The 72,089-nt window shown below is 45.0% G+C and overlaps 2 protein-coding genes across 2 annotated transcripts; one reads left to right on the top strand and one right to left on the bottom strand.

Annotated features, from left to right (window-relative positions):
• The first annotated feature begins 23,531 nt into the window (after nt 1-23,531).
• On the top strand, nt 23,532-50,749 carry LOC137346425 (scavenger receptor cysteine-rich domain-containing group B protein-like). The gene is given in 14 exon segments (XM_068009878.1): nt 23,532-23,746; nt 25,683-25,807; nt 30,267-30,692; nt 31,378-31,385; nt 34,575-35,087; nt 36,382-36,496; nt 36,671-37,051; nt 37,928-38,086; nt 38,198-38,386; nt 42,120-42,212; nt 43,859-43,924; nt 45,039-45,350; nt 47,158-47,247; nt 50,433-50,749. Coding segments are annotated over 14 exon segments (3,009 nt in total).
• A 13,586-nt stretch (nt 50,750-64,335) lies between these two features.
• On the bottom strand, nt 64,336-66,709 carry LOC137346424 (uncharacterized). The gene is made up of 2 exons (XM_068009877.1): nt 66,576-66,709; nt 64,336-65,059 (listed from the first exon to the last, which is right to left on the bottom strand). Exons 1-2 carry the CDS (start codon nt 66,707-66,709, stop codon nt 64,336-64,338), a joined length of 858 nt encoding a protein of 285 aa, XP_067865978.1.
• Between the last annotated feature and the right edge of the window lie 5,380 nt (nt 66,710-72,089).

Genomic DNA, 72,089 nt, shown 5'->3' with positions numbered 1-72,089 from the left:
GAGCTGCGCGTTAATCTTAGTTTAGTTTAGAGATACAGCACTGAAACAGGCCTTTCGGCCCACCGAGCCTGTGCCGACCATCAGCCACCCATTTATACTAATCCTACACTAATCCCATATTCCTACCACATCCCCACCTGACCCTATATTTCCCTACCACCTACCTATACTAGGGACAATTTATAATGGCCAATTTTACCTACCAACCTGCAAGTCTTTTGAGTTGTGGGAGGAAACCGGAGCACCCGGAGAAAACCCACGCAGACACAGGGAGAACTTGCAAACTCCACACAGGCAGTACCCAGAATTGAACCCGGGTCGCTGGAGCTGTGAGGCTGCGGTGCTAACCACTGCGCCACTGTGCCGCCCTTAGGTAGAGACCTGCATTATTTTATTATTAGGTACATTTGTGTATTAGTCTCATGTACAGTAGATTGGTATATCAGTCTAGGCCCATGTATTTGTCTACTTTTGTTAAAGTCATGGTTGATTCTTATGCTTAGTACTGTTGGTTGTTGGTCTCATTAGGTGCATTCATGTATCAGTCCCTTTTTCAGTAAAGTCATGTCTTATTCTTACGTTCAGTAGAATTGTATATCATACTCATTTATGGTAGAGTTGTGTATAACTCTCATTTTAAATAGGGTCATCTATTACTCATACAGTAGAGAAGTGTATGACTGTCACCATCAGTAGTGTTGTATATGTCATGTAACTGGCAAAGGAACCAGAGGCAACGGGTGTATTTTTTGTTTATACACAAAGTGAGTTATTATGATCTGGAATGCATTGGCTGAAAGGGTAGTGGAAGCAGATTCAATAAAAAAAGGAATTAAATGAATACTAGAATGGAAAAAATTCACAAGTCTGTGGGGAAAGATCAAGGGAGTGGGACAAAATGGATATCATTTTCAAAGAGCTGGTACAGGCACAGTGGGCTGAATGGCCTCCATCTGTGCCTCATCATTGTATGATTTATGACTCTATTAGTTTCATGTTCTGTTGAGTCTCATTATTCTCATGTTTGATAGAGTTATGCATTCAAGGTAATTGGCAAAGGAACGTAAGGAAATATTTATACAGTGAGTTGTTATGCTCTGGAATGCACTGCCTGGAAGATTGAAGCAGAATCAATAACAACTTTCAAAAAGGAATATTTAAAGGGCTATGGAGAAAGATCAGGCGAGTGGAACTCCATTGAATAATTCTTTCCGAGATGGAATATAACATGACTGGAAGAAGGAAGAATGGCCGAGGGGAAAGGAGGGGAGTGAGGAGGACTATCAGCAGGAGACCAAATCCATCAAGGGTATTTAGGGAGCAATTCTCAAAGCTTAACTTCAGTGAGGACCAATGCTTAATATGTCTTCACTTCACAAAAGAGGTTGTGATTGAAATCTGTGAACTGCTGCCTCCACAACTGTGACTTCAAAATAGGTCAAGACTCACATTGCCCCTGGCTGTCAAGGTGAACGTGGCAGTTAACTATTACATGTCTGGCTCCTTCCAGACTGCTGCTGGAATTAGAAACAACACCGCCCAGTTTGCAGTGCTCTGCTGCATAAGGAAGGTCACTGAGGTTCTCTATACACAGAGAGATAGTGTCATCTCATTCCCTGTTGCCAGCGGCAAGCAGGTGAAATGAGTATGTGAGATTGCATGGATTGTAGGCTCGTCAATTGTGCAGGGTACCACTGCCTGCACATACATTGCAAATGAACACAAGTATCTTCATAAACTATAAGGGAATTCATTTCCTCAATGTGCAGCTGATGTGCTGCCTGTTGTCTCACCTCATGCAGGCGAATGCCCGTTATCCTGCAGTGGTCACAATTCCTTCATTCTGCAGCCGTTCTCTGTGCCAGCTGTATTTGACTCAACAGGGCAAGTCTAAGGCTGGCTACTGAGTGACGAGGGTCTATCCCCTCTTGACCCCATTTCAGAACCTGTGCATAGGAGGCCTACAATGAGAACCATGTCAATAGAAGGAACATTGCTGAGCACATCATTGTCGTTCTCAAACAATGTTTCTGCTGCCTGGACCGCTCTGGAAGGGACCTGAAGTACTCGGCTAAGTGGTATCAAGATTTGTAGTGGTATACTACATGCTGCACAAACTGGCCATTATGAGGGAATAGCCCCTGTGACCACCAATCAGGCAAGAAGCTGAGCAGCTGGATCACAAGGACAGGAATAGGAGACAGACAGACACAGAGAGACAGAGAAAACATTATCCCACAAGTAACTATTATCTACCTAACATTCATTGGTATCTCACCTAAAATGGGCAGGAGAGGTGGTGGTGTAGTGGTATTGTCACTGGTCTAGTAACCCAGAGACCCAGGGTATTGCTCCGGGGACATGGTTCGAATCCCACCACAGCAGAAGGTGCAATTTGAATTCAATTAATAAATCTGGAATTGAAAGCAAGTCTAATGATGGCCATGAAACCATTGCCGATTGTTGTAAAATCCTATCTGGTTCACTAATGTCCTTTAGGGAAGGAAATCTGCTGTTCCTACCTGGTCTGGCATACATGTGACTCCAGACCCACAGCAATGTAGTTGACTCTTACATGGCCCAGCAAGCCACTCAGTTGCCTCTACTGACCTCTACGAAGTCAATAAAAAAGAATGAAACCAGACGAACCACCCGGCATCGACCCAGGCACTGGAAATGACAACAGCAAACCCAGCCCTGTTGACCTTTAAAAGTCCTCCTTACTAACATCTGGGGGCTTGTGCCAAAGTTGGGAGAGCTGTCCCACAGACTAGTCAAGCAACAGCCTGACATAGTCATACTCACAGAATCATACCTTACAATGTCCCAGACACTGCCATCACCATCCCCACCAGAGGTGGCAGCACAGTGGTATACAGTCAGGAGGGAGTTGCCCTGGGAATCGTCAACATCGACTCTGGACCCCATGAAGTCTCATGGCATCAGGTCAAACATGGGCAAGGAAACCTCCTGCTGATTACCACCTACCACCCTCCCTCAGCTGATGAGTCAGTACTCCTCCATGTTGAACACCACTTGGAGGAAGCACTGAGGGTGGCAAGGGCACAGAATGTGCTCTGGTTGGGGGACTTCAATGTCCATCACCAAGAGTGGCTCGGTAGCCCCACTATTGACCGAGCTGGCCGAGCCCTAAAGGACATAGCTGTAGACTGGGTACACAGCCGGTTGTGAGGGAACTAACAACAGGGAAAAACCTACTTGACCTCATCCTCACCAATCTACAGGTCACAATGCATCTGTCCATGACAGTATTGGTAGGAGTGACCACCGCACAGTCCTTGTGGAGACAAAATCCCACCTTCACATTAAGGATACCCTCTATCGTGCTGTGTGGCACTACCACCGTGTTAAATGGGATAGCTTTCGAACAGATCTAATAATGCAAATCTGGGCATCCATGAGGCGCTGTGGGCCATCAGCAGCAGAATTGTACTCAACCACAATCTGTAACCTCATGGCCCGGCATATCCCCCACTCTACCATTACCATCAACCCCTAGTTCAATGAAGAATGCAGGAGGGCATACCTGAAAATGAGGTGTCAACCTGATGAAGCTACAACACAGGACTACCTGCGTGCCAAACTGCGTAAGCAGCATGTGAGAGACAGAGCTAAATAATCCCATAACCAATGGATCAGATCTAAACTCAGCAGTCCTGCCACATCCAGCCGTGAATGGTGGTGGACAATTAAACAACTAACTGGAGGAGGTGGCTTCACAAATATCCCCATCCTCAATGATGGGGGAGCCCAGCACATCAGTGCAAAAGATAAGGCTGAAGCATTTACAACAATCTTCAGCCAGAAATGCCGAGTTGATGATCCATCTCGGCCTGCTTCTGAAGTCCCCAGCATCACAGATGCCAGACTTCAGCCAATTCGATTCACTCCACGAGTTATCAAGAAATGACTGAAGGCACTGGATACTGCAAAGGCTATGGGCCCTAACAATATTCTAGCAATAGTACTGAAGACCTGTGCTCCAGAACTTGCCGCGCCCCTAACCAAGCTGTTCCAGTACAGCTACAACACTGGCATCTACCCTGCAATGTGAAAAATTGACCAGGTATGTCCTGTACACAAAAAGTAGGACAAGTCCAACTGGCCAATTACTGCCCCATCAGTCTACTCTCAATCATCAGTAACGTGATGGAAGGTGTCATCAACAGTGCCATCTAGCGGCACTTGCTTAGCAGTAACCTGCTCAGTGATGCTCAGTTTGGGTTCTGCCACTCAGCTCCTGATCTCATTACAGCCTTGATTCAAACATGAACAAAAGAGCCGAACTCAAGAGGTGAGGTGAGAGTGACTGCCCTTGACATCAAGGCAGCATTTGACCAAGTATGGCATCAAGGAGCCCTAGAAAAACCGAAGTCAATGGGAATCAGGGGGAAAACACTCCACTGGTTGGAGTCATACCTAGCGCAAAGGAAGATGGTTGTGGTTGTTGGAGGTCAGTCATCTGAGCTCCAGGACATCACTGCAGGAGTTCCTCAGGGTAGTGACCTAGGCCCAACCATCTTCAGCTGATCTTCCTTCAATCATAAGGTCAGAAGTGGAGATGTTCGCTGATGATTGCACAATGTTCAGCATCATTCGCGACTCTTTAGATACTGAAGCAGTCCATGCAGAAATGCAGCAAGCCCTGGACAATATCCAGGCTTGGGCTGATAAGTGGCAAGTAACATTTGCGCCACACAAGTGGCGGGCAATGACCATCTCCAACAAGAGAGAATCTAACCATCTCTGCTTGACATTCAATGGCATTACCATCGCTGAATCCCTCACTATCAACATCCTAGGGGCCACCATTGACCAGCAACTGAACTGGAGTAGCCTTATAAATACCGTGGCTACAAGAGCAGGTCAGAGGCTAGGAATCCTGAGGCGAGTAACTCACCTCCTGACTCCCCAAAGCCTGTCCACCATCTACAAGGCACATGTCAGGAATGTGATGGAATACCCTCCACTTGCCTGGATGGGTGCAGCTCCAACAACACTCAAGAAGCTCGACATCATTTAGGACAAAGCAGCCCACTTGATTGGCACCCCATCCATAAACATCACTCCCTCCACCACCGACGCACCGTGGCAGCAGTGTGTACCATCTACAAGATGCCCTGCAGCAACAACGAAGGCTCCTTCAACAGCACCTTCCAAACCCGCGACCTCTACCAACTAGAAGGACAAAGGCAGCAAATGCATGGGAATACCACCACCTGCAAGTTCCCCTCCAAGTCACACACCATCCTTACTTGGAACTATATCACCGTTCCTTCACTGTTGCTGGGTCAAAATCCTGGAACTCCCTTCCTAACAGTACTGTGGGTGTACCTAACTCACATGGACTGCACTGGTTCAAGAAGGCAGTTCACCACCACTTTCTCAAGGGCAATTAGGGATGGGCAATAAATGCTGGCCTAGCCAGTGAAGCCCACATCCCATGAATGAATAAAAAAAAAAGTAGCCCATATCCACTGCCTTGACAAGAGGCTGTGTTTCCCCAGTTAAAGTACTTTTAACAACCCTTTTCATTTTGATAGCTTCCCAAGCTAAAGGACAACATTTCCCATTTTCACCCATCAGAAATATTATGAATCCAGCTTCACTCAAATACCCATCAGGAAGATTAATATGTGAAGCATCACTAAAAATTACGAGTTTCATATTCTTTAAATCACCTAAGGATGGGAACTTAAATATGCATTTCTCCAGATTTAATTTTTTAATATTTCATTTGCCCTTCAAATATTCTCAACTTTTGGGTGTTTCATTGTAGTACTTAACTCTAAAACATCAAAACCAGCATCTGGTCTAGTCTGACTGCACAACTGGTTCAACTGACCAATCAAGCTTCACAATTGCTCTGTCGTTTCTTTAAATATGTCATTATCTTTCTGTGATGACGTATCATGATTAACCAGGATGGGAGTAATACTCTCCAAGTAGGATTTTTGATTTAAAGTTATTCCAGACCTACTCTGCTTAATATCTAAACCAATATATTCAAAAGCCGCACATACCTGACTCCCAATTTGAAATTCTACTCTAATCTTATTAATAATACGCTTCTCAACTTTTGCAGTAGCACCCCATAAGAAAACATCAAATTGCATCATAAAGATGCCTGAAACTTTTCCTTTATGATACCAACAAAATATTGCAGGATCTGCTTTTAATTGAACGCAACCTATTTTCAGCAAAACAGATCTCACTGAGAAATACCACACTTTGGAAACATCATTCAGGCCGCAGACACTTTTGTTTAGTTTTCCTTCTGGATCTGCTGCCTCTTTGGGTGGTTTCAGAAACACTTCTCTGAAAAGTTTCACCCTTCACAAATTTGGCTTTTATGTCGATTGATCACCCATGAATATATGGCCAAAAGAGCTAAAACGATTTAAGATGACTTTTCCCACTGTGGGAGATTCTGCTCTAACATCTGTATTACTCAGTCACTCTTCAAAAACCCTCTCAACTAGCCTCACTTTGGCCTTAAGTTCCATCTGCAAGGACTTTTTCAGCACAAATCCAGCTATGTGATTAGGCTGACTACCCCTTAGCTGGTAGCTCAGAATAAACTCCAAACTCTCTCCAATTCTCTAACTCCTTTTGTTTTGCCTCTTTTAATAGTTTATCCTTAAGTTTATTGGCAGTCACCAAAACTTCACAGTTATGAGGACTTCTGCTTCTAGTTCCATAGCAAGACTGTTTTTAGCCTTCATTTCATTGTGTAGTCTGTCCAAACTATGGCCTCTACCAGCACTTGGTTGGCTTTTTTAAAAAACTTTTTATAGATACAGCACTGAAACAGGCCCTTCGGCCCACCGAGTCTGTGCTGACCATCAACCACCCATTTATTCTAATCCTACATTAGTCCCATATTCCCTACCACATCCCCACCTTCCCACCATTCTCCTACCACCTACCTACACTAAGGGTAATTTACAATGGCCAATTTACCTATCAACCTGCAAGTCTTTAGCTGTGGGAGGAAACCGGAGCACCTGGCAGAAACCCACGCAGTCACAGTGAAGACTTGCAAACTCCACACAGGCAGTACCCAAAACCGAACCCTGGTCACTGGAGCTGTGAGGCTGCAGTGCTAACCACTGCGCCACTGTCGCTCCAAAGGACTACTACTGTAAGATCTCCCTCCTGGACTATCGGAGGCTCTTTCTCCAGAATGTGATTGTTTCCTGATGCAGGAGTCACTTTCAGACCCTCTATTAAAACTTGCATTGTGCTTTCTTACCCTCCACTCTTTCACCTCATTCAGCCAGTCCAGAAACCTCACTCTTTGGCCATCATCCTAAACATTCAACTAATATTTCAACTTGCCAGTAGATTTTCCTTCACGTCCCACAATTGTCACATCCCTCCATTCATTAGACCCTCCTGGAATATACCTCACTCTAGTACCTACTCAGGGCAATTGGCCTTTGGATGCGATAGCTCTGTCCTGCACATTGTGATCGTTCCTATTACCACTATCCAACCCTTGATTCTATTGTATTCTGTTCCTCAGGATCTTCATCACAAAACACATGATCGTTTGAGGCACGAGGGGCCTGGTTTCTTTCTATCAGCTGCTCAGATTCTGATATTTTGAAATCAATCTCGATTAATCGCAAGTAATGACTCATAGCATTTTGATTTCTATGCTTGATAATGACTGTCTTACCATCATGACCTATGACCTTACCAGGGTCCTTCCATTCCCTATGACCCTCTCTTTTATAATACCAAATCTCCTGAATTAAATACTTTCAAATGGCCTTATATGATGCCTCAGAGCTCTCTGAATTTTCTGAGACGTCAGCTTTGCTGAAAACCCGCCTCCCTGCATATAAAGCATTTAAATTTGCAGGGGAAAAATTGAACTAATTGTAGTACCTTCAATAGCAGGAGAACTGTCGCACAGTACAGAAGGCAATTTGGGATTTTGCCCTCGGACCAATCCTTCTTCTTCTTTTTCTTCTTCTTTGGCCTCCTTGTCTCGAGAGACAATGGGTAAGCACCTGGAGGTGGTCAGTGGTTTGTGAAGCAGCGCCTGGAGTGGCTACAAAGGCCAATTCTAGAGTGACAGACTCTTCCACAGGTGGAATTGATTGGACCAACTGATGGGGAGTATATCCCCCAATCATCTGAAGCAAATTCTTTGCATGAACCACATATGCCAGGGCAATTGTCAACTTGCAGTTTGGCTGGTCAGCTTATATTTTATGCAGGATTTCATTGATCACCACTTGATTCATTTCACACAGTCCATTGCAGAAAGGACTTTCAGCTGCGGTATTCATGACCATAGCGTTCATGTTTTCACACGTCTCTGAACTCGTCATTGGCAAATTCCCCTCCGTTATCAGTCAGAAACTTAGCTGGTGCTCCAAGTCCGGTCCCTATTCATTTCTCCATGATTTTATCTATAATCACCCTTTTGCACTTGCTATGTATTATTGTACAAAGACTAAATCTGGTTACCAGGTTTATAAAATGCAGAATGCAAATATTTCTGTCTTTGTCCCATACTTTTAAAGTCATGGTAACTACCTCATTAAAGTCACATGCAAATGGGAGACTTACAATAGGATGTGATAGTGTCCTCTGATACTTTATACACATTTTACACTTCTCACTAATCTCTTCTATTATTCTTGTACACTCTTCGTCAATCACACCTGCATCCTTTAGCAGGGTTTTTAATCTTTGACAAGAAGGGTGAGCAAATTATCTGTGTAACTTTAAGACAATTAGCTTTTTTTCCCTGATTTTTATCACCTGATGCCATTAATACTTCTCTAACACACTAATTAGAAACATTAGGTTTTGTTAAGGGGATACAATAATGCCTTGACTGAGTAAACTGCAAATCCACTAACTTTCTAAAAACAATTGTCTTATCATGCTCCATATCAAGTTTCATTTCTACTTTTTTCATTGAAGGTTTACTCAACAGTAAAGGTATCTCACTAGAGACTACATTAGTACTGATAAAGTAGCTTACTCCAGCCATTTTACATGCGATTACTACTTTCTTTAATGACCTCAATGTGTTGTCATCACCAAACCTAAAATAAATACTACTTCTATACTCCTTAACCTTGTGTCGATCCTCAGTACTGAGTGAATCCGGACCAATCAGTTCCTCATACTGTTGGTGTGCAAGCACTGACAAACACAACAGTTAACGGAATCCTCAACTGACACATTCATCACAGGACTATAACTTCTCGTGACTAGTACAATTCATTCAGATTCATCATTATCTTCCTCTTCTGCCTCAGAATTCTCTCTGTCATGTGTCATTTCGAGGACACCGCCTTTCCACTTTGGGCAGTTCAGTGCTTAACGATACTTCATGTCACAACCGAAGTACCTATTAACTGTTTCTTGGGCATTCCTGGGATTCGTTCACCTATTATTGCTGTTCCAATTCTGTCTTCTGCTGTAACAGCCAGACCTGCTAAAGGTGCTTTCATTCTTATTCTTCCTGTCTTTAACTTTTACATTGTACTGAAGCCTATGAACAGTATCTGGACTATTTCAAAATCCTGCAATCATTGAGTCCTCCATTCTTTGTGTCACCACAGAATGTCCCACTTGTTCCACCAAGGCTGCAGGAAATGACTGTTTCCCCAGGAATTTCATCAAGACAGCAAACATCTGATCTAACAGGGTGTCTTTTTCTGATAACCGAACCCCAGTTCGAACCAGGAGCCTGTCCATATTGCGACCCCTAGCCCAACCTAGTTATTTAAATGCTAGCACTGAACCAGGGATCACTAAATTGAATTACCTCAACCTTCTATACACTCTCTTAAAGTCCATTATATATTCTTCCATTGAATAATCATCTTTTTTTGAAATCTATCAAACTCTGAGCATGCCTCATAAGCATTTAATAGATCTTCTTTCTTGTAAGTTTCATCCACGAATTCTAACAGAAGATCCAAACCTTCTTCAGTATCCAACTGACAAGCATCCAGTTCACAAAATACCTCAAAATGGAGACGCTCTCGGAAGCCTGCTGAAAATTTAAAATTAAAGACCCACGTCATTCGGGTCATCGGTGTGGCAGGGAAACCCCTCCACAGGAACGGTTGTGGCCTTGTCTGTGGCCTTTTCATCCTTGCGGTTCCTTCATTGTGTCAGTGAGAGGGCCCCTGGCCTGCCGCCTGTAGACCATCTCTAAATTGCTGCTGGCCTCCAAACTCAATTGAGGGCTGGTCTGACGCCAGGAAAATGCCAGCTGATTCTGACAGCGGCCCCTAAGTGGGGCCTTAATTGACCTAATTGACTGCCCGCTTCTGTGGAGTAGGTTGCCGATTCCCATGTCAGCCCGCTTCTGGGAACAGCAACGGAGGCGGGACAGCATCAGGGAGCCATCCCAACCCATAACTATCTGAAATAAAAGCAAAATACTGCAGCTGCTGGAAATCTGATTTAAAAACAAGAAATGCTGGAAATACTCAGCAGGTCTGGCAGCATCTGTGGAGAGAGAAGCAGAGTTAACGTTTCAGGTCAGTGACCTTTCATCAGAACTGGCAGATATTAGAAATGCAAAAGGTTTTAAACAAGTAAAGCTGGGGTGGAGCAAGAGATAACAAAAGAAAAGGTGTAGATAGGACAGAGGGTCACAGAGGGTCACCAGAAGGTCATGGAACAAAGGCAAACGGTATGTTAACGGTGTGCTGAAAGACAAAGTACGAATACAGAGAGGGTGTGAATAGACTGTAAAGCACAAAGCACTCCAAGCACAAACATTAAAAAAAAAAACAGAAACAGTGGGTAGGCACTGTAGAAACAAACTAAAAAAACTAAAATAAAATATCCAAATCAAGAAAAAACTCAACATAAAAAGGGGGGCCTGTCATGCTCTGAAATTATTGAACTCAATGTTCAGTCCGGCAGGCTGTAGTGTGCCAAATTGGTAAATGAGATGCTGTTCTTTGACCTTGCATTGATGTTTGCTGGAACACTACAGCAATCCCAGGGCAGAGATGAGAGCAGGGGGGAGTGTTGAAATGGCCAGCAACCGGTAGTTCGGGGTCATGCTTACAGACTGAGCGGAGGTGTTCCGCAAAGCGGTCACCCATAGAGTCATAGAGAGATACAGCACTGAAACAGGCCCTTTGGCCCACCGAGTCTGTGCCAACCAACAACCACCCATTTATACTAATCCTACATTAATCCCATGTTCCCTACCACATCCCCACCATTCTCCTACCACCTACCTACCTACACTAGGGGCAATTTACAATGGCCAATTTACCTATCAACCTGCAAGTCTTTGGCTGTGGGAGGAAACCGGAGCACCCAGCAGAAACTCACGCAGTCACAGGGAGAACTTGCAAACTCTGCACAGGCAGCACCCAGAACCAAACCCAGGTCATTGGAGCTGTGAGGCTGCAGTGCTAACCACTGTGCCACTGTGCTGCCCATAATGCTGACAGGGGAAGGGAGAGGAAGGGGCTTCTGATATGTCTTCTTTTTTCCTCAACCGAGGATTCCCCCCCCCCACTGTGGTTGACAGGGCCCTCAACCGTGTCCAGCCCATTTCCCGCACCTCTACCCTCACCCCTTCCCCTCCCTCCCAGAACCACGACAGGGTTCCCCTTGTCCTCACTTTTCACCCCATCAGCCTCCAGATCCAAAGAATCATCCTCCGCCATTTTCGCCACATCCAGCGTGATGCCACTACCCCTCCCCTATCTTCCCCTCCCTTCCCCTGTCAGCATTCTGAAGGGATCATTCCCTCCGCGACACCCTGGTCCACTCCTCCATTACTCCGGACACCTCGTCCCCTTCCCACGGAACCTTCCCCTGCAATCACAAGAGGTGTAATACCTGCCCATGTACCTCCTCTCTCCTCACTATCCAAGGTCCCAAACACTGCTTTCAGGTGAAGCAATGATTTACTTGTACTTCTTTCAATGTAGTATACTGTATTCACTGCTCACAATGTGGTCTCCTGTACATTGGGGAGACCAAACGCAGACTGGGTGACTACTTTGTGGAACACCTCCGCTCAGTCTAAAAGCAGGACCCCAAGCTTCCGGTTGCTGGCCATTTCAACACTACCCCCTGCTCTCATGCTCACATCTCTGTCCTGGGATTGCTGCAGTGTTCCAGCGAACATCAACGCAAGCTCGAGGAACAGCATCTCATTTACCGATTAGGCACACTACAGCCTGCCGGACTGAACATTGAGTTCAATAATTTCAGAGCATGATGGGCTCCCCTTTTTATGTTGTTATTTTTTTCTTTTTTATTTGGTTATTTTATTTTACTTTTTAGTTTGTTTCTACTGTGCCTACCCACTGTTTCTGGTTTTTTAAAATGTTTGTGCTTGGAGTGCTTTACACTCTATTCACACCCTCTCTGTACTAATGCTTTGTCTTTCAGCACACCATTAACATACCGTTTGCCTTTGCTCCATGACCTTCTAGTCGGTTATTCTCTGTGATCTTCTGTCCTATCAACACCTCTTTTGTTATCTCTTGCCCCACCCCCACTTTACTTGCTTAAAATCGTTTACATTTCTAATATTTGTCTGTTCTGATGAAGGGTCACTGACCTGAAACGTTGACTCTGCTTCTCTCTCCACAGATGCTGCCAGACCTGCTGAGTATTTCCAGCATTTCTTGTTTTTATTCCAAAACTATCTGAATTTCCCCATCATCCACCTCCGAACCTGTCTCCATCCCTATAGCAAACTCCAGCCCCATGTTTCAGTTCAATGACCTTTTCATCAGAACTGGATCAAGTTAGAGCTGTAAAAGGTTTTAAGCAAGTTCAGAGGCAGGGAAAGGGGCAGGGGAGGAAGGAACAAAAGGAATGGTCTGTGATAGGGTGGAAGGCAAAAGGAGATTAACTGACAAAAGGGATGATGATGCAAGATGTTTTGGAAGAGGTGAAAATGGGAATATAGTTGAGTCTAAGACCATCAACCTTCTAACTCAAAAGAATACAACCCATGTTTATGCAGCATGTCCTCATAACTCTAAGCCCCATTCTCATTTTGGTGACTAATTTTAATAAGATGTAATGAAACCGGACTTTATCCTCCTGATGTGAAAGTAGCATTTCAATGTATTAGGAAAGTTAAAACCCCAATCTTTAGACTGCTTTGAGGAATAGGTTTATATTGTTGCTGTACAGTAAAGATATTGATGAATATTCAGTGCCCATTGTAGGTGTCAGTTTGTTTTTGTATTGCTCTAGATGAAGGGCTGGGCATCAAATGTCTTGCTTAAACTTTGCAATCAGTGACAGACCTGAGCACTCCTGGGGCAGTTATAGCGTGGGCAGATCCAAATGCAGACTCACTCTATATTACCCTGGGAGTTTTCCAAATACAAAACTCAACAAGCCCTCCTGAACTCCACTCGTGCAACTATACCATTTCCTACAGAATTTACCCTTATGTCTTCACCGAGTGAGATTACCTATGTTTCAATGCTGAATATTAAAAAGGCTTTTTTTCTTCTGGTGTGTGAGTTCAAATGAAATTTTTATCAACCATTACAAAGAGAAGAAAACATCCCATCCATCTGAGCTGCCTTTGAACCAACTTCTTACATTTGGCTCCATTAGGAATATAATTTCCATTTTGTGTGGGAGTTTCCTTTTGATATTTAAAACCATGTAAAATCCATGCAAATGAGAGGAGGGATGATTTCCTGTCATTTACAATGGGATCTCATTGTACGCTCAGCCCACAGTTTTCCCAGACAGAGAGAATGTAAAGAGATGCTCAGCATGCATAGATCTTAAAAGGACAGAGATTGCTTTTGGTGTATATTTTTCTTTTTTTTTTACTCAGTGAAATTTAAGTGCTTTTTCAAGAAACAAAAAAATTGTTATTTTTCTGTTTCTTTCTGTCTTTCCTGTTTTGGCACAAGAGCATGCTGGGAAATGTTTATGCTAATTTAAAACAAGAGGCGACTGATAATATCTGCAAAATCACTGGAAAGCTAACTTTGACTGAAGAATAAGCGTTTAGTAGAATGGGAAACCATTATGATGAGAATGATACTGGAACCAAAAGCATTAAATTATGACGACAGGTCCCTTCAATATAGAAGATTGCTGGGCGATCTAATTGAGGTGTTTAAGATGAGTTAAAGGAGTTGATAGGGTAGATGGGGAGAAGCTATTTCCTCTTGTGGGACAGTCCAGATCAAGGGGACACAACCTTAAAATTAAAGTTAGGCTTTTCAGGGGTGATGTTCGTAAGGACATCTTCACTGAAAGGGTATTTTAAATCTGGAACTATCTTCCAAAATGTTGTTGAGGCTGAGGGTCAATTGAAAAATTCAAAACTATGATAAATTTTTGTTAAGCAGGGATATTAAGAGTTATGGGACCAAGTTTGGTACATGAATTTAAGATACAGATTAGCCATAATCTAATTGAATGGTGGAACAGGCTCAAGGGGCTGAATGGCCTACTCCTGTCTCCATCCTGCTTTTAAAGATGAGTACTATTACAATGTGTACCTTTACTGCAACTACAGGATCAACGAGGAATCTAGTTGCAATCTAAGGTCCCATGCCAGTTGGCAGGATAATTTAAAATAAATGATGGGGATTGCTTTTAACGTATTTTGCAGTATTTCATGGTTGATGTGGTACAAGATGAAGGAGGATGGAGATCAGCTGGCACCAGACCAATTATGTCCCCAGCGGTATCTTCTGGCTCTGAAACACCCACATGGTTACGTCTTTTCAAAAACTGGCTGCAGTTCCTATACTGAATATTCAAATCCCACCCATAGGAGAGCTCCTAGCAGGTGGTCCAATCTATGTTGGGATCTTGTTGGTCATATTAACTAGGGCCAACCCCTAGAGATCCACTCGCACTGCAAGCCACATTTCAGCAATAGAAAGTTTACTTTCAAGTGTCAGCTAAGCTCATTTGGTAGCACTCTTGCAGCTGAATCAGTTAGTGGGTTCAAGTTTCACTGTAGGGTTTGAATACATACTGTGATGGAAACCACACTGACCAAATGGAAACCTATTAATTTCGACATATGGAACACTGTTTGAACTTTTACTGGACTTTGAACATAACTTGTTTAAAAAGACCACCGAACTGAATGGCTGAAAACACATTTGCATTCTGAGAGACAATTGACTCGAGAGACAATGGAAGTGCTCCCTGATTCATTTAGCAAGATTGGGCTGGGCAACAGTGATGATCCACATGTTGTCTGTGTAAGAGCCAGCACTCCACTCCTACAACCTAGTGTGTCTAGTAAGCTTTGAAGAATCAACATCCCTCCCCAGAAGAGGCTCTTTCAAACAGAGCGAGTCACATGACTTACCTGCTGGCCAGACTGGGAATTGTTGAACTGTACCTCACAGAGAGGTTTGGGGCAAACTGCAGTTAAACTTCAAGAAGAAAGCACCGCTCTCTCCCTGTCTCTCTCTCAAGCAAAGTTCCAGGGACCCATGGAAGCAATTAAAGCCTCAAGACCGAAGACCCCTGCAGCCTTCTAGTACCAGCAAAACAAGTTTGAAAGCGAGAACTGCAAGACTTACAAGTCTTTACATCCAAACTAAAAACTCATCGCCTTATAGGAATCGCTCAATAAAGCTACTTGGTTAGCAAATCCCAGTGCCGTACACTTCACCGCTCTATCCTTATTACCTAACAGAACCCCAATTCCATCATCTTTTAACGTACATAATAATCTATCCATTACAATATTAAATAATATTGGTGACAAAGTATCATCTCGTTTAACTCCTTTCTTAATTAATATTGGCCCAGTTTTGCCTTTACCGCATTCAACTGTGGTTGATACATTCGTATATAAAGTTCCGACAAATTCAATAAATTTGGGACATACGCCCAATCTTTTTAAGCTTTTCAAAATTAACTACATCGCACAGAATCAAAAGCTTTCGCGAAGTCAACAAATACGACAGCAAGTTGCTTTTTTAAAACCTTTTTAGCACCTTTTAGACAATTTTGAAGAATTGTAATATTGCCAGAACATCCTAATGTTCCAGCAACAAAGCCTTTTTTGTCTAGGATTAATTAAAATCGCATTTGTTAACCGTTTAGTTATAATTTTTAGTTATAATAGTCGCAGCAAAACAGAACCAATTGTAATTGGCCTCCAATTGTCAATCCTTCTAAGAACCGCAGAATCTTCAGACTTTGGTATTAATACAGTTCTACATGATTTAAATTTGTCAGGGATAATAGACGTTTTCAACGAAATGCTTGAAAAGCGCGCTAGGACGGTTGGGTTTAAATTTAAATTGGTCAAAAGCTTCAAATCTCTTCCTTATCTGGACCAGATGCAGTATTATTTTTAAATTCCTCTATATTTTCTACAATTTTCTTAACTGTAATGTCGTCCATTAGACTTTCATTAGTCGCCTCTAATCTACACTTCGAAAATTTACCAGTATCAGCCTTATTATTACTATTCGATAATTTTAATTTAAAACGTTGTTCTAAATCTTCAGTATTTAATGGGCAACTAATCTGATCTGGCCCTCCCATAATTCTCCTAGCCAATGCTTTCCTATCTTTTTAAAACAATATTTGTGTGGTTTCCGAGCATAATGCTTTCTGGCACCAGAGTTTTTGAACGGTTTATGTTTATTTACCCTTACCCATTGATTTGATCCAATTTATTTAACTTAACTTGTTTATTTTCAACTATTAATTCACGTACTTTATTACTTTTATCTATGAGAAGTCTCTGGTCCCCATTATTAGGCACTTGGTAAGGTATCTTAAAGGCCATTACTAACTATTATTAGAGGATTGATGATCCTTCCTGTGTTTGGAAAGATGACACCAAAGTTAAATGTTGCAGGCAGACACTTTTGGTAATTTGTGGTCATTTTTCTGACATCCTTGTATCCATTTGTGCCATGTAACATTCCCTGAGGGAGACAGTGGGATAGCAAGTGACCACAATTACCTAAGTCATCCATTGCTAGGAAGACCACCACCGAAGGACAGTGTGGAGCACTTGCTGATTCATCCTTCCTAGGAGCACCTTGCTTGAGTGGCTGGCCCTGAATAATGGCCCATATTAGGAAATTGCCAAGTAAGGAAAATGTGGAGACAAAACCCTAAAGCCCACCACAGAGCATTGCCCCACCACCGTACAAAAAATAGCTGCCTGTCACATAACCTTGTGTTTGTTTTTGTTGCAGGCAGCGTACGATCCCTGAGGAGTCAACAGCCTCTGACCTTAGCATCTGATCAAAAGGAGAACTGCAACTAAACCTACTGAAGGAAATGTCTCCGAGGCATTGTTTATTTATTCAACTCAGAAGATGGAGGTTTTTTCTTTGCCTATTGGGTGTCCTAATCACCTCTATAACTCTTCTGATGATTTATGTGGTTGCTCCCAGTAAGTTCTGCTGCCCTTTACATTCAGTATTAGGGTAGAGTAAAAACATTCTTACTTTGAATCTTTCATGTTACGAATGTTGGAATTTTAAGCAAAGTTGCAGAACAGAAATAACCTGCTACTTGGCTGCAATAGAAACCGCTATTAGCTGGCTCCTGCTTTCCAATGGTTCTCTTTTATGAAGTGTATAACCAGGGCATTCTTCAAGGTTCAAATTAAAATGGTATCTCAGCAGCCTTTGTAGCAGATATTGCTTTTGCTTCCATAACAAGTGGTGTCTGGACTATTAATTCACCCAATGGGATATTTCTTTCCTTTTCTATTCATTCTTAGGATATGGGCAAGACCAGCATTTATTATCCATCCTAACAACTGAGTGGCTTGCTTGCAGTTAAGAGTGAACTATTTTGGGGTGAGATTCGAATCACATATCGGCCAGACCAGATATAGACACACATTTCTTTCACCAAAGGGCAATAGTGAACCAGTTGGGTTTTTAAAAAAAAACAATCAGACAGGTTTGTGGTCACTTTTACTGACACCAAATTTTTATTGAATTTAATGCCCAAATTGCCAGAGTGGGATTTAAACTCATGCTGTCTTGATTGCTAGTCTAGTGACATAATCACTACCCTACCCATATTACAATGACCAACAGCTAGATTTGAACTGGTTCCTGACTTAGATGAGGGGAGCGATGGCATGGTAGCTAAATTTGCAGATGACACAAAGATAGGTAGGAAGGTATGCTGTGAAGAGGACATAAAGTGGCTGCAGACCGATATAGATAGGTTGAGTAGGTGGGCGAGAATCTGGCAGATGGAGTATAATGTGGGAAAATGTGAAGTTGTTCACTTTGGCAGGAAGAATAAAAAAGCAGAGTATTACTTAAATGGAGAACGACTGCAGAATTCCGAGGTGCAGAGGGATCTAGGTGTTCTAGTTCATGAGTCACAAAAAGTTAGTATGCAGATACAGCAAGTAATAAAGAAAGCTAATGGAATACTATCCTTTATTACGCGTAGAATTGAAAATAAAAGTAAGGATGTTATGCTTCAGTTATACAGGGCATTGGTGAGACCACATCTCAAATACTGTTTGCAGTTTTGGTCTCCTTATTTAAGGAAGGATGTAACTGCGTTGGAGGCAGTTCAGAGGAGGTTTACTGGATTGATACCTGGTATGAGCACGTTGTCTTATGAGGAAAGGTTGGACAGACTGGGCTTGTCTCACTCGAGTTTAGAAGAATAAGGGGAGATTTGATTGAAGTTTATAAGATCCCGAACAGGTCTTGACAAGGTGGATGTGGAGAGGATGTTTCCTCTTGTGGGTGAGTCCAGAACAAGGGAGCATTGTTTTAAAATTAGGGGTCGCCCTTTTAGGACAGAGATGAAAATAATTTTTTTCTCTCAGAGGGTTATGCGACTTTGGAACTCTGCCTTAGAAGGTGGTGGAGGTGGGGACATTGAATATTTTTAAGGCGGAGGTAGATAGATTCTTGTTAGGCAAGGGAATCAAAGGTTATCCGGGGTAGATGCGAGTATGAAATTCAAGACACAATCAGATCAGCCATGATTTATTGAATGGCGGAGCAGGCTCGAAGGGCCGAATGGCCTACTTCTGCTCCTAATTCGCATGTGCGTATGCCCTTCTGAGTACCAAGTAAATGTTCAACTGTTTGAGACAGTGGTCACCTTTTAGAATTAGAATTAGAACATTACAGCGCAGTACAGACTGCTGCCACTGTGTAGATGGTGGACAGGCTTTGGGGAGTTACGCGCCACAGGATTCCTAGCTTCTGACCTGCTCTTGTAGCCACGGTATTTATATGGCTACTCCAGTTCAGTTTCTGGTCAGTGGTAGCCCCCAGGATGTTGATAGTGGGGGATTCAGCGATGGTAATGCCATTGAATGTCAAGGGGAGATGATTAGATTCTCTCTTGTTGGAGATGGTCATTGCCTGGCACTTGTGTGGCATGAATGTTACTTGCCACTTATCAGCCCAAGCCTGGATATTGTCCAGGTCTTGCTGTATTTCTACACAGACTGCTTCAGTATCTGAGGAGTGACGAATGGTGCTGAACAAGGGAGATTTGATAAGAGGTGTACATGAGGAGGTAGATAAGGTAGACAAATAAAAGCTGTTCCCCATTTAGCTGATGGTACTAAGACTAGAGGGACACAGATTTAAGTTTTAGGGCAAGAGATTCAGGGGGGAGAAAAGGAAGAATTATTTTTTAAGCCGCAGCAAGCGGTAATAACCTGGAACTCGCTTCCACCACTCTTTTAGAATTAGAATTAGAACATTACAGCGCAGTACTGGCCCTTCGGCCCTCGATGTTGCGCCGACCTGTGAAACCATCTGACCTACACTATTCCATTTTCATCCATATGTCTATCCAATGACCACTTAAATGCCCTTAAAGTTGGCGAGTCTACTACTGTTGCAGGCAGGGCGTTCCACGCCCCTACTACTCTCTGCGTAAAGAAACTACCTCTGACATCTGTCCTATATCTTTCACCCCTCAACTTAAAGCTATGTCCCCTCGTGTTTGCCATCATCATCCGAGGAAAAAGATTCTCACTATCCACCCTATCTAACCCTCTGATTATCTTGTATGTCTCTATTAAGTCACCTCTCCTCCTCCTTCTCTCTAACGAAAACAACCCCAAGTCCCTCAGCCTTTCCTCGTAAGACCTTCCCTCCATACCAGGCAACATCCTAGTAAATCTCCTCTGCACCCTTTCCAAAGCCTCCACATCCTTCCTATAATGCGGTGACCAGAACTGCACGCAATACTCAAGGTGCGGCCTCACCAGAGTTTTGTACAGCTGCATCATGACCTCGTGGCTCCTAAACTCGATCCCCCTACTAATAAAAGCTAACACACCATATGCCTTCTTAACAGCCCTATTAACCTGGGTAGCAATTTTCAGGGATTTATGTACCTGGACACCAAGATCTCTCTGCTCATCTACACTACCAAGAATCTTCCCATTAGCCCAGTACTCTGCATTGCTGTTACTCCTTCCAAAGTGAATCACCTCACACTTCTCCGCATTAAACTCCATTTGCCATCTCTCAGCCCAGCTCTGCAGCCTATCTATGTCCCTCTGTACCCTACAACATCCTTCGACACTATCCACAACTCCACCGACCTTCGTGTCATCCGCAAATTTACTAACCCACCCTTCTACACCCTCATCCAGGTCATTTATAAAAATGACAAACAGCAGTGGCCCCAAAACAGAACCTTGCGGTACACCACTAGTAACTAAACTCCAGGATGAACATTTGCCATCAACCACCACCCTCTGTCTTCTTTCAGCTAGCCAATTTCTGATCCAAAGCTCTAAATCACCTTCAACCCCATACTTCCGTATTTTCTGCAATAGCCTACCGTGGGGAACCTTATCAAACGCCTTACTGAAATCCATATACACCACATCCACGGCTTTACCCTCATCCACCTGTTTGGTCACCTTCTCGAAAAACTCAATAAGGTTTGTGAGGCACGACCTACCTTTCACAAAACCGTGCTGACTATCGCAAATGAACTTATTCTTTTCAAGATGATTATAAATCCTATCTCTTATAACCTTTTCCAACATTTTACCCACAACCGAAGTAAGGCTCACAGGTCTATAATTACCAGGGCTGTCTCTACTCCCCTTCTTGAACAAGGGGACAACATTTGCTATCCTCCAGTCTTCCGGCACTACTCCTGTCGATAATGACGACATAAAGATCAACAACAACGGCTCTGCAATCTCCTCCCTGGCTTCCCAGAGCATCCTAGCATAAATCCCATCTGGCCCAGGGGACTTATCTATTTTCGCTCTTTCCAAAATTGCTAACACCTCCTCCTTGTGAATCTCAATCCCATCTAGCCTAGTAGGCTGTATCTCAGTAATCTCCTCGGCAACATTTTCTTTCTCTACTGTAAATACTGACGAAAAATATTCATTTAACGCTTCCCCTATCTCCTCTGATTCCGCACACAACTTCCCACTACTATCCTTGATTGGCCCTGTTCTAACTCTTATCATTCTTTTATTCCTGATATACCTATAGAAAGCCTTAGGGTTTTCTTTGATCCTATCCGCCAATGACTTCTCGTGTCCTCTCCTTGCTCTTCTTAGCCCTCCCTTTAGATCCTTCCTGGCTAGCTTGTAACTCTCAAGCGCCCTAACTGAGCCTTTACGTCTCATCCTAACATAAGCCGCCCTCTTCCTCTTGACAAGCGCTTCAACTTCTTGACTAAACCACAGCTCCCTCGCTCGACAACTTCCTCCCTGCCTGACAGGTACATACTTATCAAGGACACGCATTAGCTGCTCCTTGAATAAGCTCCACATTTCGTTTGTGCCCATCCCCTGCAGTTTCCTTCCCCATCCTACGCATCCTAAATCTTGCCTAATCGCGTCATCATTTCCTTTCCCCCAGCTATAATTCTTGCCCTGCGGTATATACCTGTCCCTGCCCATCGCTAAGGTAAACCTAACCGAATTATAACCTGCTATACCCTCCTCTTCTTTTGCTGGTAAATTATTTTGAAAACATTTTCTACCTTCCCTTCTCTTCAGGTGCCTCTGTGCCACATGTTGTACCCAGTCTCGCCTATTGGTGACTCAAAAATTGACATTTTTGACTCTTTACATTGAGTCCCAAATGCAGTTCAGCCTGTCATAGCCCACAGTGCCATCTGCAGTCACTATGGAAAATTGCAGCTGCCCAATTATTCTAACAGAGACAGTGGTTGAATGGAACAGTGAGATGTCAGGATGACATTGAAAAAACAAAGAACTCACAATTATCAGGAAAAGTGAAAAACCCAATTAACTGATGAGCATAGAATCATAGAATCCTATGGCATATTACAAGGGCATTCAGCCCATTGTCCCAGTGCCAACTCCTTGAAAAAGTTATCCAATTAGTCCCTCTCCCTTGCTTTTTCCCCACAGCACTGCAAATGTTTTCTTTTCTGACTTTGCATATTCTGGAAGTTTCTCTCCTTCTGTCTGTGCAACTGCAAACCTCAAGTTGTCTGATGGACCTAGAAAAAGGAGAGATCGGTATGCAGTGGCAGAGTAAGCAGGAGCAGCAAAGTGCAGCACTGCGTTATCATGCTGATTGTATGAGTGAGAGAGTTAGCTACCTGCCGGCAAAGTTACAGTGAACAATCGGGAGAAGGCCTGCTGAAATTCAACAGCAGCATTTCATAGAGTGAAAGCCAATCTCGACAGAATAATGTGACAGAAAATCCTGGTGGAAATAGGCTTGATGTTCCAGGAAGTAAGTGTCGCATACTTACTGGGAGCACAAACATACACAGAACATTTAATATATTGTAGAGATAAATAGCTCAAATGATAAATAAGTACTATTGTCAAATAAATTTCTTTAGGGATTTACATACAGTCTTTCCTTTCTTTCAGAAATTGAACACATTTCAAAGCGTGAAGTCACAGGTAAGTAGGTTGTTTTGTAACTATATATAGAAACTTTGAAGATGCATCTTTGCATAATTTTTATGGATATAGACACAAACATAAACAGGCAGAGATATACACATGAATGTACAGACACACAGACATAAATATGCACAGGCATATACACAGACATAGAAACATGTACACATACGTGCACATGCATATGAATACAAATGCACAGATGCACCCAAAGACACAGGCTTCTACATAGTTAATGAGTGTGATTCTATGTATATATGTTTATGTAAGTACAATTTTTTTGATTTAATATGTAAATGCAATGAACAATCATTCGAGTAACACTGGATGTGCAGTTTCACTATTTGGAATTCACATCACCTCCTTCATGCTCAGATGTGAAGGAAATGAGGTACCTCAGCTCCAGAGAAGAATTGCAGTTCAAGAGTGTGTTGATGTGGAAATAAGATCCAATAGAGTTAGTCACCAGTGTATTACCAACATTAATCTGTTAGTCTGATCATCATGAGGAAGTGTAAAGATAACAGAAAACTGGCTGAATTGTCAGTTAAAATGCTCGTGAATACCACTGGTAAACCTCCTGGGTCCCATCCTTTCTGATGTTAACAGACAGTTTTGGACAGACAGCTAAACTGCCCACCCAGAGCTGATGGCGTACTCGTTCACATATGCTAATAAGAGCCCAATGACATCATCAGGTCCCGACTGCGATTTTAACTTCAAACCGAGTGGGGAAGCCAGCGCGGGTTTCCCACCAGGTGAAGCGCAATGTGATGAGGGCCAGGAAGCTGAGAACCCTCTGCATATCTTCTTTTACTTTGATTTATGGGGCCGGGCTTCAAGAAAAATTCAGGCCCCTCCTGCGTGAGCTCAGCCAAACCTCTTCTCCACTGCAAGACACTTGTAGAACCCCCTTCCACACTTAAACTGAGTGCAGAGACTGCTGGCATGTTAATGAGGCATAGAGATTAAATTTGCTATGATCTCAGACTGCCACAGACAGGCGGGAGTCTAACCGAAGCCAGCAGTTTCCAGCCTGAGAGATGTGGATAGATACAACCCCCTTCCCCATACTGGGCATTTTTGCTTCAGAATTCTTGTGCCAGCTGTGGCTCAGCGCTTGCACTCCTGCTTCTGTGGCAGGAGGCTGAGTTGAAGTTCGAGGAAAATTAATAGCAGCATGGGTATGCTGTGTCTGTTGGGTATCTCAAGGAACCCTGATATTACTGTGTAGGCTCACACATAATGGATGAAGTACTGAAATGTTGGCCGAAAATAGAAGGGGAAAAATGCCCTTTTGGCAAACCTGCATTTCTTTGAAGAACCAAGTGCCACTTGCACCACGATGGTCTCTCGACCCAGTGATAGATCCAGGATTTCAATGCAATTCAATCATCAAAAGGCATGTTTGCGAAACATGTTTTCCTGAAGATACAGCCCTTGGAACAGTTTTATCTTTACATCCCTACCCCACACATGCATCAATCCACTGCAACAAAACAGCAACTGAGATTATTGGCAACCTCATTTGTATTTTCACAGGCACTGGGAATACCATTGGCTGGCTGATCTTGGGAATTCCTCGCTCCTATTTGTACTCCTGCCAGGAATCCTGTTAAATATAGGAATCTCTATTATGATAGGAGTGTTGTGAAATGCTAGTATAGGTATTTCAATCAACTAGGTAACCTAGGATTTACTGTAACTTTTAAGAGCTTGTGTACCCAGAACTAACTTGTGGTATGTTTTCCACTATCATTTTAGATGATCCAATATCAGCTCCATCTTCTAAAGGTAGGATTAATATCAGCATTTCTTTTCACTAATTAGACCCTCTGTGTTTGTATCAAGGCTAATATCCTTGAATCTCTAAAAAGCAAGTACAGTACTTACACCTGAAATGCCTAATGTGAATTCTGATTTGAAAACAGGTAAATTACATAGAATTACATACAATGTACAGCACTGGAAAGGCCATTTGGCCCTTCCAGTCCATGCCAGTGTGTATGCTCCAATTGAGCCTCCTCCCACCCTTCCTCTTCTAATTCTATTAGCAACACCCTCTATTCCCCCACTCTCTCATATGGTTTTCTAGCTTCCCCTTCAATGCATCTACACTATTCACCTCAACCATTCCCTATGTTAGCGGATGCCACATTCTCTCCATTCTCCGGGTAAAGATGTTTCTTCTGAATTCTCTATTGGATTTCTTGATGGCTATCTTATATTGATGGCCTCTAGTTTCGCTCTTCCCCACAAGTGGAAATTCACTCATTGTGTTTACTCTATCAAAGCCTTTCATAATTTTAAAGACATCTATGAGGTCACCTTTTCTTTTCAAGATTCATCCTTTCCTGATAGGTGCGACCTGATAGTTCTGGTATCATCTTAGTAAATCTTTTTTGCACTCTATTCAGTGCTCTCTATCCTTTTTTTTAACATGGCAACCGGAATTGTATACAGTGCTCCAAGTGTAGTCTCACCAAGGTTTGACACAAGTTTAGTATACTCTCTACTTTTAAATTCTATCCTTCTAGAAATAAACTCGAGTGCTTGGTTTGCTTTTTCCATGCTTTTTCCTTATTAATCTGTGTCACTACTTTTAGTGATTTGTGTATTCATACTCCCAGATCGCTTTGTTCCCCTACAGCATTTAGATACTTATTTTCCCAATCACATGTGACCTCCTATTTTTCTTACCAAAATGTAATACCTCACACTTATCTATGTTGAAATTCATTTGCCAATTATATACCCATTCCACAACTTTATTGACATCATCTTGTTGTCATCATTGCAGTTCTTCTCAGTATAGACTATCCCCCAAATTTTGCATTGCCGCAGATTTAGAAATTACGTTTTTGATTCCAAACCATAGAACCAAAGACAAATTGCGGCACAGAAGGAGGCCATTCAGCCCATCATGTTCGTGCCGAACGAAAAAACTAGCCGCCCAATCTAATCCCACCTTCCAGCACCCGGTCTGTAGCCTTGCCGGTTACAGCACTTCAGGTGCATGTCCAGGTACCTTTTAAAAGAATTGAGGGTTACTGCCTCCACCACCAAACCCGGCAACAATTTCCAGATGCCCACCACCCTCTGGGTGAAAATGTTTTTCCTCATAGCCCCTCCACTCATTCTGCCAATCACCTTAAATATGTGCCCCTTCGTAATTGACCTCTCTGCTAGGGGAAAAATGTCCTTCCTGTCTACTCTGTCTAGGCCCCTCATAATTTTGTACACCTCAATTAAGTCACCCCTCAGCCTCCTCTGTTCTAAGGAAAACAACCCTAGCCTATCCAATCTTTGCTCATAGCTGCAACTTTCAAGCCCTGGCAACATTTTTGTAAATCTCCTCTGTACTCTCTCCAGAGCAATTATGTCCTTTCTGTAATGTGGTGACCAGAACTGTACGCAATACTCCAACTTTGGCCTAACCAGCGTTTTATACAGTTCCAGCATTACATCCCTGCTTTTGAATTCTATAGCTGGGCCAATAAAAGAAAGCATTCCATATGCCTTCTTTACCACTCTATTTACCTGTCCTGCCACCTTCAGGGACCTGTGCACATGCACTTCTTCTACCCCTCTCAATATTCTCTCATTTATTGTGTATTTCCTCGTTTTATTTGCCCTCCTCAAATGCATTACCTCACACAGAATTGGATTGAATTCCATTAGCCACTTTTCTGCCCACTCAACAAAACCATTGATATCATTCTGGAGTCTACGGCTATCCTCTTCACTATCAACTACACAGCCAATTTTTGTGCCATCAGCAAATTTCCCAATCATGCCTCCCACATTTAAGTCCAAATCATTAATATATACCACAAACAGCAAGGGACCCAAACTGAGCCCTGTGGAACACGATTGGAAACAGCTTTCCATTTGCAAAGCATCCGTCGACTACTACCCTTTGTTTCCTGTCACTGAGCCAATTCTGGATCCAAGCTGCCACATTCCCCTGTATCCGATGGGCTTTCAATTTACTGATCAGTCTGCCACGCGGGACTTTGTCAAATGCCTTACTAAAATCCATGTAGACCAGATCCACTGCACTACCCTCATCAATCCTTCTTTTACTTCGTCAAAAAACTCAATTAAGTTAGTAAGACATGACCTTCCCTTAACAAATCCATGCTGACTATCCCTGATTAATCTATACCTTTCTAAGTGGCAGTTTATCCTGTCCCTCAGAATTGATTCTAACAATTTACCCACCACTGAGGTAAGACTGACCGGCCTATAATTATCTGGCCTATCCTCGCACCATTTTTAAACAATGGTACAACGTTCGCAGACCTCCAGTCGTCTGGTACCTCTCCTGTATCTAGTGAGGATTTGAAGATGATCCTCAGCGCATCCGCTATTTCCTCCCTGACTTCCTTTAACAACCTGGGATGTAATCCATCTGGCCCTGGTGATTTATCCACTTTCATGGATGTCAGTCCCTCCTCTCTCATTATGCTTATCGTATCTAATATTTCACACTCCTACTCTTTAACTACAATGTCTACATCAACCCTCTCCTTTGTGAAGACAGAGACAAAAAACTCATTAAGAACCCTGCCCACATCTTCTGCATCCATGCATAAGTTCCCTTGTACATTTCTGATAGGCCCTACTCTTTCCTTAGTTATCCTCTTGCTCTTAATGTACTGATAAAACATCTTTGGGTTTTCCTTGATTTTACCTGCCGATAATCTTTCCTGTCCTCTCTGCTTTTCTAATTTCCTTTTTTACTTCACCCCTGCACTTTCTATACTCCTACAGGCTTTCTAAAGTATTAAGATTTTTGTGATCTTGCTAAAGTTTAAATCATTAACATAAATTGTGGACAATAGTGGTCCCAGCACTGACCTTTGTGGGATCCCACTTCCCTCCTTCTGCCATTCTGAATAGCTACCCTTTACCCCTAATCTCTGCTTTCTGTCTTGCAGCCATCTGGCTATCTATTCTGCTACTTACCCACTGACTCCATGTGTTCTGACTTTATTCATTAGTCTATTATGTAGTACATTATCAAAGGCCTGCTGGAAAACTAGATAGATTACATCTACTACATTACCTTTGTCTACTCCCTCTGTTACCTTTTCAAAGAATTCAGTGAGGGTGGCCAAGGAAGACTTTCCCCTTTGAAATACATACTGATTATTCATTATTATATTTTTGGTTTCTAGATGTTTTTCTATTCTCTCCTTTAGTAGGGGTTCCATTATCTTTTCTACCACTGATGTTAAACTGACTGGTCTATAAATAATTACCTACAACATGAGCTATCCACCAGGTCTCTGGCACTACCTTTTTTCCTAACGAATTTTTAAAATGTGTAATAGCATCTTTGCTATCTATTGTCTAACTTAATCTAAAACGTGAGGCTGCAATCCATCCGCACCAGGGGTTTCATCCTCTTTGAATTTGAATAGTTTATTTAATAATTCTCCTCTTTTTTGTTTACATAGGGTTATATAATTTCTAATCTCATTTTCTGATGTCCTATCAACCAGATAGGTCTCCTTGGTAAATACTGAAGCAGAGTGATTTTTAATATTTCTGTCATTTCGCTATCGCTGTCTGTGATTTTACTTCGTCCACCATTAAATGGCCGCATTCCTATCTAACTTTCCTTTTCTAATTTATGTGCCTGTGGAATATTTTACTATTTTGTTTTATGTTCCTTGATAACTTAATTTCCTAGCTCCTCTTTTCCTTCCTTTTTTTTGACTTCTCTTGTAATCTCTTTGTATTCTCCCTATTCATGCTGTCCCGTTACCCGTGTTCTTAATGTATGCCTCTTTCCTTATCCTCAGTTTTTTTCCTTATGACTTGATTTATCTATGGTGTCTCCTTACTTTTTAGTTTGTTCCTTTTTTTAGCAGAATATATTCTTCCAAGACTCTGTTCAACACCACTTTAAATGTTTCTCATTGCTATTGTACATCATTGCTAATATTGTTGTCAATTTGGTTTCCCAAGTTCTATTCTCAGCACCTTAAAATCAGCTTTTCTCCAATTCATTACCATGGTCTTTGACATGCTTATGTCCTTAATTGTTCTCCTAAACTGTATCATGTTATAATCCCTGTTGCCTGGATGTTCCCCTATTTTTACTTCTCTTATCTGCTCTGGTTCATTCCCTATTAACTGGATCTAGTTTTAGGCCCCAAGGTGGAAGTACACCACTGTAACACTGAACTAGATGAAAATATAATACCTTTTATACTGTACACTGGATTTTCTGCTCAATGAGTTATTGTCAGATTTTGAATTCCAAAAGCAAAATTGCAGTAACCCTGCAGGTTGGACACTTCTGTAGAACTCAGTATGAACCATTAGGTGTAGCTAGCAAGCATGGCAAATGCCAGAGCTTTCTTTGGTAACATAAAAGAAAGAAAAACTTGCATTTATATCGCACTTTTCATGACCACAAGATGTCTCAAAACACTTTACTGCCAATAGAGTACTTTTGAAGCGTTGTAGAAAATGTGGCAGCCAGTTTGCATACAGCACTGTGATAATGACCAGATAACCTGTTTTTGTAATGTTGATTGAGGGATGGGGGAAGGTGGTGGCATAGTGTTAATGTCATTGGACTAGTAACCCAGAGGCCCAGGCTAGTACTCTGGGGACATGGGTTCGAATCCCACTATGGCAGATGGTGAAATGTAAATTAAATTAATAAATCTGGAATTTAAAAAAAGCCAGTCTAATGGTGATCATGAAACCATGTCGATTGTTGTAAAAACCCATCTGGTTCACTAATGGCCTTTAGGGAAGGAAATCTGCCATCCTTACCTGGTCTGGCTTACAGAGGTTCCGAAGAAGGGTCATTGACCCGAAACGTTAACTCTGCTTCTCTTTCCACAGGTTAATATTTCTGTTAATTTAAGGTTTTTCCATCACTTCTTCTCTTCTTTGGCCTCCTTATCTCGAGACAATGGGTAAGCACCTGGAGGTGGTCAGTGGTGTGTGGAGCAGCGCCTGGAGTGGCTATAAAGGCCAATTCTAGAGTGACAGACTCTTCCACAGGTAAAATTGGTTGTCGGGGCTGTTACACAGTTGGCTCTCCCCTTGCGCTTCTGTCTTTTTCCTGCCAACTGCTAAGTCTCTTCAACTCACCACATTTTAGCCCTGCCTTTACTTACCAATAAGATTATTTTATTGCATTCCCCAGTTTTCATCCCACAACTAACATCGCTAAAGCAGGTTATCCAGTCATCACCACATTGCTGTTTGTGGGATCTTTCTGTGCACAAATTGACTGCTGCATTTCCTATATTATAACAGTGACTACTCTTCCAAAGCGCTTTGGGACGTCCTGAGGTCGTGAAAGGCGCGATGTGAATACAAGTCTTTCTTTTCCTTTCTATTTATTGTTCAGTTCTTTTAATGGAGTGCACAGAAAGGAGAAGGGAAACAGAGAAAGTTCCAGAAGTACCGGTTTCTCTTGTTTTAAAGAAAATCAACAGTTTTCATAAATTATTTTGTATTCTGACCCCAGCAGTCCGCTTGGTGAATGGGAGAAATCCATGCCAAGGGCTTTTGGAAATCTTTTACAACAGTACTTGGGGGACAGTGTGCGATGATGACTGGGACATTGTCGATGCCAACGTGGTTTGCCAGGAGCTTGGATGTGGGCGTGCCCTCTCTGTGGCAGGAAACTTGCCCTTTGGCAGAGGGACAGGGGTAATCCTGCTGGACAATGTGGACTGCAAAGGGACAGAATCGTCGCTGAGTGAATGTGGAAGCTTGGGCTGGGCCATCCACAACTGCAACCATTATGAGGACGTGGCTGTCATATGCAACGGTACAAAATTTAGTTTTAATCCTAGACCTGAGAACTGCTTCTACTGGTAAATACCTCAACAATCTGGTCAAAATGATTAATCCCAATGGGTAAACAGCTTCTGCCAAATTTACAAAGCAATGAGAAAATTAGCCTCCTTGATGTTGTAATCTTAGCTTCATTTTTGATGGATAATTCCAGGTTTGCTCCAGTGTCCATTTTCCTCTCCACATCTCCCCTCCCCAAATGTATGCCATATTCAGGGGCCCAGGAAAGTAGAGAGGCACATTGCCAGGACCCCACTCCCTTTGCCTTTGGGGCTCAATTCCTGGGGTATCGCTGGATAGAAGAACCCATCAGAGTCAGGCAGGAACATTTAATGCACTGTATAGTAAATAAGGACTAATTGTTTCCATTGGCAGCAAGGTTGCAAACCAGCAACACATATTTAAGATAATGGGAAAAAGAACCAGAGGGGTAATGAAAAGAACTTTATTTATGCAGTGAGTTGTTATGGTCTGGAATTCACTGTCTGAAAGGACAATGGAAGCAAATCCAATAATAATTTTCAAAAGGGGATTTGATAAATACTTAAAAAGGAAAAAAAATTGCAGGGCTATAAAGAAGAGTGGCATTAATTGAATATCTCCTTCAAAGATCCAGCACGGATACGATTGGACTGAACAACTGCCTTCTGTGCCATAAGATTTTATGGTAAATGACATGGAAATGATGTCATAAAACATCCAATGTCATTTTGTGGAGGTTTTGCCCAAAGTCCAACTGAAAGGAAGAACATCTGAGGAAACCTGGCATTGGGGGTGCGAACCTGAGTTAAGTTTTCTTTGCCGAGTGCAGCAGGGTTGTGAGGTGCTGCTAGAGGCCGTCTGGCAGCTGTGTCTGGCAGTAGGCAGAGCCCGCTGGGCATTTGCACTGGTATAAGCCTGTTGGGTCCATAGCAATGCTTGACTTCCTCTCCCCTGATTTTCTGCGAGCATCCATTCAGAGGCAGCATTCTTGTCTGGCAACTGCCCAGCCCAACAAAACGAACTGCAGCCGAAAATTCAACTATGTACAAGTTGAACAGGTTACAAATGCCTGACATATGCTGGGTGAGGGGAGAGAGAAGAATTATCCCTGAATGTCCTCTCAACAGTGGGGCAGCTTATCATTAACATGACATTTAAACTAGTTACTCTGGTGATGGGGGCAGCCCTATTTATCCTGTCTGAAGTTTAATGATAGGTTTAGCTGCTGTACAGATGAGCTGCGTTTGTCATGTAAATGATAATCTCCCATACCAATAACATAGCATTTTTATATACTGTATTTGCTGTATGATACGTATATCACCTTTTACTCTGTGTGCAACATGAACACCATGGCTCTGAAACACTGGTTTCCAATCCCAGGGAAGCAGTGTAAATGGCTATAAATGGCCACCAATGTTATTTTACAAGATATTGTGCCTTGAGTTACAGCATGAGGCTGGACCCTGCAATTCTGAAGTGGTTCTAACCAATGTCTCGAAATTTGCTTAAAGGTCTTGAGAGCATACCTGAGGTAAAGAGAACCCACAGGGGCTGGAGGTCAGGCAGCCTTTCTGGGGGGGCTGGGGCAAGCTGACGCCTGTCTGCCCCCCATTGGTGCCCCTGTTCTCAGGAAGGAGTGATGGCCAGCAGGGTGACATCATCTGTCAGCATTCCAGTTAACTCTGCACCCTTTCCCCAAGCATCATGGCGTCAATATCAAAGGAGCAGGCAAAAGTGGGAGCCTCGAGAGGTTTCCAAACCAGGGTCAGGGCTTGTGGCACCGCTGTAGATAGCAGCAGAAAAAATTTAAACTGGCCCTTTGTGAAAAGGTGGTAGTTAACAGATGTGCCCAATGAAGCCAGGAACACTTCCCTCACCATAACTATTTAATTTAATGACCCCCACCCTAACCCCAGGCACTCCAGCAGGGTCTGGTTGCTGATTGCTACTTCTGCTTCACCGCAGTCACTGCCAGGGAGCCATATTACAAATTTTAGGTCCCCCATAATAAGCAGGAAGCATCAGGATAAATACTTGGGGATACAATCAGCTCCTGGTCAAAGCTTCTCTTCAGTGGATTATCTATGGTGCAGTGTTGACTGATTTTTCTGCCTCTAGATTTCAGCTCTACGCCAATCAACCCGATAAATAAAACCCAAGTATCTGCCTGGGAATATAAACAAGGTAACGCTTAGAAATATACAACAATTCCAAAGTCAGCATTATGTTTATTACCTTGAGCAGTGATCTAGGTGCAAGATAACAGTGCAAAGAGGTTACCATGATGAAAATGAAGACAGAGACTGGCGGCCCTTATAAGTGAAAGTATTGGAAGAGGTTGGACATCAATAGGCGTGAGTACCCACAGCAAAATGTAATTCTTGGCTGCACTGATGCATTCATTTGGCTAGCACTTGTGAGCTCCTGCAGCCCTGGTTGTGAGTTGTCCTCCTCTTCCTCTGTGGTTAAGGGCTATTTGTGTTGTGAGGTTGTAGAGAGTAGAGAAGACAGCGTTAATCCTAGAGATGTTTGTGGGACGTACTGTAAAATGTCTCTGATCTGTTCAGATATCTGAAGTGTTGATCACAATGCCAATAGTTTGATCTATAATAATCCTGCTAGCTGCATAGGCCCTCACTTTAACTGTGCTCTATTTATGGAAATGGGGCAGATTACTGACTGATCACTGTTCGTAATAGGCTGACCAAACTTAGTGAGCTAAGGAGTTTGAAAAGAATGAATGATAAACAAAATGATTGACTCTGCTATATTATCAGTGATTAGCAAGTCTTTCACTGGATGTCAATGCTGACTAACTGGTTACTATTAACCAGCAAAGGGAGTGAAGAAGGAGGCACGGTTTTTTGCTGACTACAGCCAGAAAAGATTGTCAGGTTAAGTGGGTGTGAATGTGAATGAAAGTTTTCACTCAGGAGAAGAGGAAGGGAGGGGAGGAGATGGGGAGGACAGGGCTGAGCATCTTTGTGATTGTGCTTAACCATCCAGTACGTACACAATGAAAGCCATATGGGTATCTATAGCAGACAGGAGTTAGTGTCAATAGGAGAGTGGAGAAATGAGTTCCACAAAGAAGGAAGGATAAATGAACCTTTCTGTTAGTTTGTTGCAATGTTGCTCCCTTTCTGGTTTTTGAATCTAATGTGCTTTTATCTTCCAGCCTTAATATACATTGAACTATCCTGTTTGAACATGGTCAGTTCCCATGGTTTGCTGACAAACCAGAGTTTCTGGACCAGGTGTTGTGGACTGGATCCTCCTTGGAGCTGCTCCCACACTGCTGCTGCTCTGCCACTGTAACTATGGTGGAAATCCTCCATACGGGTCGCACTCCTGATAGTAGAGCCGTTACACCTCTGAGCAAATTCCCAGCAGTTGTGTTTTCTGGAAGTCAAATGTAATAATTCCCACAATAGCTCAGTTAGGAATTTCACTGCCAGGTTCAGTACCTAGTTTGTGTTGAGTTAGCTTAACTTGGGCACGGAGGTGTTAAGAGGGCCATAGTTAACCTCCATGTTCCTGAGCTAGGGAGGATCAAAATGCAAGATTCCCATTCTTGATCACTACTGAATAACTCCTGCTGGATAGCATGTGGTGTTTGAATGGTAGGTTTGAGCAGCTGTCATGTCTTTTATAGGTAGATAGGCGTACTACCATTCATTGTTCAAGCTTACTCACAAAATATGCTCACCAGCAGTACCAAGGCACCACTTTCCTGTGAGAGCCAACCAATGCAGGGTGGAAGGGCACAACCCGGGGTGGGAAAATCCTCATACAGCAGATCAGGACCATTTCCCTTGCCACAGGGTGTTCTAGTTATGATGTACTCCATATGCTATTCTCAATGAAACAGAAAACAGTCAAACCGACCTGCAGAAGATGTGTGAGGAAGCTGATGAAGTCTTTAATTGGCAAATGTAAATGATCTTCTCCTTTAAGAAATTAACGATTTCTTCTCCTTTCAGGAGAGGGCAATATTCGGTTGGTTAATGGCTACAACTCCTGTCAAGGCAGAGTGGAGATTAAGTACAGAGGACAGTGGGGAACAATCTGTGATGATGATTGGGGCATGAATGATGCCAAAGTTGTGTGTCAGCAGATTGGCTGTGGCACAGCAATATCCTCCACCACCAATTCATATTTCGGATATGGCAAAGGGCTGATTCTATTGGACAATGTCAACTGTGACGGGAGTGAGCCATCATTGTTGATCTGTCACAGTTTGGGATGGGGTGTGCACAACTGTGGGCACCATGAAGATGCAGGGGTCATCTGTGCAGGTAACACTTTCACCAAAACCATCTGGATCTTACTAACTTTTATAACAAACAGCAATTCAATCTATCTTCCCTCCTCTCCCCCTACAGTAAAAATTAAATTGTTTCTTTTCTCCCTTGATGTGTTGCTGTGTAATATCTCACCTAAATACTAAGCATGCTGACTATTACTAAATACAATATCAAATACTAAGGACTAAGTACATTGTATGGTAAGATTTGATTGTTTCAAGCTCTGTGTTTCTGAAAATGAGCACGGGTCTCCTGATGCGGGATTACCCCACGCCCATTGCTTCCGATGCAGGGAGTATGCAAGCTTTGTGCTGCCTGCTAATTTAAATAATTGCAGTGAGCAGCCAACACTAAGCTCACAGTTGAATGGCTGTATGCCTGAGCATGGGTTGCAAAATCATGAGAGGCTGTAATGAGGTCAAGCAGGCCTGCACTACTTGAAGCCAGTGTGCACCTCTGAAAGCAGAGGTGCACTGTGGCTGGGTAAGGTGCTGGAAGTCATTCTAAAAGTAATTTTGATGTGGGGAAAGGCACGAGAATGGCACAACATGGCAGAGGGCATGCTCCAAGATTATCTCATGGTGCACTGGAGGTCTTCGTGCAGGAGGTGGAGGGGAGGAGAAGTGATTTATCCTCAGGGGACCAGGAGGCCCTCCAAACAAACTCTGAGAAGGTAGTGGGAAAAGATAGTCATGGTGTTCAATGTCAGGAGTTTAACCCCAAGGATCTGAATGCCCCAAGAAGTTCACATGAGTGGTCATGGTTAGTGAATGTATCTTCAAATGCCATAACCCATCCAGTGCACCACCAGCCTCAGACACTGCTCAATTCACCATTCCCCCATCAATCACCTACCAGCCATCTCAATCATGATTCATAACTAACATTCAAAGCTTCACCTCACCCTCACACAGTTCACGTTGCTGCAAGCCTCACATCCACATCTCACAGCTTGCCAGTTATTCAACCATGACAGCCACATCATCGAAACACATTGCACCATACTCATTCACACCTATCCCACTCTCTTGCAGGACAAGGTAGTGCATAGCCAGAGGCAGCAGGAGATAACTGGGGCACAGGCACAGCTGCATGTCTTAACCCAACCCCGCCTACCTCCACCCCACCCCACCTGTGGAGGAGACGGTGCTCGCCAACATTGGAGTGGCAATGATCTAGGCCACGGCCAGCGATGAGGCTGAAACCATTGGAGATGATGGTATGCTTTTAACTAATCCTCCTTCTCATATCTCACTAGCCCCTCATCCCATAACCTCTCCTTATTTACAAGCTGCGGATGGTGTAATCCTGCATCTTTTACTACCCAACTCCCCTCACTGCAACCCTAACCCTGTGCTTTTCTTCTTTCAGATACCCAAGAACTGCAACCTGGCCAGGCAGTGGTGGAAGAAAAAGAAGTGGAAGAACAGGAAGACACTGATGAAGAAAGAACACCAACCACTTGATCTCACATTCACAGCCACCAGTTCAAATACTGCACTGTGCATACTTTAGAGGATAGCTTAGAGATGGCACCTGCATATGGTGAGAAACCAGGCATGAGTAGCCTACATCTGGGCGGGTGGGGGGGCAAGGGTAGTGCAGATTCTTGGTCACCAGAGGACAATGTTGCACACGAGTTCTGCTGCTAAGGACTCAGATGAGCACTTTGGGCATCCTATAGAAGAAGCTGATGGGTATGCACAAAGAAATGCTTGGTGCATTGGCAGACCCACCAGCAGCTTATGGTCAATGCCAATGTGCATGGAGGAGTCTGGCATGAACTTGGCATCGGGCTTTGCACCGAGCTTGGGGAACATCCTTTCTAGCTTCGAACTGGTGTCCATCATGGACCCAACCATGATGCAACATCTGATGGCTGATGTCTCAGCTTCCACTGCAGTGCAAACAGCTTCTACCAGAAGGCTGACTACTGCAGTGGAAGCTCAGTCTGAAGTCACAGAAGCTCAGCTTGTTGCCATGCAAGCTCAGACTGCTGTCACCATAGCCATGAATACCAGTGTTCAAAGGGGCTTGCAGGGTATCACAGCAGTCGAGCAATCTGTCCTCCAACAGATTACTAGGATTGCTGAGGCGCTGCCCTGAGGAGTGGCAGTGACTCAATGGAGCACGAACCAGCTGTCCTCTGTCAGGATGACAGCATTTGTCCTCCCACCACTGCCACTCCTGCCACTGCCTTCACTGCTGCTGGCCACGTGAGATGGTGTAGTCCAAAGTGGTGCCTTTTTAAGGCCAGACCAGATTGAGGGCATCCTACAAGTTCATGTGCAGTCTTGATGAAGGACACCTCATAGGATGGCGGGAAACAGTGGGGAACATTGATTTCACACATTCAAGATGAAAGGCATGGGAAGTCCTGTGCCAGCTGGGAGCAGCGGAGCAGCGACCACACCAGTGACCCAGAGTTGACGTTGATGCCGTTGCTTCACAGCTCCGAATAAACTCAAAGATACTGGTCAGTAGGAAAGATAAGCAGATGGTAAAAGCAACCCTGATAACAGTATCTGTTTCAGGGCAGACAAACTTCTCAAGCCCTTACACACAAGAGGAAGTACCCTGTTGGCTACCAAACCAGGCAAAGCAGCAGGAGTCGATGGGATTTACTCAGAATTCCTGATGAACATCGGATCACAGAGGAGGAATTGGCGAGCAAAACTGTTTACGAACATCCAGGCACCATCCCAAACATCTGGCCCCAATCTAAGATAGCAGTCATTGCAGCCAAGCCAGGGAAACCACTCGACAACCCACACAGATACTGCCCCATTGCCCTGCTCTCAATAATATATAAGGTCCTGGAACACCACCTGCTGAACAGACCAACTCCCACACTGGAAGCAGCGATACCCCTCCCCAACAGGCAGATTTTCACACAGGCCGCAACTGCTCTGAGCAGGTTTTCAGAAAGGCCTGAAGACGGGAATCACCTTTGTTGTCTTATCCTGTGCCTATGACATAGTGTGGCGTACAAGCATGCTTCTGAAACTCGCCAAAATCATCTGCTGCGTGAAAACCCTACAACGAATCAATTCCATGATCAGCAACCGACAGTTCTGTGCGCACTTTGGAGATCAAATTAGGCACCCACGCATAACCATAACCAACAACGGGTATCACTTCCAGAAATGAAGACTCCGACCGAATGCCACCAAGACTGTCATTTCAGCCTTCCACCAGAACAACTCGAAGGCCAGGGAAGAACTTCACCTCCAGTTCTGCGGCCATCCATTCACTCACAACCCAACACCAAAATACCCTGGCATCATGCTTGACTGTACATCGACTTACCGGCAACACCTCCAAGTTATCGGAGCCAAGATCAAGACGAAAGTGACTCTCTTAAGGAAACTGGCGTGTACCACCTGGGGTAGCAGGGCCAACTACACACTGCTTCACTCGCCCTGGTCTACCCAACAGCAAAGTACTGCTGCTCAACCTGGCTCAGGAACCACTACACAAACACAGTAGTTATCCATCTCTGGGAAATAATGAGGATTATTTCTGGAACATTGAGACCAACATAGCTCGAGTAGCTCCCTGTGCTAGCAAACATTGAACCCCCTAATGTCAGCAGGGAAAACATTCTTCACAAAGAACGCCACTGGCTGATGGCTAACAAAGCACTCCCATTGACACAGGACTTCAAAAAAACCCACTCACTCACCTGAAATCTCATAGCCCCGACTAGAACACGTTCCATATCATCCAAACCAATGACAGCCCCACCTCTCGATGGTGCACCTCCTGGTTGACTGCAAATATTTATTTATTTAGAGATACAGCACTGAAACAGGCCCTTCGGCCCACCGAGTCTGTGCCAACCATCAACCACCCATTTATACTAATCCTACACTAATCCCATATTCCTACCACATCCCCACCTTCCCTATATTCCCCTACCACCTACCTATACTCGGGGCAATTTATAATGGCCAATTTACCTAGCAACCTGCAAGTCTTTGGCTGTGGGAGGAAACCGGAGCACCCGGTGAAAACCCACGTGGTCACAGGGAGAACTTGCAAACTCCGCACAGACAGTACCCAGAATTGAACCCGGGTCGCTGGAGCTGTGAGACTGCGGTGCTAACCACTGTGCCGCCCGATCACCAACAGCAACCTGGTAACTAACCCGAATGGTGAAGTCCCAGGTTTCAACCTCCCCTGGAAAATCTGGGGACAAACCTCAACCGCTTGAGGACAGACCAGGGAAGATGTGGCCACTTGCTCCACAAGCGGAAAATAGGATCACCTTAAATTGTGACTGTGGCCATCCAAATCAGAGCATCATCCACATACTGAACTCTTGCCCTGAGAGATCCATTCCTGGTGACATCACAACCATTCACACTGCATCAGCTGAAGCCATTGAATGGATTGTTAACCTTGACATCGAACTATAACTGCTTCCCCAGACACATGAATATATCTGCAGTATCCCCCACTGAAAGTCAGCAGCTTTCTACCAGCCATGCTGCAGCCGGTGGGCTAGTAGTGCGTAGGAGCACCAGGACAGGCAAAGACACAGGGAAGACAGGCACTTAGGGAATGTACAATGGTGATACGTTGCTGTTTGAGTGTGATATGGCATGGTTTGATTGATAAAGTTAGGTTGGAATGTTTATTTTGTGGTGGTATTTATTTTAACATTGTGACCAAGTGGAAACTGTGATGGTCAGTGACAGAGGGAAGGTATGGTGTGTGGCTGGTGAATGGGGAATTGGGGTTAAGTTCACTGGTGCTGCAGTCACATGAGTTGGTCAGGACAGCCTGGATGGAAAAAGGCTGTGTTGTTTGCCTCCTCCTTTCCTTGCTCCTCAGCTGCTCACTGCATGTCTGGTGGGAAGGACTCATGATGGGCCCTCAGGTGCTCTCATAATGCCATGGCTGAGCAGCATGCAGCAGACCACCACGAATCTTGATAAGTGCTCTGCTGAGTACTGCAGGGTTTATCAGAGCAGTCCAGGCAGCAGAAGCATTGTTTAAGCACCCTAATGGTCTGTTCTATCACAAACCTCCTTTTGGTATCAGCACTGAACACACTTCACAAAGTTACAAATGCCATGAGTGCCAAGAAGTTAAATTATGTTTAAAAGTTAGGGAAAATAGGATTACTACAATGGAATCCGTCAAAGCTAATTGTACAATATATAACCGAAATCTCTGTCCCTTCATGGGAACGGATTCCATATGTATGTTGATGACAGCAAGCTTTCTCTCTGCCAGCTCTTTGGCCCCCAACCATGTCTATGCTGTAACATTGCCTGTCCAACATTAAGTCATGGACGAGTCACAACTTCCTGAAGCTGAACATTGGGAAGACCAAATTGATTTATTTAGGTCCCTGCCAGAAAGTTCAGTGCTCTGCTATTGAGTCCTTTCTCATCTCCAGCCATTAGACTGAACCAGACCATGTGGAACCTTGACATTATATTGACTATATTGACCTTCCTTCAATCATAAGGTCAAAAGTGAGAATGTTCAGTGATGATTGCACAATGTTCAGCACCATTCGAAGCTGTCCATGTAGAAATGCAACATAACGTGGACAATATCCAGGCTTGGGCTGATAAGTGGCAAGTAACATTCACGCCACACAAGTGCCAGGCAATGACCATCTCAATCAAGGGAGAATCTAACCATCTCCCCTTGACATTCAATGGCATTACGATCACTGAATCCCCCACTATCAACATCCTGGGGGTTACCGTTGACCAGAAACTGAACTGGAGTAGCCATATAAATACTATGGTTATAAGAGCAGGTCAGAGGCTAGGAATCCTGCGGCGAGTAACTCATCTCCTGACTCCCCAAAGCCTGTCCACCATTTACAAGGCACAAGTCAGGAGTGTGATGGAATACTCTCCACTTGCCTGGATGGGTGCAGCTCCAACAACACTCAAGAAGCTCGACACCGGGACAAAGCAGCCCGCTTGATTGGCATCCCATCTACAAACATTCACTCCCTCCAGCACCGACACACAGTGGCAGCAGTGTGTACCATCTACAAGATGCACTGCAGCAATGCATCAAGGGTCCATCGACAGCACCTTCCAAACCAGCGACCTCTATCACTCAGAAGTTCCAGGGCAGCAAATGCTTGGGAACGCCACCACCTGCAAGTTCCTTTCCAAGCCTCACACCATCCTGACTTGGAATTATATCATCGTTCCTTCACTGTCCCTGGGACAAAATCCTGGAACTCCCTTCCTAACAGCACTGTGGGTATACCTACCCCACATGGACTGCAGCGGTTCAAGAAAACAGCTCACCACCACTTTCTCAAGGGTAATTAGGATGGGCAATAAATGCTGGCCTTGTCAACGATGCGCATATCCCACGAACGAATAAAAAAATCTTAGTTGAGCATCCATCCCACAACCTATTTATCATCAAGTCGTATTTTCACCTCTATGGCGTTATCAGCCTCTGCCCTATCTAAGATCCTCTGCCACCGAATCCCTCATCCATGTTTCTGTCACTTTTCAACTTAACTTCTCCAACATCTTTGCTGGTCTCCTCCATTGCCCCCAAAACTGTTTCTTGTCCAAAATGCAGCCATCCATATGCTGTCCTGCATCAACTCCTGCTCATTCAGCAGCCCCTCCTCACTAACCTGAATTGGATCCCTATCCTCAATTTATTAAATTTAAAATCATCATGCTCACCTTCAAGTCTCTCTGCTATCTTCCTCCCCCACCCTCTCTCTGTAACCTTGTCTGGCCTGTTATCCCATCCCACATCCTTCGGTCTCTGACCATCTTTGGAATTCCTTTCATAAACCACCGTACGTCTCCGATTCTCTCTCCTCCTCTCAAAACTCAACTTTTCACCTAAGCTGCTAGTTACCCACCTAATATCTCCCTCCATTGTTCTAAACTTGCTCCTTTAACTTTTTCCATGTTGCAAAGTGTCTTGGCATGCCTTTTTATGTTAAAGGCTACATAAATGCAAGCTGCTGGTGTAGTTCTGAGCAGTTACACTATACATTGCTGTCAATTGTCAAGTTGGAAGATATTGTAACAACTCTCATTGTTCTCAGACTCAGCATTTCACACTTTATCTAAGTTTTCTTCTTTATCTTCTTCAAGATTCTTGGACTCCCACAGCAGCTCCAGATGTTTCATCTATTGCATTTGCTGCAGACTACACAGGCGCAGAATCTACTCCAAGTACCCTGCACAGTAAGAAGTGTTTATATAAACTTACCCAGAGCAGATACTGAGTTCCAATTGAAAACAATGGAATTTTCTATAACAGCCATGTGATACTCTCCACCAGTTTACCACTCAAGGGGTGAAGGTGGAAAATCACTCTTATTGTCTGTATTTGTCAGAAGGTCTGTATTCCAGACTGTTTTGGAATGCGCTGTCTGAAAAGGTGGTGGAAGCAGATTGAAAAAGCACTTCCAAAAGGGAATTGACGAAATACTTACAATCGCAAGGCTGTGGGGAAAGAGCAGGGGAATGGGACTAATTAGATAACTCTTTCAAAGAGCTAGTACTGGTATGGTGGGGCGAATGACTTCCTTCTGTGCAGTATCATTCTATGATTTTATACAGTGAGCTGTTTTAGTGAAGTATCATTTTTCTCACGGCATTGGCCAGTTTTTAAGGCTGGCATGTGTGGAGCAGAATTTGGAACTATCTTGACAATCTTCCCCGATGGCCTAGCGTGTCAAGGCACTGAGTTAGGTTTGATTTCTGGTCTGGCAGCTGCTCTAGGAGCCCAGCAATAGACCTCATTACTCTTGAGCTAGGGAGGAGAAATAAAAATCAGACCAGATTCCTGCGTTTGATTGCTGTCCAGTGACCCCAGCTGGGAAGTGTGTGCTTGTGGATGATGTATGAGGACTGGACTGGAGGCAGCTGTGAGGCCTCTGAGATTGAACTGACGTCGAACACTCAGGCCCTGATATTTACAGAAGCATGAACTCTGAGCGGGGTCAGGAGTTATGGTTGGGAAACCTGGAAGTGCAGGTTTCCCAGAACACTCTGGAGTTTAACTGGAGAGCGTGTTTGCCAGGTATTTCCCCCCCCCACCGCCCCCGTTCCCCCCCCCCCCCCCCCCCGCCACCCCAAACCAACAGCCAGCCTGATTGACTGACTGCCTGTCTGGTAGGAAAAGCTACAAATAGGATTTATGCTGCTAGGATGGGGGAAGAGATTGCGGTAGGGGTTGAGATGAAGAGGGAGCTGAGACAATGTGAAGTTGGGAGGAGCAGAGACACCATGGGGAAAGGGGTCAGTGATCGGAGGTTGGGATCAGAAGGGGATTGGGGGTTGGTGATTGCAGAAGGATCAGGAGCAGATCATGGAGGTGGCAGATCGGACAGATTGCAGAAGGGGATTGTTGACAAGTTTAACTATTTGGTAGGAAATACTCCAGCCCCCACCCCACAAGCAGTTCTGTAAAGGCACTTACTTTAAGTATCCAGGCCTTTTTGCCTCCTATTACCTGTCAGGATTCCTGTAGCGACCTTATTAAAATGGAATCATGTAGACTCCTTAAACAGTTTCAATGACTGATCGTCCTCCTAACTGTGGATTGGTCTCTCCCCACCTTCCTACCGAGTTGGCTTGGGTTCATGTTTGAATTTTTAAACATTTTAACTGCCCATTTGACCCAAACCCACTTGTTTTTGGGGGTTGAACTTACTGTCACAATGGAAGATTACCATCCAGACAGGGTATTGGATGGGCAGTCAGTGCCTGTGGATCTGTACTTCAGCAAGAGTCAGAGGGGAATTCAAGACTCTTTTTCTTTAAGTACATTGTTGGTCCAGCAAATTGATCATGGAGCATAATTAATAATTGCTCTTTATATTTAGTTACAGATGTTACAGATCAAATTTCTGAAAGGATTACAACCGCAAAACCTACAACCCCCCAGACCGGTAAAGTTAATGAATTTTCATTAAATTAAGGTTTAGAATTGTTTTTATATCAGCCACAATGTTGAAATTGTGCGTCAAATCCAAGATATTATTGTGAATGTACAAGACTATATGAAGCCAGTAAATGGCCTTCCTGCTTCTTCTGTAGACCATGTACAATCTACTCTATAATGGATTCTGCTCCATCTATTTTATACTCTGGGAGAAAGCTAAGCATAAATATTTCCTAAACCCAGAGAGTAATCGAGCAAAGCTCTGGAATATTCATCCACTCTCAACATGGCCACATTTGTACAAGTGTCTGCTGCCCCCATCCATGTCACATGCCATCCAGAGAAGGCAGGATGAGCGAGGCCGTTACACATTTTGGTTAATTGGTCAGGGACTGTTCTTGAGCGATAAGAAAAACAATCTGAGGGTCATTTCCTGGCCGAGACTCAATACTGAACAAGCTAGCCCATGCTGAGAAAGCAAGGCCCAAAATTGGGCCTCAGACTTTGTCAGCATTAGGGTGAGCTACCGTCACCTAACACATCTTTACAGGTCACCCCACAAGAAAAATACATTTCATGCTGCCGGAAACAGGCTTTGGGTAAGTCTTGGATGAGGTGTTGGATGATCTGGCAATGAGGCTACTGACCGTCAGTACTGTAGAACTAGGGGCAGCACTTCTAATCCTCCTGGATCCATGAAAAAAAATGTAATAAAAACTTACTTTTGGTTGGTGACCTGCTAAAAAATCCTGAGCAGGAAGTAATTTCTCCAGGGGTCTTTCAACAGGCCATAGGGCCCTCAGGAAACCTAATGCCCCTTTAGAGAAGCCAAAAAATTATCCTTATGAATTTAGCAGTGGCACCAACATCTGCACCTAATCTGCCTCACTGCTGAATTGGTTTGCTCTTAGCCCGGAAAACGAGAAGAATGTAAACCAGTTTCCGACCCATGTTGTTTTAAGGGTATATGTGGAGATCAGTTGGTATTGAGATTCTCTCCCCGTCTCCTGGTTAGAAGTCCAGTGGCGTAAGATTGCAATTATCTATTTGAGTAATTTAAAAGCAGCACATGCTACATTAGTTAAGACTGAAAATGTGATAATCATACTGTTATTTTCCAGGCAGATCTATCCGTCTGGTGAATGGTAATAACAGCTGTCAAGGCAGAGTGGAAATTTTTTATGGCAATAATTGGGGAACTGTGTGCGATGATGAGTGGAATATTAAAAATGTGGCGGTGGTTTGCAGGCAATTGGGATGTGGTGGCGCCATTACTGCTACTGAGCTAAGCTACTTTGGGTATGGCCATGGCCCAATATTGCTGGACAATGTGAATTGTGAAGGTACAGAGTCCTCCCTGTCAGACTGCTTTAATCTTGGATGGGGAAAACACAACTGTAGACACCATGAGGATGCAGGTGCTATTTGTGTAGGTAAGGCCAACATCAAAAGCAACTTAATTTTATACAAAAAAGAAATAACTTGCATTTTCATAGCACTTTTCACATTGCCAGGATGTCCAGAGGTGCTTCAAGACCAATTTTGAAGTGTTGTTGCCGTTGTTACGTAGGCACATGTGGGATACAGTTTGCACTCAGGAAAGTCCTACAAGCAGCAATGAGATAATGAGCTTCTGTTCTGGCGGTGTTGGTTGAGGGATACATGTTGACCAGGACAAGTCCTTGCTTTTCTTCAAAAAAGGTGCTATGAGATCTTTTACATCCATCTGAGAAGGCAGACGGGGCCTCAGATTAATGTCTCATTCAAAAGATGGTATCTTCGACAGTGCTGCACTCCCTCAATACTGCACTGAAGTATCAAACAATATTATGTGCTCAGGTCTCTGGACTGGGCTTGAACCACAACCTTTTAGCTCAGAGAGTGTTACAACTGAGCCAAAACGGCAGAGCACCTTTAACATCGAAAATACCCAATGTGTTTTATAAATGGTGGTTGGGAATGAACTCTGAATGTGGAAGTGATGAATTAGGAAATGAGACAGAAAACTTGACTGAAAAGATTTTTAAAGCTAGAAAGAGAGGCAGAGAGGGAAAGAGATGTAAGGAGTGAGTTGCAGGGACTGGGAATGATGCAATTGAAGGCTTTCCCATGAAGGATGGGGTGAAGAGAGGGAGCAATGCATGGAAGGCTGGAATCAGAGGAACAGAGCATTTAGGGTGGGAAACAAGGCTGGAGGGTCAGCGATAGAAAAGGACAAGGACATGGAGGGATTTAAAGTCAAGGACTACAAATTATAGACATCTTCATAAAGGGACAGAATTACATTGGATCGAGTGAGATTTAACTTGTAAAAATGATTTTTATCACCATCATCCCTTATGAAGTACCTCCTTTCTTTAATCCTTTCATGGGATGTGAGCTTCGCTGGCAAGGCCAGCATTTGTTACCCATCCCTAATTGCCCATCTATTTAAGGGCAATTAGGGATGGCAACAAATGCTGGCCTTGCCAGGGATGCTTATAACCCATGAATATTTTTTTTTTAAGTTGTTAAATTAATTCCAAGAGGCCTGATTTGCACACTCAGGTCACTGATCATAGCTTTTTTCTTTCTAGTGGCAAATAGCACAGGTCAGCCACACCAGTTCAGGAACCATGGGCAGATTTTAGTCTGGGTGTAATGCCAGCTCCCCACAATTACAACAATACATGAGGAAGGAAATTGGAGGGAGCCATTCTGGGGGCTCACCATCACCCAGCACCACTCCTTTTCTCCTTTCCCTTCCCTTCCAGTTTCATCCTCCCCTCCCCTCCCCTCTTCTCCTCTCTTCATCTCTCTCTCTCCTCCCCACCTCTCTTCTCTCCTCCTCCTCTTCCCCTCCCCCCTCCTCCCTTCTCTTCCCTCCCCTCCCCTCCCCCCTCCACTCTCCCCCTCCCCCCTCCCCTCTCCTCTCCCCCGTCCCCGCCCCCTCTCCCACTCTTCCCCTCCCCCCTCCCCCCTCCCCCTCCTCCCCCTCCAATGCAAATTGTAACACTGTTAGACCAAGTCATCTGAATAGAAATGATACAGGATTTTGTTTTAAAGGATACCATCTGCTGTGTATGTTCTGTTGCCCCAGGGCTTCCTTTTAAAAAGCACTTTGAAAACCCAAGGATTTGGCCATGTTTCAATATTTTCCATGAATAAACAAATCTGTGTGGAAAGGGATTAAGATAGCCATAATTACCAAACAGTTCACCTGTTTCTAACAGAGATCTCTCTCTCTCACTGTTGTTTCAGAGTATAAAGCTCCTGAGGCAACAGGGTCTGGTAAACAAGCACCAGTAGTAACCACTACAAGAACATCACAAGTGATGAGGGTTGCAGAAGGTAAGCGCTCTATGGCCTGAGTGAACAAATATTCAGTCATCATTGAACTATTTCAGAAGTTTTTGCAGTGTGCAGTGGACTACGGTAACCATGGGAATGTGGGCTGATCATTTTATTTGGCCACTAGTCTTGAATTAAGTGATGAATACACAGCAATGGGCCGACTTTCACTGCCAAACTGCTTATTTCTGCGACACTATCGCTGTCATATCTCGCCCCCGACCTCCACTATCATCCTTCAGCTGTGTGCTTCAATTGATGGTGCGTTGACTCTGCCTCCATCTTCAAACTGGGAATCTCTTGACTTTTCGATCATGTGCCTGTGAGTGTGTGGGGTGTGTGCGGGTACGTGTGTTGTGCATGCCTTGGGACTGGCTGCACAATTACAAAAAATTCACATCACAAACTAAACATCCCCATATGCACAGTGGCCCTTTTCTTTATAAGCATATTATACATGTTAACAAAATTTCTTTTGGTATTTAAGCCACTGCTATTTATTCACAAGCCATAAAAGCAATTGTGAAGGTGCAATTTATGCGCCAACTTAATGGAAAGCATATGTATTCTCCCCGACGTCTCGTTTGGTCCATTTTTTGGTAATTTACTAGGTATATCTATTTATCTTGGCAATTTAATTCTGTACCCAAATTCCTGTACTCTGCTAGTGAAATGCTTCCACAGATTTGCTGTATATGATTCTGAGTCCCTGTGGTTTGCTGAGGAAGTTATTGTACATTTTATTTGGCAAGATGTTGTTTGCCAAGTTCCAGCATGAATTCAACTGCCTCATTCACCCTCAGTGCTTTTGTTAAACATACATTTTGGGTTTTGGCTTTCTTAAATCTGAATTTACCCAGTTCCATTCACTGAAAGCGAGTCAATTCATCCCAGTCTGTGAATGGAATACTTCATACTGTGCAGCAAGTTGCATTTTCAGAATATTTGAATAAAAAAAATTTCATTGATTCAGTTCATTTCTGGTTCAGGTCACAAATCTATAAAAATTAATTTTCTTCAATTGACAGTTAAAGATATGGCAGCTGATTTTCATCTGCTTACCGCCTCACTCATATTGAGAAATGGAATGGCAGGCAGACTAAATTTTACAACAACAATAACGACAACTTGCATTTATGTATCGCCTTTAACATAGTAAAATGTCCCAAGGCGCTTCACAGAGGTGTTATCAAACAAAACTGGCCACCGAGCCACATAAGAAGATATTAGGCCAGATGACCAAATGTTTGCTCAAAGAGATAGTTTTTAACAAGTGACAGAAAGGAGGAGAGAGAGGCAGAGAAGCAAAGAGGTTTAGGGAGGGAATTGCAGATCTTAGATCCTTAGTTTGAAGGCAAGGTCACCAGTGGGGGAGCGATGAAAATCATCTCCGGTCAAATAGGACACCAAGGTTTCAAACCGTTTGGTTCAGCCTCAGATTGTGAACAGGGAGAGGGATGGAGTCAATGGCTTGGGAACAGAATTTGTGGAGGGGACTGAAGACAATAGCTTCGGTCTTCCCAACATTCCCAAAATTTAGGAGACAAAATGCCTACTGCCTACTTGCCATCCGAGGTCCTTTTGATTCAATTTTCAATTTTGCCTCAATATTCTGCGAACACTCTGACCTGAGACGAGTGGGGACCTTATTTTCCCTCAAAGTATTATTTCCATTTGACTCCCAGGTGCCCAATCTTCTCATGGGTAGGAAATCGGATGGAGTGTAAAACGAGCTGAGACCCGCCATCACCAGTTTTGTGCTATTGCCTAAGATAAATTTCAACTTGACTGAACCATGCTCAAGTGCAGTTTCTCTTTAATACATCAACCAAATGACCATTCTCCATGTGTGAGCATGGACTGTGAGCATTGGCAGGATATTTTGTCATGGAACCTAACCCTGCCCTTACTTGACATTCACTTTCCAGTGGGGTCATTGGATATTGAATAGAAGCAGGAATGCTGGTGACGTTTTTCCCTTCCAGGGGCACTGAGGCAAATTGTAGTATCTCAACTACTGCTCTGATTAGTGAGAGTGAACCTGTGTGGATTAGTAGAACACAAGACAGCACTTTACCCCCCAGGACAAGGAGCGAACAAAGAATGTTTAATTTAAGAAAAAAATCATTCTAAGGATGTGGGTGTTGCTGGCAAGACCAGTAGTTATTGCCCCATCCCTAATTACCATGAGAAGGTGGTGATGGGTCCTCTTCTAGTCCCATGCATAAGACAGCCCTCCAGTCTTAGCTTCGAAAAGGGCTTATAAATTTATAGCATTAAACACATGGGGCTGAATTTTACCTCGGGCGGACGGGAATTCGCCACCGACGTGAAAGTCGATGGTGAACCAGCTTCCGCCCAGCTTGGGGACCCGTCCCGTATTTTACGGGTCCCCAGGCTTTAATTGTCCTGATGCGGTACTTCCACCCACTTGAGGGAGCAGGTCCCGCCTCAGTGAGCTGCCGACCAATCAGCGGGCTGGCAGCTCTTAGTCCCAGCAGCGCCACCAGACTGCAGCCCAGCCGATGCAATGGAGAGTGAGTGAGTTGGGCATGCCTCACCAGGGGGATCGGTCCTTCCCTGGTGAGGCTGGAGTGGTAGTTTGGGGGGGGAGGGGGCTGGGGGGCGTCTTGGATCCCGTGGGTGGGTTGGGAAGTGGGGGCACCCTGTGCCCGACTGCCATGCCACCCCCCCACACCAGGGCACGGAAAGGCCGGCAGCTATCATTGGGCGGCCTTTCATGTCTCCAGCACGCCCGCTTGCCGCGGGTAAAATACCCGTGGAGGCGAGCGCGGGCCCTTAAGTGGCCATTAATCATTAAGTGCTAATAAGTATTACAGTGGCCCCAAATTTGCTGGAGTGGGCATCTGGGAGTGTGCCCTGATTTATTTTTTCTACTCAAAAATCTGAATGTGTATTTACTGCATCAATGCAGCATGATCTTGAAATGCACAGGGAGGTCGAGAGTGAGCTCTGGTTTTTGTGATGCAATGCCTGGCAATTTGTGGCAGTTTACAATTCACACCCCAGCTCTTCCTTGCCCCAAGTTTCTGGCCTTACACACACATTTTAACGCCTTTAACGAGTCATTATTTTCCCAGAAAATTCTGGGCCATTGTCTCCTGCAAATATCAAAGTCTTGGGTCATGTCGTCATTTGGTTTGCTTTCTTTTATCCTCCTTTAGAAGCACAAATACGACTTGTGAACGGACGGCACCGATGTGAAGGCCGGGTGGAGATCTACCTGATGGCACAGTGGGGGACAGTTTGCGATGATGCCTGGGACCTGTGGGCCGCTGAGGTGGTCTGCAAGCAGCTGGGCTGTGGCAGAGCCCTGGCTGCCAAGGTGGAGGCGTATTTTGGGCAGGGCATGGGCATCATCCACCTCGACAACTTAAAATGCAAAGGAAACGAGAGCTTGCTCGTTCGGTGCTCACACATTGGCTGGGACGTCCACAACTGTGACCATAGGGAAGATGCAAGTGTGATGTGCACACTATGAACAATCTCAAAAAAAGCGCCCGCCTTTGGCTGTGGGGGGGGGGGAGGGGCGCATTGAATATATGTAAATCTATAAATGTGTAAATAGCTCAAAACTACCAAACTGAAGTTCCCATATAATATGCACTTTATATATTTTAAATATTATCTCCTGTTACAGGTATAACCCGTATCATCCTATGAAACCTATTTACTGTCCCACCAAGATGTGCTATTGGGTACCTTGGGGGAGAAATTCGTTTGTCTAACGCCACTTCTAGCGACACTTCACAGGTTTATGTCAATTTTACAGCACAGGCAGCACCGCAGGTCACTACCTGCATAGCCTATGAGGTGTTTGTCAATAAAGAATGCCACCCAGGCCACATAGGTACCAGCCCGCAGTGTTGCCTGCTCTCGGGGAATCAAGGTAAATCTGCATAGCACCACTAGCAGTGGCACTACACAAATGAATATGTCACATCTTTTAAAACAGTGTTTGGGGATGCCCATCCTGTTTCAGGACAGTGGATTTCTTCTCTGAAGGGTGTGTGTAAAATGTCAAACCCTTGGCACTTTCATTTCACTTCTGTCTGAATAAGGTTAGCTGTGAATAGCTAACTTTAGGAAGAAAGATTGGCAGATTGATTGTAGAAACCTGAAACCCTCTCCCCATCAGACTATTGAGGTTGGGTTGATTGAAAATTTCAAAAATGAAATCACATCTGCTCTGATGATGCTACCTTCCATGACAGCACTTCTGATATGTCTTCCTTTTTCCTCAACCAAGGATTCCCCCCCCCACCATGGTTGACAGGACCCTCAACCGTGTCCGGCCTATTTCCCGCACCTCTACCCTCACCCCTTCCCCTCCCTCCCAGAACCGCGACTGGGTTCCCCTTGGCCTCACTTTCCACCCCACCAGCCTCCATATCCAAAGGATCATCCTCCGTCATTTCCGCCACCTCCAGCATGATGCCACTACCAAACGCATCTTCCCCTCCCTTCCTCTGTCAGCATTCTGAAGAGATCGTTCCCTCCGTGACACCCTGGTCCACTCCTCCATTACCCCCACTACCTCGTCCCCTTCCCAGGGCACCTTCCCCTGCAATCGCAGGAGGTGTAATACCTGCCCATTTACCTCCTCTCTCCTCGCTATCCCAGCCCCCAAACACTCCTTTCAGGTGAAGCAGCGATTTACTTTAGACCAAACGCAGACTGGGTGACCGCTTTGCGGAACACCTCCGCTCAGTCCGAAAGCATGACCCCGAGCTTCCGGTTGCTTGCTATTTCAACACTCCCCCCTGCTTTCATGCTCACATCTCTGTCCTGGGATTGCTGCAGTGTTCCAGTGAACATCAACGCAAGCTCGAGGAACAGCATCTCATTTACCGATTACAACACTACAGCCTGCCGGACTGAACATTGAGTTCAATAATTTCTGAGCATGACGGGCCCCCCATTTTACATTTATTTTTAGTTATTTTTTCTTTTTTATATATTTTTTTGTGTTTATTTTATTACATCTTAGTTTGTTCAGTTTGCTTACCCACTGGTTTTTTTCATGTTTGTACTTGCGGCTGTTAATTTTCAGTCCGTTAACACCCTATCTGTACTAATGCTTTGTCTTTCAACGCACCATTAACATGTTGTTTGCCTTTGCTCCACGACCTTCTGGTCAGCTATTCTGTGACCTTGTCCTATCTACACCTTCTTTGACATCTCTTGCCCCACCCCCACTTTACTTGCTTATAACCTTTTACATGTCTAATATTTGTCAGTTCTGAAGAAGGGTCACTGACCTGAACCATTAACTCTGCTTCTCTCGCCACAGCTGCTGCCAGACCTGCTGAGTATTTCCAGCATTTCTTGCTTTTGTTCCCGATTTCCAGCATCCGCAGTATTTTGCTTTTATTATATCAATAGGTTTTTGTTAGGCAAGGTTAGTAAGGGTTACAGAAACAAGGCAGTTAAATACATTTATATGCAGAACATCTAATTGAATGACGGATCAGGCCTGAATGGCTTGCTCCTGTTCCTATGTTCCTACGTTACTGAGCATATCATGTTGAATAAAGCTTCCACTGACTGTTGCTATTGTTAGGCTTTCACCACTTGATGCCATTTCTTGAACCAATGGCATGGAATGCATGGACCATCAGTGACCATCATGACAGCTATGACTAGAGCAAGGAGGAGCCCAAACCTTAACAGGACCTCCAGAGTACTTGTAAGGAGATGATCATACAGGAGGGGGTGTGCCAGTTATAAGCTGCTCTTGCTTTGCTCATGCAGTTTGTCATTGGAGCTTTTCAATGGGGTTAGTGGCTCACAGTTAGCCTTGTTTAAATATTTGTCTGAAAGCTCTGTCAATAGTTTAGTTGCCAATTGCAGAGTGCATTTTAGTAATTCTGAGGAGGGTCCAAGATTTGATTCCCAATATGTGCTGAGTTAGCTGTTCTCAGCTGGTAGGGACACATCAATGGCTCCACAACAAGTAATTTATGACCCTGCCCGGAAGTCAGCCTGATTTGACAGGCTTGGCTTCCAGTTGGGTTGGGAGCACGCTGGAGGAGGCCGCAAAACCAGGTAGATCCCATTACTAACCCCAGGTGGGAGCGTGGCAGGGGAGGGGCTCCAATCCCATGGGTCTATGGTGGGGGAGCTTGGGGAACCTGGAGGAAGGATTCCTGGAGTGCTGTAAAGGCACTTGCATTATCCCCGAGACTGTTCTAGCCTTGCTGCAGTTGCCAGGTTTCCTGAGGCCTGGGAAACTTGGTCAGCCACAGTTAAATCTGCAAAGTTAATGCCCTTGACATCAAGGCAGCATTTGACCGAGTGTGGCATCAATGAGCTCCAGCAAAATTGAAGTCAATGGGAATCAGGGGGGAAACTCTCCGCTGGCTGGAGTCATACCTAGCACAAAGGAAGATGGTTGTGGTTGCTGGAGGCCGATCATCTCAGCCTCAGGACATCACTGCGGGAGTTCCTCAGGGTAGTCTCCAAGGCCCAACAATCTTCAGCTGCTTCATCAATGACCTTTCCTGCATCGTAAGATCAGAAGTGGGGATGTTCACTGATCTTTGCACAGTGTTCCATACCATTTGCAACTCCTCAAATACTGAAGCAGTCTGTGTCCACATCTAGACATGGACAGCAAACAGGCTTGGCTGATCAGTGGCAAGTAACATTTGTGCCACACAAGTGCCAGGCAATGTCCATCTCCAACAAGAAAGAATCTAGCCATCTCCCTTTGACATTCAATGGCATTACCATTGCTGAAACCACCACTATCAACATCCTGGGGGTTGCCATTGACCAGAAACTGAACTGGACCAGCCACATAAATGCTGTGGCTACAAGAGCAGATTAGAGACCGGGAGTTCTGCGGCGAGTAACTCACCACCTGACTCCCCAAACATCGAAGACACAAGTCAGGAGTGTGATGAAATACTCTCCACTTGCCTGGATGGATGCAGTTCCAACAACACTCAAGAAGCTCAACACCATCCAGGACAAAGCAGCCCGCTTGATTGGCACCCCATTCACCACCTTCAACATTCATTCCCTCCACCATCGACGCACAGTGGCAGCAGTGTGTACCATCTACAAGATGCACTGCAGTAACTCACCAAGTCTCCTTAGACAGCACTTTCCAAATCCACAACCTCTACCACCTAGAAGGACAAGGACAACAGATGTATGAGAACACCCACATCTGCAAGTTCCCCTCCAAGCCACACACCATCCTGACTTGGAACTATATCGCCGTTCCTTTGCTGTCACTGGGACAAATCCTGGTACTTCCTTCCTAACAGCACTGTGGGTGTAACTACACCCCAAGGACTGCAGCGGTGCAAGAAGGCAGCTCACCACCACCTTCTCAAGGGCAATTAGGGATGGGCAATAAATGCTGGCCTGGCCAGCGATGATCACATCCCATGAAAGAATACAAATAATTAACATATTTAAAATGCCAGTCTGCTTCCTGGGAACGAGTAGGCTGTCTACCCTTTGTTCCAGCTGAGTAAAAATCAAAAGGCGACAGGTTGGAGACAGGTTCCTGATGTGCCCAGGATTTCTATCCAATTTAACCCTGCCTCCCGCATTCTATTCCACCTGCTCACCCATGTTAAAATTCCCCCAAATAGTTCATTTGAGTGAGGTACCCCAGCACCAGTGCATGCCTCTGGATCATTACCCCAGAACCAGTGAGTGCCTCTGGATCCATACCCCAGAACCAGTGAGTGCCTCTGGATCCATACCCCAGAACCAGTGAGTGCCTCTGGATCCATACCCCAGCACCAGTGAGTGCCTGTGGATCCATACACCAGCACCAGTGAGTGCCTCTGGATCATTACCCCAGAACCAGTGAGTGCCTCTGGATCCATACCCCAGAACCAGTGAGTGCCTCTGGATCCATACCCCAGCACCAGTGAGTGCCTGTGGATCCATACACCAGCACCAGTGAGTGCCTCTGGATCATTACCCCAGCACCAGTGCGTGCCTCTGGATCCATACCCCAGCACCAGTGCGTGCCTCTGGATCATTACCCCAGCACCAGTGAGTGCCTGTGGATCCATACACCAGCACCAGTGAGTGCCTCTGGATCATTACCCCAGAACCAGTGAGTGCCTCTGGATCCATACCCCAGAACCAGTGAGTGCCTCTGGATCCATACCCCAGCACCAGTGAGTGCCTGTGGATCCATACACCAGCACCAGTGAGTGCCTCTGGATCATTACCCCAGCACCAGTGCGTGCCTCTGGATCCATACCCCAGCACCAGTGCGTGCCTCTGGATCATTACCCCAGAACCAGTGAGTGCCTCTGGATCCATACCCCAGCACCAGTGAGTGCCTCTGGATCCATCCGTACCCCAGAAGGAGTCAGTGCCGGTGGATCTATACCCCAGAATGAGTCAGTGCCTGGGGATCCGAACCCCAGAATGAGTCAGTGCCTGGGGATCCGTACCCCAGAATGAGTCAGTGCCTGTGGATCTGTACCCCAGAATGAGTCAGTGCCTGTGGATCCGTACCCCAGAATGAGTCAGTGCCTGTGGATCCGTACCCCAGAATGGGTCAGTGCCTGTGGATCCGTACCCCAGAATGACTCAGTGCCTGTGGATCTGTACCCCAGAAGGAGTCAGTGCCGGTGGATCCATACCCCAGAAGGAGTCAGTGCCGGTGGATCCGTACCCCAGAATGAGTCAGTGTCTGTGGATCCGTACCCCAGAATGAGTCAGTGCCTGTGGATCCGTACCCCAGAATGAGTCAGTGCCGGTGGATCCGTACCCCAGAATGAGTCAGTGCCTGTGGATCCGTACCCCAGAATGAGTCAGTGTCTGTGGATCCGTACCCCAGAATGAGTCAGTGCCTGTTGATCCGTACCCCAGAATGAGTCAGTGCCGGTGGATCCGTACCCCAGAATGAGTCAGTGCCGGTGGATCCGTACCCCAGAATGAGTCAGTGCCTGTGGATCCGTACCCCAGAATGAGTCAGTGCCTGTGGATCCGTACCCCAGAATGAGTCAGTGCCGGTGGATCCGTACCCCAGAGTCAGTGCCTGTGGATCCGTACCCCAGAATGAGTCAGTGCCTGTGGATCCGTACCTGCTCCTGCTGCTCCTGGTTCACAAAAAGTACTCGAGAAAGCACTTACTTTTTACAGTTCCATTTTCCATTTAGGTACCTGTTTCTCCAACCCCTTTGGAACCCACCTGGAAACTTCAATCAGTTTCCCAATTGCTCTGTGGATGCCTGTTTGAAATATTACAATGAAGTCTGCCCCCTCTCCAATACAGGACACTGGCGTGCCTCGCATCCTGCCACCATCAAAATGGCGGCAGGCACTTACAGGGCAGTGTTGGAGACGCATTTCGAGATTTTTAATTTTTAGCCAAACAGCACCCATTCCCCACCCCACCTCCCAACCCCCCAACCTCTCCACCACTACCCACTCTTGCTCATCGTGGGGAGATTAATCTGTCTGATGTAAACTGACAGTTCAGATAAGGGTGATTATTACTCTCTCTGCCCCTGCTCAGCCCCCACTGCAGTATCACTGAAATATTATTCTAGAGATATGATAAATAATATCAGAGGCAGCAGAGAAATGAATTCCTAATGAGGCCTGATAATTAATGAGTATTAGAATGTTCTGTTGGAAAGCTCCTGACAAATACAGCCTTAGTGTTCTTTCACATGACCAAGCAATGCCCAGGTGCTTCTATTGAATTGAATGTATCTACTATTGTTTTTCAACAGGATTAAGCAATACTACAGTAAATAGTTACTTAATTTGGACTAATTATTTAAAGTGCTTGTGGGTATTTAAATTACTACTGCTGAATGCCTAGACTAAATTGATGACAGGGCCAATACTCACAACTTGGTTTGGTGCCTGCTACTTGCTGCACATAAGGGATATGTTGTGGAAGACTACTGTATTTTGGATTTAACGCACGTTACAGTTCTCCAATTCATTGATGGTGCAATGGGCAGTTTATGCGGAGGTATGACGGCGGTGTTGATACTGAGGTTAAGTCCAGGATGTTTTTAGCACCTGGTGATGTTTCAGGGCTTCAGTTTCACTGGCTGGTTCCGCACTGTGTCTCACACAGACTAATGACATCCATGCAAAACGTGTTCTCAGTATATTTCCAATGCTACTTTGGCATAAAGCGAATGTCTGTGCATCATATGAAAATGAGTGAGGTATCCCCTGGGTGCACCAACCATACTGCTTTTGTTCCAGTGTTAAAGATCTTTTTTCATAGCAGGTGCCAATTGCGTGTTAGTGGCAGGGCAGTTGCTGATCAATTTCTATGTCCCAGGAACAGGATTGTGATACTGCGATTGTGGAAAGAAGTTGGATAATATACAGTGGAGTAGAGTGTCAACTCTCACCTCCTGTCATTTCATTCCATTTCTCCTGCCATGATTATCTGGACAAATGATAAAAGAAAACAAGTGTCATGCGTATAAAATCAACAGAATACAATCAGAAAGTAAGACCGAGTCCTGAATGGAGCAGTCTACTGGCAATTCATCTGTGGATGTGACAAAATAATGGCAGCAAACCTCCTACTCTGTGCTATTTTGCAGTGGGAACTGGGTGAAGAATGCATTTGTAATTGGGCAGTGTATATGAGAAACAGTTTGGCTTGCATTGTCTATCACAAATGCCATTTACCACAGAGAGTAGAAATATAGCCTTTACTGTGTACAGCATGAGAGAAGTAATGAGATTTTTAAAAAATGTAATTTAGTTAGTAGTTGTAGTTAGTGCGGTTTGTTAGTGGTTATGGTTGGTGGGCCTAGTTAGCAATTCTAGTTACTGTGTTTAGTTAGTGGCTTTGCATTTCTATAACACCTTAATATTGCAAAGCGCTAACAACCAATGGATAACTTTCAAAGTGCGGTGCCTGTTATATATAGGCAAATACAGCGCACAGCGAGAGTCCACTAATAGTTAAGTGAATTATACAGCAAACCTACTTTTGGTCGTGTTGGTTGGGAGAGGAATGTTGGCCTGGACACCAGGATGAACCCTGTGATTTGGCCGATGGTTTAACATCAGTTTGGTTAGCAGTGAATTTGTGGCTGTCCAAAATATGACTTTTTAAAATCAAAGTACAGCATGTTTCATATATGCCAGTTGTCATCCATTTTGCAAATATTCTTCAATTGTTGGTTGAAGAAAATATTTGGGAATTCCAATGGAACAGTGAGAGTTAAACCTTCAAAAAATTAAAATGGAAACACAAAAATCTGTGTCTGAGGATGAGCCAGGACTCCAGATAGAATTAAACTATGCTTGTCACCTCCAGTTTCTATCTGGACTGATCTCTGCCAGTGTTAGTGCCTAACATGAGGGCAGTTGTTAGGACTGGCATTGACAAACATGGACAGCTGACAGGTTGACAAAATTCATCATTACCTTCTGCCATCGCATGTGGAATATTCTGCCACCAAGTGTTTTTGAAGCTGTGCCCAGAAATTCTTTTGAATGTGAATTAACCATATCACCAGCTTGATTTGTATAGCACCTTTGATATAGTAAAACTTCATAATCAGACAAAATTTGACACTGTGTCACATAAGGAGAAATTTCAACAGATGATAAAAAGCTTGGTCAAAGAGGCAGGTTTTAAGGGGTGTCTTAAAGGAGGAAAGGGAGACAGAGAGGCAGGGCGAGATTTAGAGATGGGATTCAAGAGCTTAGTGCCGTGGCAGTTGACGGCAGAAAAACCAATAATGGAACATTTGCAGGTAATCGGGGTTGTACACAAGGCCAGAATCAGATAGTTGCTTGAAAATGAGGAGTAATTTTGAGTAATAAGAGTGGTGAGGAGAGTGGGATTAGATTAGGTGGCTTATGTGGAGAGAAAGACTGACACATGCTTGGTGGCTGAATGGATTGTGTTTGTGCTGCAACATTCGATGATCCTGTGACAGGTGAAAACAAATCACAGATCTGTCCAACTGATCAGCCCAGATTATCTGCGTGATTGAATTGGCCTTCAGTTTGGTCCAAAAAATAAATTGCCAATTCGATTCTTCAAAAACAGAAGAAGTTTGTCCTTTGGTTTATGTTGAGGTGCCTGTTTCTGCTAGAGGAGTCCTGAGCCATTAAAAACAAGCTTAATGTCCCTGAGTTAGTTGGAAGAACAATTGATCAGAATATCTGCTCCTGGTTGTTAACTGCTGTAGAGCATAGAGCTGGATTTGGCTGTGAAGGTACTTACATTTGAGTAGCCTTCCAACACCCTCTGTCCATGTTCACATATTGGGAATGGGAAGTCGAGTGATGGTATGGAGGCTTGCTGGCATCATGGAATAGGTGTCAATTTGAGTCTTCATGGCAGGAGGAGAGAAACGGCAGGAAAAAGAGGACAATTAATGAAAAAAACTTGCATTTAAAGTCAACAAACCAAATGAAAGCTGGAAATGTGGCTCAAAATTATGCCCTGATGATAGAATCTTCTTTGATTTCAAGTTTCATACGAAAGCTTTTTGTTGAACATAACAATCTGTGAATGACTGCAATAAAGGGCCCTTTCACAATGGTTTTCAATCCTGTGCTTTCATAATTGGTGCAGTGCTTTTTTTTTAGTTACTGTTCGTGTGCATGTTCCTTCCTAGACATGTTTGCCCATTTCTACAGACTATGGGAAACTCAGTAGGGGCTGTGAGCCTCCCAAAGCGCAGCACATAGCTGATTCCAGAAAAATGTCTGAATTATGTTGCTGATGCAGTCACTCTTGCTGTGCGATTATGTATTTTATGTGCTGTATCCTTGTTTATTTCAAAGTTACACTGAATTAAAAAATGCAAAAGTTCAGGACTGTTTCGACTGGAAATATTTCTTTCTTTGTTTATTGATCTTCCCACTCATTTCGATTGTGGGAAGTCTAAATAATTTCTCTCTCTAAATGTTTCTCCCTTTATCAAAGACGATATCTAACTCTAAACAATCCACTTTAAAAATGTGCATTTTAAGCTTATCAAAATGAGGTTATTCTTTGATGAAGATTTCTAAAGGTTTCCAGTTTTTTGTGCCCACTGTCAGCATCAAGTGTCTTAGGTCTGTCGTCAGCCTGGGTTGTGGCATGGTAGTTCCAATCCTCAAAGGAATTGCACCAGGATTACATTCGTATATCCTTGTGACATCACTGCCAAATTATACCAGTTGTGTACATTCACTGATGTTCACTTTGAAAGAGGTTAAGATTGCCCAAATGGATTTGCTGTAGAACTACAATAACAAGCAGGGACTTTCATTCCATTAGTGAGGGATAATGTTTTAAGCCACTGAGCTGTCCAGTCTCCTGAGAGCTACTGGATATAAATTCAGGGCTCCTAGTGAGGAGCATAAACCTGGAGCTCTGCTGCTGCAAGGCTGGTTTGGTGATGGGAGTGAAGACCCGTGGTAGGGGAGGATTCTCTGCCTTCCCAGTTGAGCTATTGTTCTGCGGTTGTTGGCAGTTTTCCTGCCAAAGTTACAGCAGAACAATCCCTGTGGAATTTACAGTGCAATCGGTATCAGAATGCATTGACCAGAGAGAAACAATCAGCCAAGTTTTGCACTCTGATCAGTATTCAGTGCCACCCCTGCTGTGTGTAGATGTTACAGGAAGACATGCTTACGTGCTTGGCTATGTTATCTCACAGAGCAGAATTGCCACCATCTAGGAATGTACTGGGTGTGGAGCTGATTAAATAGTGTGTTGTATAGTCCAACCAGTGTAAATGTCAATAGTGCCATTGTAATGTTACATAACATAATAGAGCACAGTATTTTAAACTCCTGGTCAAAAAAGTAACTGCACTCTGAGCTTAGCACTCCTGTTATAAGGACACCAGGGAGAACGCCTCTGCTCTTCTTCAAGTAATCAGGGCACGAAAATGAACAAAAATGTAAATATTTTAAGATGAAATGTGCTGTTTATTATCCCTGTCACACTTGACATGGCGAGAAAGGCTATAGCAAGAAATGAACGAAGATTGAGATTTGCTGGCAGATAATTCTAACTCTTTCCCTACCGGTGCCTCCACTGATGGTGCTAAATTTTGCTGACTAGGTGAGCGAAGGAGGGGCCAACACGACATCTGGCCAACTTGACAGGAAGTGTCGGAGCTAGGAACCAAGGAATATTGGCTTGCCCAGTCTGAAGGCCATGTGGTGTACGGTACAGGTACAGTCTCTGCTGTATCTGTGGTGTATGGTACAGGCTTGCAGGCCCAACCTGGAGGTTGAAGACTGGCGGCAGAAGTTCCTGGGTGCGAAATGGAGGAGGGTCCCCTGAAGCCTCATTGGTCAACCTCCAAATGATTAGCATCTCATGACCCTCAGTAGCTACACCACTGTCTGCCTCTAATATCCCACCTGATTCTTCACTCTTAATTGACCCATTGATAGCATTAGTTCTAAAAGAGATAGTATGGTCCATCAGAAGCTCTCCAATCACAGATTCATTATGCTCAGACAAAACATGGAATTGATTAATTCAGTCTCTTCTTATTGAATTTTTCATAGAGGAAATGGGATTCATTTGTTTTCTGCAACTAATGCAATTCAATTATTCATCAAACAGAAAGCTGTTTTTGCTGTGAGGCACAGCCAGCTCTGGCTGGCGACTTCTATCCAGGGATGGAGGAGAGGGAAAAAGGAAAACTGAAAGTGGCAAGGACAGAAGCAGAGGAACAGGCTATCGGCCTGTCTTTATCTGTGCAATGTGACCTAGGAAGATAAGAAGGTCTAACGTGGAGCATGGAATTAGTGTCACTTTAAGAAGGTTTGAAACTCTTCTCCCAGTTGAGGACGTTTAACAGTTAAGAGAGTGAGGCTGCAAAATGCAGCTCCCTCTTGTCTGTTGTTTGGGTGCTGTGAGTGCCATTTTGGAACCAAAATGGCATCTGCGGCATATGCACACACTTCTGGAGCGGACTGTGCCAGACGCCACCTTGGGTAGGAGTCAGCACAGGCGCAGAAAGTGTGCGGCAGACGTATGCTGCATTGGTAGATTATGCCATCTGTCAGCGTGTAACGCTGATTTGACAGCAGCGCTGGCATTTTGTAGCTCAACGCTCCAAGTAGCGCCCTCTCTTAAACATGTTCAGGTGAACTTGCTTTCAGTAGCAGGAAGGACCCTCGCACCCCCCAACCCACGTTATTCAAAGGGATCATCAATTATTTTCAGGTGAGTTGTTGATTGATTCCTACTAGCTATTGGATGCAGAAGTTTGCATCCTCCTTGGAATACAACATGACAGAGAGTGAGCAGAGGCAAGACAAGCTGCTTGAGGAGAGAGGAGGCGAAGGGGGAGGAGGAGGGGGAGAAGGGCTCTCAGCATGAGGCCATATCGCCCTTGGTGTTCAGAGAGCAATTTTGTGTAAGAGAAGTCACTGAGGCTCCGTGTGCAAAGACAGAAAGACATGGGCAGAGCAAGCACATGACTTTGTGAGGATTGCAGGCTTTCCCATGGTGCAAGGTGCCATTGACTGCAAACACTTTGCAGGCATGTCAACTCTGAGATGCACCGCAACCAAAAGGGGTTCCACTTCCTCGATGTCCAGCTAGTGTGCGACCACAGGTAGTGTATCGTGCAGGTCAATTCCCAATATCCTGGCAGCAGTCATGATGCCTTCATTCTGCAACAGTTTGCTGTGCCATCTGAATTTGAGCCACCATTACAAACCAGAGGGTGGCTACTGGGCAACAAAGGCTATCTGTTGCCCACATGGATGATAGCTCTGGTGCGTAACCCACGGACACACGGGCAGTATGCATGTAATGGAAGTCATGCTGCCACAAGAAATGTGATAGAGCAAACTATTGAGGTGATTAAGCAACACTTCCACTGCCTGGTCTGTTCTGTAGGAACCCTGCATTACTTGCCAGACTGCAGGCCATGTTTTGTGATGGTCTGCTGCGCACTGCACAATGTCAGTATCTTGAGGGCACAGCATTGTCACCAGTTATATGATGACCAGCTCAGGAGGAGGAAGGGAGGAGGCAACCCTTTCTAGTCTGGGTAGATGAATGCGGAGGTTCAATGTTGGGGAGACACTGATCGAGGGGTCAGTGATGGGGGGTTTGGTGATTGGGGGTGGGTGATGGTGGGAGAGTCATTGTTGGGGATTTGGTGATGGGAGGGTCAGTAATGGTGGCGGAGTTGGTGATGGGGGAGTCGGTGATGGTGGGGGAGTCAGTGATGGGGGAGTCGGTGATGGTGGGGGAGTCAGTGATGGGGGAGTCGGTGATGGTGGGGGTGTCAGTGATGGGGGTGTCGGTGATGGGGGAGTCGGAGATGGTGGGGGAGTCGGTGATGGGGAATCGGTAATGGGCAGTTTGATGATGGGGGAGTCGGTGATGGTGGGGGTGTCAGTGATGGGGGTGTCGGTGATGGGGAAGTCGGAGATGGTGGGGGAGTCGGTGATGGGCGGTTTGATGATGGGGGAGTCGGTGATGGTGGGGGAGTCGGTGATGGTGGGGGAGTCGGTGATGGGGAATCGGTAATGGGGGGGTCGGTGATGGGGGAGTTGGTGATGGGGAATCGGTAATGGGGGGGTCGGTGATGGGGGAGTTGGTGATGGGCGGTTTGATGATGGGGAGTCGGTGATGGGGGAGTTGGTGATGGGCGGTTTGCTGATGGGGAGTCGGTGATGGGGGAGTCGGTGATGGGCGGTTTGATGATGGGGGAGTCGGTGATGGGGGGGTCGGTGATGGGGGAGTTGGTGATGGGCGGTTTAATGATAGGGAGTCGGTGATGGGGGAGTTGGTGATGGGCGGTTTGATGATGGGGGAGTCTGTGATGGGGGGGGTCGGTGATGGAGGAGTCGGTGATGGGCGGTTTGATGATGGGGAGTCGATGATGGGGGAGTCTGTGATGGGCAGTTTGATGATGGGGGGGTCGGTGATGGGGGAGTTGGTGATGGGCGGTTTGATGATGGGGAGTCGGTGATGGGGGAGTCGATGGGCGGTTTGATGATGGGGGAGTCGGTGATGGGGGGGGGTTGGTGATGGGCGGTTTGATGATGGGGGAGTCGGTGATGGGAGGGGTCGGTGATGGGGGAGTTGGTGATGGGCGGTTTGATGATGGGGAGTCAGTGATGGGGGTGTCGGTGATGGGGGGTTTGCTGATGGGGAGTCGGTGATGGGGGAGTCGGTGATGGGCGGTTTGATGATGGGGGAGTCGGTGATGGGGGAGTCGGTGATGGGCGGTTTGATGATGGGTGGGTCAGTGATGGGGGCGTCGGTGATGGGCAGTTTGATGATGGGGGAGTCGGTGATGGGGGGGGGTCGGTGATGGGGGAGTCGGTGATGGGCGGTTTGATGATGGGGGAGTCGGTGATGGGGTAGTCGGTGATGGGCGGTTTGATGATGGGGGGGTCGGTGATGGGGGAGTTGGTGATGGGCGGTTTGCTGATGGGGAGTCGGTGATGGGGGAGTCGGTGATGGGCGGTTTGATGATGGGGGAGTCGGTGATGGGGGGATCGGTGATGGGGGAGTTGGTGATGGGCGGTTTGATGATGGGGAGTTGGTGATGGGGGGGTCGGTGATGGGGGAGTCGGTGATGGGCGGTTTGATGGTGGGGAGTCGGTGATGGGGGAGTCGGTGATGGACGGTTTGATGATGGGGGAGTCGGTGATGGGGGGGGTCGGTGATAGGCGGTTTGATGATGGGGGAGTCGGTGATGGGGGGGGGTCGGTGATGGGGGAGTCGGTGATGGGCGGTTTGATGATGGGGGAGTCGGTGATGGGGGAGTCGGTGATGGGCGGTTTGATGATGGGGGGGTCGGTGATGGGGGAGTTGGTGATGGGCGGTTTGCTGATGGGGGAGTCGGTGATGGGGGGATCGGTGATGGGGGAGTTGGTGATGGGCGGTTTGATGATGGGGAGTCGGTGATGGGGGGGTCGGTGATGGGGGAGTCGGTGATGGGCGGTTTGATGGTGGGGAGTCGGTGATGGGGGAGTCGGTGATGGGCGGATTGATGATGGGGGCGGTCGGTGATGGGGGAGTTGGTGATGGGCGGTTTGATGATGGGGAGTCGATGATGGGGGAGTCGGTGATGGGCGGTTTGATGATGGGGAAGTCGGTGATGGGGTGGTCGGAGATGGACGGTTTGATGATGGGGGAGTCGGTGATGGGGGGGGTCGGTGATAGGGGAGTTGGTGATGGGCGGTTTGATGATGGGGGAGTCAGTGATGGGGGAGTCAGTGATGGGGGTGTTGGCAATGGTGGGGGTCAGTGATGGGGATCTCGGTGATGGGCGGTTTGGTGATGGGGGTGTCAGTATTGGTACGGGGCTGAGTGATGGAGGGGTCAGTGATGGGGGGGTCAGTGATGGGTGGGGGTCAGTGATCATGGTGGTGTTGCTGATGATGGGGCAGTCCTTGATAAGGCTTACTTACCTGATGGATCCAAATCTTCTCACCTCCTTTCAACTACTGGGTTTCCTGAGGCCTGGGAAAGCTAGCCAACATAAATATAAACCCTGTTAAAAACAAAAAATAAAAGATTTCAATGATCGAGCCATCTCCTGAGAGCGGATTGGTTTCTTGCCTCTCGCCCTCTCTCCATTAAAATCGGAAGTGGGTGGGTTTGAAGCAGATTCGAGGCAGGTTGGTTTCCTCTTTCAGATTTTTAACATTTCAGCTTCTCACCTGACCCAAACCTTCCCATTTTGGGGTTTTAAATGATTTCCATTATGTGGGGGAAAGGATGTAGAGAAATCAAGGCTAAAAGTTTTCCACAATAGATGGTTTATCTTATTGGTCCATCGGTTACTGTCTAAACACATATTTATTGTGCTTTAAGAAAACATTCTAATAGATTAATTCAGTATCTTGGCTATTGAATTTTTCACAGTAGAAATTGATTTATTGCATGTGGCTCAATTCAGTTATCCATCAGTGTAAGGTACAGGGATGCATGATGAAAAATTGCAAAGCCAAAGAACATAAGAACTAGTAGCAGGAGAAGGCAATTCAGCCCCTTGAGCCTGCTCCGCCATTCAATACGATCATGGCTGATCTCATCTCGGCCTAAACTCCACTTTCCTGCCCGTTCTCCATAAACCTTCAACCCATTACTAATTAAAAATCTGTCTATCTCCTCCTTAAATTTACTCAATGTCCTGGCATGCACCGCACTCTGGGGTAGTGAATTCCACAGACTCATGACTCTTTGAGAGAAGTAATTTCTCCTCATCTCTGTTTTAAATCAGAGAACATGAATTTGGCCATTTTCAGCTTGTGAATCACATATTTTTTCTGGCTCCTTCTCCTTTGAATTGGACGTATCTCTTTAACAAGAGAAAAAAAATCCCTCAGTGATGTGCTACTGCTTATTTCCCGTCACGTTATGGACAGTGCCTGATATAGCTTCAACCTTCCCTATCTCAGTAACCTCCTCCAGCCCGGCACACCTCCGAGAACTCTGCATTCCTCTAATTCTGGCCTCGCACATTCCCGGCATCCTTCACCCCATCAATAGGTGACCATGCCTTCAACTATCTGGGCCCTAAGCTCTGAAATTTACTAACTAAACCTCTCTGCCTCACCACTTCTCTTTCCTCCTTTAAAAAACCCCTGAAACCTCTCTTTCTCTGAGAAAAATCTCTGAAAAACTCTGTTTCCCTCGATGCTGCCAGACCTGCTGAGTATTTCCAACATTTCCTATTTTTATTTCTCCTTAAAACCTCCCTGTTTAACCAAGATGTCTACTTCTTTTGCTCGGTGTCAATTTCTTTGTCTATTATGCTCCTGTGAAGTGCCTAGGAACATTTTAATACATTAAGGCTGTTATATAAATGCAAGCTGTTGTTGCCTGTGGCTAACAGTGCTCTATTTGTTTTTAAATTAAATCATCTATTAGAAACTGCTCATCTCCTGAATTGTCATCTGAGACCTTTTGGAACACAGGCAAGCATAAGTTGTCTTTTGTCACCTCATGGTGCAACCAATTGATGCACTCCGACTGGAGGTGACACTACATTACAAACAGTGCATTTAGTGGTAGAGAGGACAACCTCTTCAGGAAGTTTGTTCCCATGCTGTCAGAGGTGCAATAGAATCATAGAATGGTTACAGCACAGAAGGAGGCCATTCAGTCTGTCGTGTCTGTGCTGGCTCTCTGAAGTAGCAAATTCACCCATGGCATCAGCAACAAAGTGGCACAAGAAGAACTGAACACTGCACGTTGTTTAATTTGTCCCGGCCGCTGGCAAGTGCTGCTCAACCTGACCTGCCACGCCAACATGGTGAGTTCAGAGCACTCGGCGATCAAGTTGACGAATGCTTCCAGAGGGAAAACAGTTTATATCAGGCAACAGCTTTGACATTTGTCATCCAGGACACTAGGTAGAGCTCCATGCACTGGGAAGGCACTGCGCTGAGTGGCATTTAAACACCAGCAGAGCCAGCTGGCATCTGTCATCCTGCCTTCTGATTAATGCTGAACAGTATTGCAGAGAGCCAAAGAGGATTGTGTGAACACAAGCAGTACCTTAGAAAAGAAAACATGCATTTAAAACCATATGTTAAAACCTGAATGAATTTATGAATAACGCTCATACTGAATTTGTTTTGAGTGCTTGCTGGATCTTGGCATGATAGTAGAATAGTTCTCTTGGTTCTGTTCATTGTAAGGCTTATTTTTGGACTGGAGACATGGAGGCCGATTCTATTATGGTCTATTTGCAGTGGTACTTCGTATGATTGCAATGCTACATACGAATCTCCAACCACCCCTTACAGGTGTCAGTCGTGGTGCAGTAAATAGCATTCTTACTTCTGACACCAGAAGATCATAGGTTCAAGTTCCTCTCTGGGGACTGGAGCTGACACTCCAGTGCACTGCTGTACTGTACTATTGAGGTGCTGTTTGTTTGAATGAGACTTTAAATTGCAGCTCAATCTGCCCTCAGGTGGATGTAAAAGATCCCAAGGGTCTATTTCAAAGATGATCAGTGGAGTTCTCCCTAGTGTCCTGGACAATACTTCAACCAACATTGCCAGATTGCCAGAAACAGATTATTTGACCATTATAACATTGCAGGCTGTGTTAACTTGCTGTACGCAAATTAGCTACCGTGTTTCCTACATTACAACAGTGACAGCATTTTAAGTTGCTTCTTTGAGTGCAAATTGGTGTGCCCAGATCTTGTGAAAGGTTCTGTATAAATGCAAGTCTTTCTTTAAATTGTATGAAGCATTGTCAGTATAATGGAACATAAGAATTGTTTGAAGAAGAAAGACCAAGGGTCACCTTCTACCATCCTGATAGATACAATGATAATGGAGTTGTTGACCAATCATAGCAATCAGTCTCTATCGGTTAGTCTACAACAGACCTGACATCAGGTGAGGAGGCAGTGGTGAGACGTGGGGAGGTGGTGGCGTAGTGGTGTTATCACTGGACTAGTTACCCAGGGTATTTCTCTTGGGATATGGGTTCGAATCCCACCACAGCAGAAGCTGGAATTTGAATTTAATTAACAAATCAGGAATTAAAAGCTAGTCTAACGATGACCATGAAACCATTGTCGATTGTTGTAAAAACCCATCTGGTTCACTAATGTCCTTTAGGGAAGGAACTCTGCTGTCCTTACCCGGTCTGGCCTACATGTGACTCCAGACCCACAGCAATGTGGTTAACTCTTACACGCCCTCTGAAATGGCCTAGCAAGCCATTCAGTTGTATCTAACCGCTACAAAGTCAATAAAAAGGAATGAAACCAGACGGACCACCCGACATCGACCTAAGCACCGGAAACGACAACGGCAAACCCAGCCCTGTCGACCCTGCAAAGTCCTCCTTACTAACATCTGGGGGCTTGTGCCAAAGTTGGGAGAGCTGTCCCACGGACTAGTCAAGCAACAGCCTGACATAGTCACATTCACGGAATCATACCTTGCAGACAATGTCCCAGACACTGCCATCACCGTCCCCGGGTATGTCCTGTCCCACCGGCAGGACAGACCCACCAGAGGTGGTGGGACAGTGGTCTACAGTAGGGAGGGAGTTGCCCTGGGAGTCCTCAACATCGACTCTGGACCCCATGAAGTCTCATGGCATCAGGTCAAACATGGGCAAGGTAACCTCCTACTGATTACCACCTACCGCCCTCCCTCAGCTGATCAGTCAGTACTCCTCCATGTAGAACACCACTTGGAGGAAGCACTGAGAGTGGCAAGGGCACAAAATGTACTCTGGGTGGGGTCTTCAATGTTCATCACCAAGAGTGGCTCGATAGCACCACTACTGACCGAGCTGGCCGAGTCCTAAAGGACATATCTGCTAGACTGGGTCTGCGGCAGGTGGTGAGAGAACCAACAAGAGGGAAAAACATACTTGACCTTGTTCTCACCAATCTGCCTGCGCAGATACTTCTGTCCATGACTGTATTGGTAGGAGTGACCACCGCACAGTCCTTGTGGAGACGAAGTCCCGCCTTCACATTGAGGATACCGTTCATTGTGTTGTGTGGCACTATCACCATGCTAAATGGGATAGATTTCGAACAGATCTAGCAATGCAAAACTGGGCATCCATGAGGCGCTGTGGGCAATCAGCAGCAGCAAATTTGTACTCATAATCTGTAACCTCATGGCTCGCCATATCCCCCACTCTACCATTACCATCAAGCCAGGAGACCAACCCTGGTTCAATGAAGAGTGCAGGAGGGCATGCCAGGAGCAGCACCAGGCATACCTCAAAATGAGTTGTCAACCTGGTGAAGCTACAACCCAGCACTACTTGCATGCCAAACTGCATAAGCAGCCTGCGATAGACAGAGCTAAGCGATCCCTTAACCAGTGGATCAGATCTAAGCTCTGCTCTCCTGCCACATCCAGTTGTGAATGGTGGTGGACAATTGAACAACTAACTGGAGGAGGTGGCTCCACAAACATTACCATCCTCAATGATGGGAGAGCCCAGCACATCAGTGAGAAAGATAAGGCTGAAGCATTTGCAACAATCTTCAGCCAGAAGTGCTGAATGGATGATCCATCTTGGCCTCCTCCTGAAGTCCCCAGCATCACAGATGCCAGTCTTCAGCCAATTCGATTCACTCCGCATGAGATCAAGAAATGACTGAAGGCACTGGATACTGAAAAGGCTTTGCACCCGAACAATATTCCGGCAATAGTACTGAACACCTGTGCTCCAGAACTTGCAGCGCCCCTAGCCAAGCTGTTCCAGTACAGATACAACACTGGCGTCTACCCGGTAATGCGGAAAATTGCCCAGATATGTCCTGTATACAAAAAGCAGGACAAGTCCAACCCAGCCAATTACCGCCCCATCAGTCTACTCTCAATCATCAGTAAAGTGATGGAAGGTGTCATCAACAGTGCCATCAAGTGGCACTTGCTTAGCAATAACCTGCTCAGTGATGCCCAGTTTGGGTTCTGCCAGGGCCACTCAGCACCTGACCTCATCACAGCCTTGGTTCAAACATGGACAAATGAGCTGAACTCAAGAGGTGAGGTGAGAGTGACTGCCCTTGACATCAAGGCAGCATTTGACCAAGTATGGCATCAAGGAGCCCTAGCAAAACTGGAGTCAATGGGAATCAGGGGGAAAACTCTCTGCTGGTTGGTGTCATACCTAGCGCAAAGAAAGATGGCTATGGTTGTTGGAGGTCAATCATCTGAGCTCCAGGACATCACTGCAGGAGTTCCTCAGGGTAGTGTCCTGGGCCCAATCTAGGCTGCTTCATCAATGACCTTCCTTCAATCATAAGGTCAGAAGTGGGGATGTTCGCTGATGATTGCACAATGTTCAGCACCATTCACGACTCCTCAAATACTGAAGCAGTCCGTGTAGAATTGCAGCAAGACCTGGACAATATCCAGGCTTGGGCTGATAAGTGGCAAGTAACATTCGCGCCACACAAGTGCCAAGCAATGACCATCTCCAACAAGAGAGAATCTAACCATCTCCCCTTGACATTCAATGGCGTTACCATCGCTGAATCCCCCACTATCAACATCCTAGAGGCTACCACTGACCAGAAACTGAACTGGAGTAGCCATATAAATACCGTGGCTGCAAGAGCAGGTCAGAGGCGAGGAATCCTGAGGCGAGTAACTCACCTCCTGACTCTCCAAAGCCTGTTCACCATCTACACAGCACAAGTCAGAAGTATGATGGAATACTCTCCACTTGCCTGGATGGGTGCAGCTCCAACAACACACAAGAAGCTCGACACCATCCAGGACAAAGCAACCCACTTGATTGGCACCCCATCCACAAACCTTCACTCCCTCCACCACTGACGCACAGTGGCAGCAGTGTGTACCACCTACAAGGTGCACTGCAGCAACGCACCAAGGCTCTTTAGATAGCACCTTCCAAACCTGCGACCTGTACCACCTCGAAGGACAAGGGCAGCAGATGCATGGGAACATCACCACCTGCAATTTCCCGTCCAAGTCACACACCATCCTGACTTGGAACTATATCGCCGTTCCTTCACTGTCACTGGGTCAAAATCCTGGAACTCTCTTCCTAACAGCACTGTGGGTGTACCTACCTCACATGGACTGCAGCGGTTCAAGAAGGCAGCTCACCACCACCTTCTCAAGGGCAATTAGGAATGGGCAATAAATACTGGCATAGCCAGTGAAGCCCACATCCCATGAATGAATTAAAAAACAAGAACCTTGGGAACCATTGGTTCAAAGCTACTGTTACAACCGTTAAAGTTAAAACACAACCAATTTAAGGAAGTACAGAACAAGATTTCACGTTTTAAGACTTTTACTATAACAACAAAACTAAAAATCGACATTAACTTAACAGTACTTTGTAAGTAGCTAATACACTAAATTATTGAGAAAGGTATTTC

The sequence above is a fragment of the Heterodontus francisci genome, chromosome 30 (genome assembly GCF_036365525.1).
Source record: "Heterodontus francisci isolate sHetFra1 chromosome 30, sHetFra1.hap1, whole genome shotgun sequence".
Taxonomy (NCBI): domain Eukaryota; kingdom Metazoa; phylum Chordata; class Chondrichthyes; order Heterodontiformes; family Heterodontidae; genus Heterodontus; species Heterodontus francisci.
The sequence above is the reverse complement of the archived record's forward strand: the minus strand, read 5'-3'. Positions and strand labels throughout refer to the sequence as shown.

Excerpts from the sequence above, each read along its gene's own strand:
- LOC137346424 (XM_068009877.1), bottom strand. The coding sequence starts at position 66,709 with ATGCCGGGAATGTGCGAGGCCAGAATTAGAGGAATGCAGAGTTCTCGG. Across the intron at positions 65,060-66,575 it reads AACGTGACGGGAAATAAGCA|CAAACCGCCCATCACCAACT; the intron begins GTAGCACATCAC and ends CTCCCCCATCAG.